This window comes from Entelurus aequoreus, linkage group LG08 (genome assembly GCF_033978785.1).
Source record: "Entelurus aequoreus isolate RoL-2023_Sb linkage group LG08, RoL_Eaeq_v1.1, whole genome shotgun sequence".
In the NCBI taxonomy this organism is placed as follows: domain Eukaryota; kingdom Metazoa; phylum Chordata; class Actinopteri; order Syngnathiformes; family Syngnathidae; genus Entelurus; species Entelurus aequoreus.
In genome coordinates, this window is record NC_084738.1 from 53,698,568 (window position 1) to 53,770,656 (window position 72,089).

The following is a 72,089-nucleotide window of genomic DNA, read 5'->3' on the forward strand; positions in this document are numbered from 1 at the left end:
GCTAGCATACTAACATTAGCATGCTAACAGGTATTCGTAATGTAACAAAATATTGGATGCATACTTGTAAATTTAGCTAAATGAAAAAAGGTAGCACACTAATGTTAGCATGTAACAAGAATTTTTTGTCAAATTTCAAAATATTTGACGCTGAAGTGTATACCTGCAAATTTAGCTAAAAAAAACACAAAAAAAACCTAGCAAAGTAACGTTAGCATGCTAACAGGTATTATTTGTCAAGTAACAAAATATTGGACGCTGAGGTGTATGTATACCTGTAAAATTAGCTGAAAGGAATAAAACCTAGCATACTAACATTAGCATGCTAACAGGTATCATTCGTCAAATAACAAAATATTGGACTCTGAGGTGTATGCCTGCAAAAATTAGCTGAATGAAAAAAGTTGGCGTACTAATGTTAGCATGCTAACAGGTATCTTTCGTCAAGTAACAAAATATTGGACACTAAGGCAAAATTTGCATAAAGATAATATAATGATAACGATTGGGCCATAGTTCGGACACCCCTGCTTTAATATGTGTACATATTCCGTAAGTGGATTATTGCAAACATTGTAAGCAGCATGACACATTCGCTGAATACGTTAAAAACGTTGTTTACGCTTCATAAACACGTCAAAGTGAGGAAGGGAAGAGGAGATAGCGTTCAAGTGCAGGTTGCTGGTGAAGGCTTTTCTCAACATCACTTTGTGAGTCAGAAGCAAAAGAGCAATACAAATGTGAATGTTTTCATTGTTTATTTGCTGCAAATATGACAAAAGTAATAAATCAACGGAAGGCACAGTTTGTTTCTTCTTGACAGTTTGGTAGGATCTTTTGCAGCATTCCAAAACACCCTCTAATAAATGAACACATTGGAAACTCCATTGTCATTTCACTATTTACAACATTTTAACAAAGAGAATTAACGTTTTTTGTCAAAACACTAAAAAAAGACTGAATATTTTTAGATGCATTCAACATAATAACTTGAAGTGTACTAACATGGTACTTGGAAAAAAAATTGTCACATGACAATACAAGAATTAAAGAAACAGCTGCGAGTCAGGAAACGGAGTCTTTAAGAAAAGGTTAAAAGCCACAAAGTGTGGAATTTGACCTAAAACTACACGTCTTTCTTCTCCTGCTCTTTTCCTTTGAATGTTAACAAGCATCATCTTTCTGCCCTTTTTACTCCTGGCGTCAGTTACGACTGATCACGTCACAGTTTGACATTCAAAACTCAGCTTTCTCAAATTCTTTCTCCTCAAAGAACACAAGTTGACTTTTTGTTCCTCCGTGACTTTTTCTTTTTGGTATTTCCCAATCATGTCTAGTCATTCATTCTATTTAAAGAAAGACATTTTGACAAATAAGTGCATAAAAATAAACGTTTAAGTACTTTTTGGTAAAAATGGACCGATACAAATCCTCCGGAACACTAGGGGGCAGTAACTCTTGAGTAAGCACACTGCAAGCAGCTTTAAAAACAGGACACCATTTTTAGCCTTTTATGGGTTTATTAACAATATTTATCCTGGTTTAACAGTTGTCTCGCCATTTTTACCACCTGCAGGTGACAAGATGAGTATTAAATATTCTTTTTATGACTAAGTTTCTGTTGGTTGTAGGAATGTTAGCTTTGTGGCTTCTACATTAACTATGCTTACTGTATGCAGTCACAACAAGGTTTGCAGCTTTTTAAAATATTTTTTTAGTTAAAGAAAAAATAACAGCCTTCTGATATTGAAAGAACACTGATAAAACATATATTTTTTTGAGATACGAGATACAGATTATGTATTCTTTTAAACACTAAGTTCCTGTAGGTTGTAGCAACGTTAGCTCTGTGGCTTCCACTTTAGCTATGCTAACTGTCTGAAGCAACAACTAGTTTCCTCGTTGTTTTTCAAAACAAAGCAGCCATCTGAAATTGAAAGAACACTGATGAATACGATATTTTTTCGAGTGACAGGAATAGGGGCTTGATCACATTTTGCCGACAAAAAAAAACATTGACTGGTACATCTGCTAGACCAGTAGGGGGCAGTAGCTCTCTGGCTAGCACACTGCTAGCATCTTTAAAACAAAATAAAATGTTTGGCTTTTGAGGGAGATATTAACAATATTTATTACTGGTTTAGCAATTGTCTCGCCCTATTTACCACCTGGAGGTGACAAGATGAGTATTGAAAATTATTTTTATGAATACGTTCCTGTTGGTTGTAGCAATGTTAGCTTTGTGGTTTCCACTTTAGCTATGCTAACTGTATGTAGTCACAACAACAAGGTTTGCAGCTTTTTTAGTGTAAAAAAACCCACAACAGCCTTCTGAAATTAAAAGAACGCTGATAAAAAAATATATATTTTGGTGAGATACAGAAAAAGGGGATTTAGTGACAGTCCATTTAAAATACAAACATTGAACGATACATCCTCCAGACCAATAGGGGCACTACTTCAGTAGTTACAAGACTGCGAGCAGCAAAACAAGACACACTTTGTGGTCTTTTGTGGGAAATAATGATATTTATCGGTGGTTTAACAATTGTCTCGCCCTATTTACCACTCGGAGATGGCTAGTTAAGTATTAAATATTATTTTAAACATTAAGTTCCTGTAGGTTGTAGCAATGTTAGCTCTGTGGCTTCCACTTTAGCTATAGCTATGCTAACTGTCTGAAGCGACAACACGTTTCCTCGTTGTTTTTCAAAACAAAGCAGCCATCTGAAATTGAAAGAACACTGATGAATACGATATTTTTTCGAGCGACAGGAATAGGGGCTTGATCACATTTTGCCGAGAAACATTGACTGGTCTGTCCCCACGGGGCCCGGCCGGGCACAGCCCGAAGAGGCAACGTGGGTTCCCCCTCCAATGGGCTCACCACCCATAGCAGGGGTCATAGAGGTCGGGTGCGATGTGAGCTGGGCGGCAGCCGAAGGCAGGGCACTTGGCGGTCCGATCCTCGGCTACAGAAGCTAGCTCTTGGGACGTGGAACGTCACCTCGCTGGGGGGGAAGGAGCCTGAGCTAGTGCGCGAGGTGGAGAAGTTCCGACTAGACATAGTCGGACTCACTTCGACGCACAGCAAGGGCTCTGGAACCAGTTCTCTCGAGAGGGGCTGGACTCTCTTCTACTCTGGCGTTGCAGGCAGTGAGAGGCGACGGGCTGGGGTGGCAATTCTTGTTTCCCCCCGGCTCAGAGCCTGCATGTTGGTGTAGTGGAAAGTCCAGGTTGTCAATGAGAACCAAAGTAGATTTAACACAAGAGTTTTATTTTACTCATAATCAAATGGTACAATGGTTGGGTTGAGTTGTCTAGCACACAGAAAGTTTCCCCCCCGGGCGCGCCCGTCACCATGAAAAAAGAAGATGGTGGTGCCCAAAACACTCTCTTCGTTTGGCTTTATCCCTTTCTTATCTCTCTTGTTAGTGCGTCAATGTCTTATTTTGTTTTCCCTATCTGTTCCATAACAACTCGAATCTTTCAGACAGTCAACACATTCACTAGACAGGTTGGCATGACTTAAAGTTCACTTTTGTCCCACAGAAGAGGAAGAGAAATCAAAATGAGCATACATTTTTGACAGACATGAACTATAGGTCAAAGGTCAGAAATTCTACTACATACCCGCCTTCCAGGGTCTTAAGACCCTGGACCAAAACAATTTCTGATATAGACCACTAAATTAAATCTCTACCGCAGATAGAGGCAAAAACCTCAATGTTTTTATACGAGGCAAAAATTCCGTCTATGACCCTCCTTCAGAGCGATCGCTGTTACCAGCCTGCAGTAAAACCATCTCACAGAACACAATTAGTGGCCTACCCTTTGAGTTAGTAACGTAATACCAAAATACTTTGATCATGAACATAATTAGATGAATATATATATGCTTATTCAAGATGTATTTTCACATTAATAATGAATCAAACAAGATCTGGTTTAGAATTAATATAGACTTATGACTGACTGTAAGCTGTTGCATTATTATTTTTCCCGGCATTTGCAATGAATGTAGTTACCAATTGATTTTGTACACACAACTGAATTTCGTATGAGTCCATGTTCGACTAGTGCTCGTATGGATGGCTCGGTGGTGCCTCAGGCTGGTGGCCTGCCGACACCTCGTTGGGCTCTTGGCTGCCTTGGTGAAGAAAGAGATCCACTCAAACAGTCTGTCTCTGTCTGTTCTTGGGGTGTGGTTCCGTCCATTGGGCAGACTGTTTAATGGCATGTCCGTGCTGGCCGAAATTGGGGAAAAGTATGGGGCTTTGGGGAAGGCGGGGCAAAGTATGGGGCGTTGGGGCTTTGGTCCAGGCCCTCGGCTTGCTTCAACGCCTCCTCGCTGCTTCGGCACTCCCGACACTTCTTTCCACAGCTGCTGGAGTCCCGGTGGACACATTGGCTGGCAACGTTAGTTGTTCTCGTCATCGCTGGCAAGGTGTTGTCTCTCCTCTCGGTTCCTTCCAGTCAGGTATCGGGTGTTGGTCCTGGATCGGCTTTGACCGTGCCCCTCTTAGCGAGTGCAAGGGAATCTGGAGTGGCTGCTTTCATCCTCAAATCTGCACAGAGGAACTGGCACACAAATTCTACATTTTGCAAACTTACCATTTTGGTCTCATGGTCTTTCCACCTTCCTAGGAAGCTGCTGGTCCTGAGAAGTGCTGATCTTGTGACTGAAGATGATTAACCTGTTTTCTTAAAATAGGTGCCGTTGTTTGACCTAATCTTTTTGGGGAAACCATGTCGGGATATTAGATCATTCACAAAATATTTAATTACTGAATTGGCACCCTCCTTTGAGGTTGGGGTTGCTTCCGCCAACCACTGCAATTGTCAATCTAAATCATTACGTTCCTTTATCCTTGTACCGGATTGATCATATCGATTTAATAATACCTCAACACGCTCAAACTTGACCCAATCCAAACTCACCTCCCCCCTCTGTCCCTCTCACAGGGACAGTGTTAGTCGTAGTAATAGTAATAGTAATAGTAGTAGTAGTATTAGTCAGTAGTTTCAGAAACATCCAAGAAAAAGAAAAGACAGCTGATAGTCAAGTGCAGCAAGAACAGAGGCGGAGGACAGGTCATGTTTGAGGTCACTGTTCGCTTTTGCAATAGTACTTTGATATTTTACAACACCTAGTGAATTATTGTGGCCTCAATAATTCACTAAATAGTTGTATTTAATTTAGTCTATCTATGATGGGACAATGCACAGAAACATTAAGTTCAGAAACAGATATGTTCTGTACCAGATTATATCTAAATAGCTACTTTCCATCTGTAGTCCCTGGCTACTTAAATTAAAGGGATCCACAAATCAAGCACTAAAATTATGACACTAATTAATCATAATAATATATACATTCATAATAATCAATAATTAATCAAAAATAATCATACTGTAGCATGTATTCAATTATAAGAAAAGTCACCAAATGCCCCTTCATGGACACATACTTACCATACAATACAACCACACCTTATTTACATCATCACACAAAGACAATACTTGCTCTTGTTCACATCTGTCATCATTTGTAAAAACAACCAAGATTTTAACAGCCATACCTCACAATTTACAACAAAAATGCTCTCATAGATAAATATAATACTCATTAAATTGATGTGTCAACATAATGCCCCTCTTAGTGACCGTGTGAGCAGCCTTGATTGCTCCAAAGCCACTTTTTAATTTCAAATTTTCTATTCCTTTTGTTATAACGTGGAGAAGGCTAATTGGTCTGTACATGTTCTGGTCTTCTTTATTTCCTGCTTTATGGATTTAATCATAGTAGCAGTTTCTCCACGTGGTAGGGAAAGTGTTTTCCGTTATTGATTTATTTATCAATCGTTGTTATACGAGCAATAATACAATCCTTATATGTTTTTAGGAAGATAGTGTCCAACCCATATATATATCTCTAGATCGTGAGTCTGATAATGCAGCGAAGATTTTGTTTAACTTTGTTTCATTTGTTAATTCTAAAATTAGTCCATCCTGAATAAATGACAATTATTTGCACTGATTTTGAGGGATTTTGTATTCAGGGTTTGTACAGACTGGATGAAATGTTCATTAAAATTATTACTTATGTCCAGACTGTCTGCGATAGTAGCGCCATTGATATTTAATGTTATAGTGTTGTTTCTTGTTTGCGCTCTTAACGTAAGTTTGTATCTGGTTTTCCATAACTCTCTATTGTTCCTTTTTGCAGCTTTAATTAATTCTAAGTGAAAGTCAGCCTTAGACTTCCGCATAAACATTGTAACTTTTGTTCCTCCAAACTTTTAAATCATACGATCTGTATTTAGACCTGTTTTTTAATTGCTCTTATGAGAGCTGAGTCCTCATGTCTTTATTAGAATCCAATGGTATTTTTATTTTAACACTCTTCTTTCTGGTTTTGTATTCGTGTATTTACAGATGTTCTCTTTAATTTTTGTCATCCAATTGTAATTCTAGTAGGGCTGCTTTCATTTGTATCATATAGTAGCCGTTTATAATATCCTTAAGTTTCTTTCTACGTGTTTTATTTAACCAGTCCAGATTAACGTCCTCCATGACGTTACTTCTGTCATACTATGCTGTTTGAGGATGTCTGAAAATGAATCAAGAAAAATGTCTTTAGCTGTGGTCGGTCGGTATACTACAATTACCTTGAAATACATTTCTGAGGAAAATGTGATTTTAATTTCAACATACTCAAATTGATCTACTTTTAATGTTTTCCCTTTCATAAATCATAATTCCTCCCCCCTTTGTCACTCGATCTGTCTTTTCTGTAATCTTGTCCCCCGGGACATTAATTAGAACGTAAAGGTGTTGTGGGTTTTAACCATGTCTCTGATAGACAAGGTAATCCGGATTAGAGTCTGACAGTAACTGCTGTATTTGTTCAGTATGTTTCCTGTGGTAGAAAGTTTAATAATGCGGACACGTTTGTTACTGAATACTTTCTACAGACTTCTGTCTCTCTGCGACTTTGTGTATGTAATAAGCAACTATAAATATTTGATATGCTTAAATTTTGTTTTAGCTCAGCTGTTGTGTAGCTGCTAGCTCCTTGTAGCCTACAGCAGGAATGTCCAAATTGCAACCAATAGCTATGTTTTTAACAGACAACCGAAATAATTGAAAATGTGGTATTAGCTTATCGGTTCAATCAGCGGCAGCTACGCCCTGTTTTATCATTTGACCTACATTTTTTGGTTTCGTAGGCAGGACAGAGGGAACAATGTGGGTCATTAGTTGTCCATCTTATACCATTCTAATTGTTGTAAGGATAGTTCACATGAGCGGCCATACCTTGAGTCCCACCATATATAAGAGTCAAAAGGCTCCTATTATGAGTCGTCTAATTGGTGATCATACACTTTGGCGGTTTGGGTGGCAGGACACACGGACGCACCTCCGTCAGCCAGCGCTAGGACAGTTGGAGCAGTCCCCGTCTTCCACTCATTCCTGGGAGGCGTCCCCAGTAGTTGTCAGCTGATGTCGTGCTGTCAGGCAACATCAGGAAGTTCCTTCTGTGCAGTATTGAATTGTCAGGGCACAGTTCGTAAGCAGGTCATTTCAAGGTGTAGTGGATTGACCACAAAGGAATGCTTCAAAGATTGTGTTGAACATTGTCCGTTGACACTTATGTCCAGCAGGGGTCTGTTTGTATCCTGCTGTTTGTCCTGCTGTCACACCTGTATTTTTTGTGAGCATGTTCTGGCTACACCTTGGAGCTTGTCTTGCTCAGAGAAGCTGGCAGTCCCCCGGCTGCATATCCTTTCCACCCTCGCTTGACCTAGCACAACCGTGGCTATCACCCAAGTCCGTCTGTATGGTTTTACGTTTTGTTGAGGTTTTTTCCTCCAGAATTTGGAACTCAAAACATGTACACCCATCGTTTTCATATCCTCTCGGTTAGTTCAATTTGCATATCACGTTTTAAAATTACAGTCTTAACTATCCCATTAATTGCTAATCAATAACCTTAATTCAAAGATTATACGTACTACTTCATGTGTATTTAAGTACCCTTTTAATTCACTTAAAGATTATCTATAAGTTAATTTAAACTATCATTTGTCTATCAGTAGGCGCGAGCAAGCTGTCATGCTTGCACTCTGACCTCCTGCTGTGCGTGATACTCTCCAAAACAAAGGAATGTTTTTATTCACGTTTCTCCTTATCTTTCAGCTAAATCTTTTAATCTTTTAACTTTTAACGTCCGTACTGTGTTTATTTTTATTGTCTGCATTTTAAAATATTTAAAATCTCAGGTACCCCTTGGCATACCTTCAAGTACCTCCCTTTTTTGTCCGGGCGGAAACACCATACCCTCATTTGAGAACTACTGGTTTAGCCTATGAAAAATCCTTTGTCTCATACATCATTACACTGTACAACTCCTCTTTGGGGGGCTAGGATGACAGGGAATGCAAAACAATAACAGTGCAATACTTTTTTTTATATCATGGTCGTTAATGCCTAGTTTCTCTTTTAATAGAATCTATTTTGTTTCCATTTATACCCTTATTAGTTACTGTTTACTTTTTAGTTCTTCTTCCAAAGGGAACTCTCCTGAAGGAATCAATAACGTTTTATCTGTCTATCTATCTATCTATTACTAACCTGAGCACAATTCATGACGTCATGCTCATCTTGCAGACAGTTATTTCCATTTAGTTTTATTCTCTATTTGTAATTCTACATGCACCAATGTCACATAGAAATTTGCTTTCTTTGTTATTTATTTACATTATTATTTCTGGTTTACTTGCTGTCTGTTTACTTAAGTTCTCATATTTTGGTCTGTCTTCCTTCTGATTAGAATTTGTTTAACGCTTCTCTACGTTTTGTTTTGACAATGGCGCTGAGTGGCTCTTATCTGTACTTCTTCAGACTCTATGTTTCACAGATGCCTTTAGATGTATTAGAATATAAATTTAACTTATTTTATTGTGTGTTTATTCCTAAAAAAATTAAAATGTCAATGTATGATCAATTTATCTTTATCAAATTTAAAATCAATATTATTAATTTATTTGTTGTATAACTATTAATTCAAAGTTACAATGTATCCTAATCTATGATGTTCGTGCGTGTGTGTTTGTCTCAACTTCCACACAGAAACTGGATGGATCAGATAAGCAGCAAGCTGTACCAAAAAAAAGTATACTAGACATATAAATGAATGATGAATTAAACAATGTTTCAATGTCCCACAATCCGTATTTATTTATTGATAATTAACCGTGTAATTTTCCATATATCTATTATTTTACTGGACTTAGCAAGCACCTACTACTAGCACACTCTACAGACCGAGAATAACTGTTCAACCACACTTAGTAATGCCAAGCTAGATGCTAACCTAGCCTTACTATGCCTCAGTAAGCAAACTTTTGCTAACCTAGCCCAATGCTATGCTAACACAATGCTAACCTAGCTCAATGCTATGCTAACACAATGCTAACCTAGCTCAATGCTATGCTAACACAATGCTAACCTAGCTCAATGCTATGTGTCACTCCTCTTCGAACTAATGCCTCACGCAGCTGTCATTCACACAGCCTCGTCACACGCACACACTCTTATCTCAAAATGTCTCCCAGCTCTTTTTTTTTATATGCGTCACACAGTCACTCACACACAGAGAATTTACCAGCGAGCAAGAGCCGGTAAATTAAAACAACTGTAATATCGCACAGTCACAATCACCAGTATAGTTAAAAACAAATTCAAATGACTGGAATTAGCTCGCAGCGCCCACGAGGGGGAGCCTCCCTGCTTAGGCTGCTGCCTCCGCGATCCAACCTCTTGATAAGCGAAAGAAAATAATTATATGGATGGATCATTCACTCATGTGTTTTCTGTACATAACTTTGTCTATTTTCTCACACGCACACACATAACCAACAATTTCCCAGGTCTTGCAGATCAGCGTGGGTGCGAAAAAAGCGTGAGGGAACTCTCACAAAAGCATGAGGGAGAATTAAAACAGATAAGAAACCAGGTGCTACACAAAAGTTATTAAAATACGCAGATATATATATATAAATTTAAAAACACACATTTTTATCCCACAAAACACTCCCCCCTGGTCCGGACCAATATAAACAACTAATGCACGCGTGCTTTTGTGGAATCGGCCGTCTCATAACACACACACGCAGGTCATTCTTACTCATATAATGGCGATTAACCCATTCAGCGGAGCAATCCTGCTTTTCCTTCCTGACCAACACGGATAACAGCCTAAGGCGCTGTAGAATAACCAGGAATCACCCTTCAATTTCTACAGTACATCGTGTCTGGTCAGTCCATATAGTTTCACCAAGGCTCTACCATATGGAGCCCTTACTCTATCCATCTATACTGCAGCAAATTTCCAAATTCGTGACAACTTGGCTCAGTTGATCTCCTTTACCGGAGTCACTGAACGATCACCTTATATCAGGCTTTTTACCCGGCTGCAGCTTCCACATAGACAGATACGTAGGACCTTCATAGACGTCATAAATTTGTGTGGGCCAAATGTCACATCAGTTTAGCCAACCTTGCCTTAAATTTCGCTGTGTCCAACTCCGGCTAACCATGTACTTGCAGAAAAGAAATTTTTCGTCTCACATCGTCTATGCTTCTACACTCCAAACCACCAAAATTCTATCAACAATCCCCATTTGTTAAAAACAAGAGATTACAAGTTTTCAACAAACACACAGACAAATGATCACATATAATACAACTCAAACCAACCAACACATGCCTCAGTCTAGGTTGTTTTTGGAGAACTATCTTTTATGAAAAAAAATTTCAGTTTTTATCTTACCGATCCCGTTTCTCTTCAGACAGACAACTTTTACACAATAAGCAAAATAGCTTACCTTTTATTAGATGCGCGCGTGCAAGCGTTGTCTGCCTGAGAGAGAAGCCGGATCGGATGTTGACTTGCAGAGTTCTGGACCATCCTAGTTCGTGACGCCAATTTTGTAGTGGAAAGTCCAGGTTGTCAATGAGAACCAAAGTAGATTTAACACAAGAGTTTTATTTTACTCATAATCAAATGGTACAATGGTTGGGTTGAGTTGTCTAGCACACAGAAAGTTTCCCCCCCGGGCGCGCCCGTCACCATGAAAAAAGAAGATGGTGGTGCCCAAAACACTCTCTTCGTTTGGCTTTATCCCTTTCTTATCTCTCTTGTTAGTGCGTCAATGTCTTATTTTGTTTTCCCTATCTGTTCCATAACAACTCGAATCTTTCAGACAGTCAACACATTCACTAGACAGGTTGGCATGACTTAAAGTTCACTTTTGTCCCACAGAAGAGGAAGAGAAATCAAAATGAGCATACATTTTTGACAGACATGAACTATAGGTCAAAGGTCAGAAATTCTACTACATTGGAGTTCAACCCGGTGGACGAGAGGGTAGCTTCCCTCCGCCTTCGGGTGGGGGAACGGGTCCTGACTCTGGTTTGCGCTTACGCGCCAAAACGCAGCTCAGAGTACCCACCCTTTTTGGATTCACTCGAGGGAGTACTTGAGAGTGCTCCCCCGGGTGATTCCCTCGTTCTACTGGGGGACTTCAACACTCATGTTGGCAGCGACAGTGAAACCTGGAGAGGCGTGATTGGGAAGAATGGCTGCCCGGATCTGAACCCGAGCGGTGTTTTGTTATTGGACTTTTGTGCCCGTCACAGATTGTCCATAACGAACACCATGTTCAAACATAAGGGTGTCCATATGTGCACTTGGCACCAGGACACCCTAGGCCGCAGTTCCATGATCGACTTTGTAGTTGTGTCGTCGGATTTGCGGCCTCATGTTTTGGACACTCGGGTGAAGAGAGGGGCGGAGCTTTCTACCGATCACCACCTGGTGGTGAGTTGGCTGCGATGGTGGGGGAGGATGCCGGACAGACCTGGCAGGCCCAAACGCATTGTGAGGGTTTGCTGGGAACGTCTGGCAGAGTCTCCTGTCAGAGAGAGTTTCAATTCCCACCTCCGGAAGAACTTTGAACATGTCACGAGGGAGGTGCTGGACATTGAGTCCGAATGGACCATGTTTCGCACCTCTATTGTCGAGGTGGCTGATTGGAGCTGTGGCCGCAAGGTAGTTGGTGCCTGTCGTGGCGGTAATCCTAGAACCCGTTGGTGGACACCGGCGGTGAGGGATGCCGTCAAGCTGAAGAAGGAGTCCTATCGGGTTCTTTTGGCTCATAGGACTCCTGAGGCAGCGGACAGGTACCGACAGGCCAAGCGGTGTGCGGCTTCGGCGGTCGCGGAGGCAAAAACTCGGACATGGGAGGAGTTCGGGGAAACCATGGAAAACGACTTCCGGACGGCTTCGAAGCGATTCTGGACCACCATCCGCCGCCTCAGGAAGGGGAAGCAGTGCAGTATCAACACCGTGTACGGTGAGGATGGTGTTCTGCTGACCTCGACTGCGGATGTTGTGGGTCGGTGGAGGGAATACTTCGAAGACCTCCTCAATCCCACCAACACGTCTTCCTATGAGGAAGCAGTGCCTGGGGAATCTGTGGTGGGCTCTCCTATTTCTGGGGCTGAGGTTGCTGAGGTAGTTAAAAAGCTCCTCGGTGGCAAGGCCCCGGGGGTGGATGAGATCCGCCCGGAGTTCCTTAAGGCTCTGGATGCTGTGGGGCTGTCTTGGTTGACAAGACTCTGCAGCATCGCGTGGACATCGGGGGCGGTACCTCTGGATTGGCAGACCGGGGTGGTGGTTCCTCTCTTTAAGAAGGGGAACCGGAGGGTGTGTTCTAACTATCGTGGGATCACACTCCTCAGCCTTCCCGGTAAGGTCTATTCAGGTGTGCTGGAGAGGAGGCTACGCCGGATAGTCGAACCTCGGATTCAGGAGGAACAGTCTGGTTTTCGTCCTGGTCGTGGAACTGTGGACCAGCTCTATACTCTCGGCAGGGTCCTTGAGGGTGCATGGGAGTTTGCCCAACCAGTAAACATGTGTTTTGTGGACTTGGAGAAGGCATTCGACCGTGTCCCTCGGGAAGTCCTGTGGGGAGTGCTCAGAGAGTATGGGGTATCGGACTGTCTGATTGTGGCGGTCCGCTCCCTGTATGATCAGTGCCAGAGTTTGGTCCGCATTGCCGGCAGTAAGTCGGACACGTTTCCAGTGAGGGTTGGACTCCGCCAAGGCTGGCCTTTGTCACCGATTCTGTTCAATATTTTTATGGACAGAATTTCTAGGCGCAGTCAAGGCGTTGAGGGGATCGGTTCAGTGGCTGCAGGATTAGGTCTCTGCTTTTTGCAGATGATGTGGTCCTGATGGCTTCATCTGGCCAGGATCTTCAGCTCTCGCTGGATCGGTTCGCAGCTGAGTGTGAAGCGACTGGGATGAAAATCAGCACCTCCAAGTCCGAATCCATGGTTCTCGCCCGGAAAAGGGTGGAGTGCCATCTCCGGGTTGCGGAGGAGACCCTGCCCCAAGTGGAGGAGTTCAAGTACCTCGGAGTCTTGTTCACGAGTGAGGGAAGAGTGGATCGTGAGATCGACAGGCGGATCGGTGCGGCGTCTTCAGTAATGCGGACGCTGTATCGATCCGTTGTGGTGAAGAAGGAGCTGAGCCGAAAGGCAAAGCTCTCAATTTACCGGTCGATCTACGTTCCCATCCTCACCTATGGTCATGAGCTTTGGGTTATGACCGAAAGGACAAGATCACGGGTACAAGCGGCCGAAATGAGTTTCCTCTGCCGGGTGGCGGGGCTCTCCCTCAGAGATAGGGTGAGAAGCTCTGCCATCCGGGGGGAGCTCAAAGTAAAGCCGCTGCTTCTCCACATCGAGAGGAGCCAGTTGAGGTGGTTCGTGCATCTGGTCAGGATGCCACCCGAACGCCTCCCTAGGGAGGTGTTTAGGGCACGTCCGACCGGTAGGAGGCCACGGGGAAGACCCAGGACACGTTGGGAAGACTATGTCTCCCGGCTGGCCTGGGAACGCCTCGGGATCCCCCGGGAGGAGCTGGACGAAGTGGCTGGGGAGAGGGAAGTCTGGGCTTCCCTGCTTAAGCTGCTGCCCCCGCGACCCGACCTCGGATAAGCGGAAGAAGATGGATGGATGGATGGATGGACATTGACTGGTACATCTGCTAGACCAATAGGGGGCAGTAGCTCTCTGGCTAGCACACTGCTAGCATCTTTAAAACAAAATACAATGTTTGGCTTTTGGGGGAAATATTAACAATATTTATTAGTGGTTTAGCAATTGTCTCGCCCTATTTACCACCTGGAGGTGACAAGATGAGTATTGAATATTATTTTTATGAATACGTTCCTGTTGGTTGTAGCAATGTTAGCTTTGTGGCTTCCACTTTAGCTATGCTAACTGTATGTAGTCACAACAACAAGGTTTGCAGCTTTTTTAGTGTAAAAAAAAACCCACAACAGCCTTCTGAAATTAAAAGAACGCTGATAAAAAAAGAATATTTTGGTGAGATACAGAAAAAAGGGATTTAGTGACAGTCCATTTAAAATGCAAACATTGAACAATACATCCTCCAGACCAATAGGGGCACTACTTCAGTAGTTACAAGACATTTTTAATAATGTCCTGCCCAGCTTCTCGGGCAAATCATATAGCAGATGTAGATGCCCATATCGGCTGTTCAGATTTACTTTACAAAAGAGAAGTGTAGGATACTTCTCTTGTTGCCTTATTTGTATTTTGACTTTATTAAATGTATTTATATTATCATTTGGTGCAGCCGGGCCGGAGCAGGAGGGGATAGAAAGAGAGAAAAAGGAAGACAGAGGGGGGAATTGTGGGGACAAGAGTGGGATTAGACAGAGAGACAAAAACAACAACAGCAAACACAACAACAACAACAGAGCAACATCAGCAAATACGACATGTACAAATATGATGGTAAAAGTAATAGCAAATAAGCAGTTAGCGAAAATAAAAAATAATACAGAAATGACAATGAGCATTATTACACTAAAAATGGAGCAATATGAATACCAATAGAAATAGTGCTATTGATAATAAACAATACCAATACTTTACCTTTATTATCTACAATACAATTGTTCAAATGCAACAATACATATACGTAATGATAACTTGAGATACGAAAGAATGCAGAAAAATGGAGGGGAAGAAAGAGAAGCAACCTACATTAACCTTGTAGATTGTTATAGTAACAATAGGTTAAGCTTTGTCAGTGTGCCATGTGTTATACCCAGTTTACCCTAGGGCGGGGGTCGGCAACCCGCGGCTCTAGAGCCGCATGCGGCTCTTTAGCGCCGCCCTAGCGGCTCTCTGGAGATTTTTCAAAAATGTATGAAGAATGGAAAAAGATGAGGGGAAAAAAAATCTATTTTTTTGTTTTAGTATGGTTTCTGTAGGAGGACAAACATGACACAAACCTCCCTAGTTGTTATAAATCACACTGTTTGTATTAAACATGCTTCAATGATTCGAGTATTTGGCGAGCGCCGTTTTGTCCTACTAATATTGGCGGTCCTTGAACTCACCTTAGTTTGTTTCCATGTATAACGTTCTCCGACTTTCTCGGACCTGTTTTATGCCACTTCTTTTTCTGTCTCATTTTGTCCACCAAACTTTTAACGTTGTGCGTGAATACACAAAGGTGAGTTTTGTTGATGTTATTGACTTGTGTGGAGTGCTAATCAGACATATTTGGTCACTGCATGACTGCAAGCTAATCGATGCTAACATGCTATTTAGGCTAGCGATATGTACATATTGCATCATTATGCCTCATCTGTAGCTATATTTGAGCTCATTTAGTTTCCTTTAAGTCCTCTTAATTAAATGTATATCTCATGACACATGTAATATGGCTTTTAATTTTTTGCGGCTCCAGACAGATTTGTTTTTGTATTTTTGCTCCAATATGGCTCTTTCAACATTTTGGGTTGCCGACCCCTGCCCTAGGGCAACAACGTTAATATATGTTTGATGAAACGTAATTATGTGCATGAGTGTATGTGTGCATATGTACTTGTATATGTACAGTATGTGTATATTTGTGCTTGTACAGTGAATGTATATGTACAGTATGTGTATATGTGTGTTTGTACAGTGAATGTATATGTATAGAATGTGTATGTGTATGTTTGTATAGCGAATGTATATGTACAGTATGTGTATACAGTATGTGTGTTTGTACAGTGAATATATGTACAGTATGTGTATATGTGTGTTTGTACAGTGAATGTATATGTACAGTATATGTATTTGTGTGTTTGTACAGTGAATGTATATGTGTAGTATGTGTATGTGTGTGTTTGTACAGTGAGTGTATATGTACAGTATGTGTATACGTATGTTTTTACAGTGAATGTGTATGTACAGTATGTGTATACAGTATGTTTGTATAATGAATGTGCGTGTGGATGTACGAACTTTGAGTGTGTAAATATGTACTGTATTTATTTGTATATGTATGTGGGAGCGTAGGTACCTATGTATGTGTGTGAGTATATGTGAATTTGCATGTACAATACATTTGACTCCCAGTGTGTGCGGGAGCCAGAGTACGGCCCCAGCCTCCCAGAGAGCCCATCCCACAAACAGTAGGTGCGGTGCCCAGGGAACCAGGGGCCACCGCCCCCACGCAGCCAAGCCGGACAGCGACAGGAACCCCAGAGCCTGGCCCACCGCGCCGCCCACAAGGGCCAGCAGCAGGCCGCAGACAGACGCACCCGGCAGAGGACAAGGCACGAGAAAAGCAGGGGGCAGCCAGACCCCAAGCCAGCGAGAGACCACACCCCACACGGACAGAAAGGCGGGACGCCCCGCCCGAGGGGCCCGGAGACCCCCCGCAACCAGACGGGAAGACCGCCCCCGCCCCACCGGCAACCGGGCCCCCACGATTTCCCCCCCCCCCCCCCCCCCACCCCCGGAGAGCGCGGCGAGGCCTGCCCACGGCCACCCCACCCAAGCCGGCCGCCACAGGACCACCCAGCACGGGGCCACGGGAACCACCCACCCCACCCGCAGGGACCCCAATGATGGAGATGGAACAACCAGCAACCGCCCCGCCGAGTTCCCCCCCTGAGGTAGGGGAAATAAATAAATAAAATAAATAAATACATAATAATAATAATAATAAAATATATTAAAAAATAAGAATAAATAAATAATTAAATCTATTTATAAAAAATAAGAAAAAGAACTAAAAGAAGATCACAGACATGCTGACACACAAGGTCGCTACCCCAACAACTGGCCGACTCGCAGCACCTCGGAATACCCTGCAGCACCAAGCTACCACAGTAGACGCAGGGACCAGACCCAGCAGGCCCCAACCAAGACGGGCACCCGGAAGGGATGGACAGCGGGACCCAGGAGCTCCAGACACGCGGTAGCCTGAGGCGCCGACCCCCACCCGACAGGCAGGCCCAGAACACACCCCCCGAAATATACATGCATATATATATACATACCGTACACATAATCATACACATGTACACATACACACACATACACATAATCATACACATGTACACATACACACACATACACATGCATACACATACACATATACATACATACATACATACATACATACTTACACACACACACATACACATACATATACACAGTTTGTCAGCCCCGACAACCACCACGCGCACGCGCTGCCACCAGTCACAACATCAGCCACCCCACTGCATCAGACCCAGCAGCCACGGGCGCCCACACCACAAACAAACGGCAGCAGAAACAGCAGCCACAACACCCCCAGACAGCCAGCACCACCCAATCAAATCGATCAAAAAAAAACCGCGACCGGCAACCACACGCCAACAGGATCACAGAGACCAGCCAACGCCGGCCCGCCAGCAAGCCCAAACAAATATATATATATATATATATATATATATATATATATATATATATATATATATATATATATATATATATATATATATATATATATATATATATATATATATATACATATATATAAATAAATAAATAAATAATAATAATTATATATATATCTATATATATATATATATATATATATATATATATATATATATATATATATTTATATACATTTATATATACATATGTAAAAAAAAAAAAAATAATAATAATAATAAATTCATAAAAGCCTGGCAGGCCACCAGAACGCAGTCCCTGGAATCCGTGCCGGCCGATGATGCAATGAGGGGTGCGCCGAACCCCAACCCCCCCCCACATGCATGTGTACAAGGCCCCCAGAGTGTCTACTGTGTAGTTAAAATTAGGAGGTCAGCCATTACAGCCGACCTCCAGTCCCTATTGATGCGTGTACTGTAGTGTGAGTGAGATATGTATGCTTGTGGGAACTAATAATGCAATTAAAATTGGGGGACATCAAGATCTTGGTGGGTCCCAACCAAGCCGAGCCCTCCAAATCCTAAGTGTCTAATATGCAGCTAAGATTGAGGGATGGACGAGCAGGGGACAAGACAGGAGGACTGGAGCCCCATAGGAGGCATCCTCAACCCCCCGCCATGCCTCCCCGCAGGACAATCCCCCAAAGTCCTATATTTGTGTGACTGTGTGTGCTATAAGTAGGAGGAGTAGAGGGCCCGGACATCTCCCCCAGTCCATGCGGCCAACAACCAGGAACTACGGCCAGGAAGTCGCCCCCCCCCCCCCCCCCCCCAACGGCCCGTGACCTACACCAGACCACTTTAGCGTGACGCCACACGAGCCCACCCCCGCCAAACAAAGCCAGCCCCCACCCGCCCCAACCCAACCCCGCAGAGCCCATACCAGCAACCAAACGCAGAAAAACTGCACAGCCCCATGCCCAATGCAAACACCGCATCCCGGCCATCCACACAGCAACGTACCCATACGAGTTCCGGCCAGGGGATGGCGCCCCCCAACGGGGGAAGAAGTCAATGCACCCCGTCCGCACGCCAGCCCCCAAACCAGCCGGCAAGCCAACGCCAGCCAGCCCCCACAACCCCACAAGCGCACAGATACCAGCCACAGTCCCCCAACCACTCCAACCCAACACAGCGACGCCAACCGCCGGCAGTACCACAGCAACCATCACTACCACCGCCCGTCCGGAGCACAAACACCCACGGCCGCCGAAACCGAAACAAAAAAAAGCGACCTACCCCGTAAACCACAACAACGCACACCCCCAGCTACCACAGAGGCCACCAACCCACCTACCCCAACTCATCCACATACAGGCCAATCGATCCACCGGACATCCACACCCATACACACACCTACACATACATACATACATACATACACACATACACATATACATACATATATGTGTATACACATACATACACATACACACATGCATGCATATACATATACATATACACATACACACACACACACACATATATACACCTACATACATATACATATGCACACATATACACACACATACATACTCCAAAACAAAACAACAACAAAAATAAAAAATAAAAATAATAATAATAATAATAAATAAAATAAAATAAACCCTTTAAATAAAATAAAATAAAAATAAACATGAGGCCTGGTTGCCAACAGTGTCCAGCGCCACCAAACCCCGCAGCCCTTCCCGCACGTCCAGGCCCCCCCGCCCACCACCCACCAGGCACCCCATCCGGCAAAAAGCCATAAGGGCCCAGCCGCGGGCCCACAGCCGGCATGCCATGGCATCTCTGCAGGCCTGGTGCCGCGATCAGCAATGCACACCGGGGCATCGACACACACACACATGTACCTACGTACATACACACAGATTCGACCATACATACATACAAACGTACACAAACACACACATACACACACACACACACACACACACACGCACCCATATATACACGTATATAATTTAACAGAATAAATAAAATGTATTAAATAGATAATTAAAAAATATATATAAGTATATATATAAATAAAATTGATAAATAAATAAGGGCGGAGTAAAACACAGGAGGGAGATGCCCGCACGGCAGTCGGGCAGCACCGCCGGGGCCCCAACAAGGGAGGCAAGCAGCCCCCCCAACCTGGCACCAGGCGGGCCCGCACAGCCGCAGCGTAGGGCGCCCCAGGGGTAGGAGGAAGCCCACGGACACCCGAAGCCAGAGGGGCACGAGCCGACCCCCGCCCGACAGCGGCAAGGCCCCGGCCCCACGGGCGCAACCCCCCGCCCAACCACCCACGAGAGGGGCAGCCCCCCGCCCAACCCAAGGCGGCCGCCCCCAACAGCCCCACCCACACCCCAATCCCCGCCCAGGCACCCCCATCCCCCAGACCACTCAAGGATCGGCCCGCCAGGCCGGCACCAGGGAACACACCCCAGGCCCACCCGACCCCGCGGCACACGGCCCCCCCGGCACCCACGACCCCCCACCCACGGAGCAAGACCCCAGGGACAGAGCCCTAGCCCCGGCCCCCATAGGAATCAGGTCAGGAAATCAATTTGCGGTGCCCAAAAAGATCTGAATTCTGTCAGTTGTTGTTTTGATTCAGCAGACATTCTTTCCATAACTACATAATCTAATAAAATGTTTTTGTAAAGGTTTATACATAAATTATTTTTTGATTTCCAATTCATGAGAATAGTTTTCTTGGCGATGCCTATTGCATTTATAAGGAGGTATGTTTTGTTTATATCAAAGTCAGTTGCAGAGAGATCACCCAACAGGCAGAGTGCGGGGGAGATGGGAATAGGAATCTCTAACGCTAATGATAGGTTCTCGCACACTCCAAGCCAAAAGTTACTCACGGGAGCACAGGACCACATTGAGTGTAAGTAGTTATCTACCTTATTATCTGAGCAGTGTACACAAATGTTAGAGTCAGCTAAACCCATTTTATACATTCTTAGACCGGTGTAATGTATTCTGTAAAGTATTTTGAGCTGAATCAGTCGTAAATTCGGATTCTTAATCAAACGAGAAGTATTGAGGCATATTTGTTTCCAGAATTCTGGGTCAAGGCTTGTGGATACGTCTGAGTGCCATTTGGAAGTTGGGATACTTATTGTGTTATCTATTTTTGATAAGAGAGCATATAATTTGGATAAAGCTTTGGGGGAAGATGTTTTGAAGAATTTAATGGTCGTAGGATTACTTTCCCATGTTGTTTTGTTGAATCTTGCGCTAATTACAGATTTGATTTGTATATATTCTAGGAATTTATTAGGATTGATTGCATATTGTGTTATTAAACTTTTAAAAGAGATAAAACTGTTTGCATTGATGATATCCCCAAGACATCTGACTCCTTTATCATACCATGTTGGAAAGTTCAATGGCTTCTTGTTTAAAAGAAAATCAGGATTATTCCAAATAGGCGTAAATTGACAGGGAGTGAGCGGGGATCCAGTTATTTTCAAAAACTCCCACCAAGCTGTTAAGGTAGTGCGTATATTAATACTTTTGAAGCAGTTGTGTTTTCGGAGAATTTGGCTAATAAAGGGCAAGTTAGAAATTGGGATCTCCTGGCTAAGTGATTGTTCAATCTCTAACCATAAACTATCTAATAAAGTGGGATTGGTCCATTTTAATATATATTGTAGTTTATTTGCAAGGAAGTAATAGGAAAAGTTTGGGAGTTCTAGACCCCCGTATTCTTTGAGTTTTTTGTAAAGTTTTAAGGCTGATTCGTGCTGGTTTACTCTTCCAAAGAAACTGATTGATGTGTGAGTCTAGTGATTTAAACCAGATTTGAGAAGGTTTGGTTGGAATCATTGAAAAGAGATAATTAACCCTAGGCAAGACCATCATTTTCACGGTAGAAACCCTTCCCATAAGTGAGATTGGCAGTGCTTTCCAACGCGCCAGATCATCCTCAATCAATTTTAAGATTGGGGAGTAATTCAAGCGATTCAGATCTGACAATGTGGAGGAAATATTGATTCCCAGGTATTTAATGTTCCCTTTATGCAGTGGAATCGATGAGGTGCTCTGAAAGTCAAAATTAATTGGTAACACAGTAGATTTGGACCAGTTGATTGAGTAATCTGAAATAGAACTGAATTTATTGATAAGTGAGATTGTATCTTGAAGAGAAGAATGTGGATTGTGTAAGAAAAGTAATACATCATCAGCATAAAGGCTTATTTTATGATGAACGGTTGCGGTATGGATGCCTTTAATATTTGCATGTAGTCGAATTGCGGTTGCAAGAGGTTCAATAAATATAGCAAACAGTGACGGAGAAAGTGGACACCCTTGCCTTGTGCCCCTCATAAGATTAAACCTTGGGGAGATTTGGCAATTCGTTCTAACCGAGGCTGTAGGGAAACTATATAGGACCTTGATCCATTCTATAAATGAGTCTCCAAATCCAAATTTCTGTAGAGTAGCTAAAAGAAAATTCCAATTCACTCTATCAAATGCTTTTTCAGCATCTAATGAAACAACAGCTGTTTTTAAATTATGAATAACAGAATAGTCTATCACATTGAGTAGACGGCGAACATTGTTGGACGATTGTCTCTCTTTGATGAAACCTGTTTGATCAGGATGTACTATATATGGAGTGACTTTTTCTAATCTTTGAGCTAATACTTTGCAGATAATTTTAAGATCAGCATTAATCAGGGAGATTGGCCGGTAACTGGATGGAAGTGTTGGGTCTTTATCAGGTTTTAGCAAGAGACTGATTGTGGCAGAGTTCATATTTGGAGGAAGGAATGAGTTTTCTTTAATCTATAAAGCCGTTTTCGTAAATATCGGAGCTAGCAGTGACCAGAATGTTTTGTAGAACTCCACAGGGAACCCATCAGGCCCTGGTGCTTTATTGTTTGGCATCTGTTGAAGAGCATCGTGAAGTTCATCTACAGAAATAGCAAGATCTAAATTTGATACCTGCCTTGTATTTAATTTAGGTAAGTCTATACCATTGAGAAATGTCTCAATGTCTGAAAGAGATGGGTCGATCTGGGGTGTATACAAGTTTCTGTAAAAGTCTCTAAATATGGAGTTAATTTCCTCAGGAACGTGAGTAATGTTCCCAGCTGAATCCTTAATGGATGGTATGGAGTTTTTTTCTTTGTTTAATTTTAGTTGGTTAGCCAAATATTTGCTTGGTTTATTGTCATGTTCAAATTTTTCTAAGCGTAACCTCTGGAGCAGGAATTGACTTTTCTTATCAATTATTTCTCTTAAATCTAATTTGAGTTTTCTCAGTTCGTTCAGAGTATGTTCATTTTGTGAGTTCGCATAAGCTATTTCTAATATTTTTATTTCATTTTCAAGTTCCTGCTCTAGTAAACGTTCCTTTTTTTTCTTGTATGATGAATAAGAAATTATTTTTCCTCGCATAACTACTTTTGCGGCCTCCCAGAGAATGCACGCCGTGATTTCTGGTTGATCATTAAAATCTAAAAAATCTGTCCATTCTTTCTCAAAATAGTTGAGGAAGTCTGGGTCCTTTAGTAATGATGTATTAAGTCTCCATTGTTTTATAGGTGCAGTGATAGTTTTGTTAGTGAGGGAAAGTGAGACAGGTGCATGGTCACTGATGATGATAGGATGAATGTGAATGTTTGAGATATCAGATAAAATTGAGCTACTAGTTAAAAAGTAATCAATGCGAGAGAATGAGTGGTGAACTGGGGAAAAATAAGTGTATTCCCTAAGAGTGTGGTGATAAGAACGCCAGGCAACGCAAAGACCATAATCCTTCATATATTGCTTAAGTATTACCACTGATTGAGACTCACAGTGACTCCCAGTCACTCTGGACCGATCTATATTTGGATTAAATACTAAGTTGAGGTCCCCTCCTAGAATCAAGCAGTGGTTTGAGTGAGGAGAAAGTGAAGAGAAGAAAGTATGAAAAAAGGAGGGGTCATCAACATTTGGACCATAAATGTTGGCGATACATAAGTTTCTCCCGTCAACAGAAATATTAAGAATGATGTATCTTCCCTCTATATCAGTAATGGAGTTATGGAATGTAAAGTTGACCTTTCTACTAATGAGAATGGCTACGCCTCTCTGTTTGGAGTTGTAACTAGCAAAGTATGTGTGTGGGTATTGCGATGAATGCAGTTTTGAGGTATCGGACTTGGAGAGGTGAGTCTCTTGCAGTAAAGCAATGTCTGCTTGCATACTCTTCAAATGATTAAGAATTGTTTTATTTTTTTCCTTTGACCCGACTCCACGCACATTCCAAGTGACAAACTGCACAGTGGACATACTAAACTAGACTGTAACTAAGTGTGTGGATGTATGTGTGTACTTTATGTGTAAATAATGCATGTCTGTATCTAAATGTAAGCCTATCATGCATATATGTAGGTGTGTATAGTGTGTATAGTTGTGCATGTATTAGCTGTGAGTGTAAATGCTGATGACGACAAGGGGACACACACAACAGGTGGAGAAATAGAAAGAGAAAAGCAAAACAAAAAACATAAAAGAAAAAGAAAAGAAGAGAGTGGTGGATTAAACAGGTAGTGAAATAAGTGACATAAAAAGGAAAACAAAAACGGAAAACAGTAAACATGTTGGTTTACCGAAAGAGAGAGAGAGAGCGTATGGTGTTTACGTGTGCGCTATGATGACGCACAGTTGTATTGTGAGCAAGAGGGGGGGAAAAAAAGAGAGGGATTGAAGCATAATGAAATAACAAAAACAAAATACAACATTTACCGTGTTTCAGACGCTAATAATACAGCCACGGCGTGGCTTCCGGATCACGGTAAAGTTGGCCGTTGATGAAAAGTTTATCCACCGCGATGACTGCACGGCATCCTTCGGTGATAAACTTCTTGCGAAGCGGAAACAGATGGCGTCGCCGGTCGAGAATTTCCTTTGGAAACTGGTCATTGATGCTGAAGTTGGTTCCTTTCAGCTCTCGGCCCTGGTTCCTCACTCGCTCCTTCTGCTTGAAGTGTTCGAATTTGGCTATGATGGGTCTCGGCCTCCTGTTCTCCGGCTTTTTGGCTCCAAGCCGGTGGATGCGATGGAAGGTGATGTTCCTGATGGTGTCTGCTGGAAGCTTGAGCTGGTGTTCCATGAAGGTCTTGATGGTTTCCTCTGGATCTTCCTCGGTCTTTTCCGGTATCCCCGCGAAGACCAGATTGTCCCTCATGCTTCTCGCCTGGAGGTCCAGCATCGTCTCCTTCATGCTCCTGTTGTCCCGGGTGAGTTGCGTCACTCCGTCGGTGAGGGATTTTACAGTCTCACGAAGAGCGGTGTTCTCCTTGGCGAGAGAAATTACCTGCTGTTGTCCGAATTCCAAACTTTCACGGATGGCTTGGAATTCCTTGTGGAGCACCTCGACCAGTGCAAGGCGGCCATCCAAACAAGTCAGCCTCTTGTCGATGGAATCCAGGATGTCGGTGAAGTTTGTACCGGGTGGTGACACATGGCCAGGTGAGTCCTACGAACGGCTTCTTTTAGACGTTGGCGTCTTAGATGGCTTCCCCATGACGAGACGGTCGTAGCACTCTTCGATGTAGCCTTCAAGTGCCTCCAGATTTTGATATTTAAGTTTTATTTGCTTTATTTTCTGAATGAATCAGAATTGTTTGGCAGCTGAGTGTGCCACTTGACTCTATTTTTTTTCCCGCGTCACGTACGCTCTCTCTCGCGAGACTACAGCATTACTGACGCATCTGACAATCTCCTGACGCAGCTGACAATCTCCTCTGACGCAGCTGAGAATCCGACTTCCTATCAGTGGTTTAACAATTGTCTCGCCCTATTTACCACTCGGAGTTGGCTAGTTAAGTATTAAATATTATTTTAAACATTAAGTTCCTGTAGGTTGTAGCAATGTTAGCTCTGTGGCTTCCACTTTAGCTATAGCTATGCTAACTGTCTGAAGCAACAACACGTTTCCTCGTTGTTTTTCAAAACAAAGCAGCCATCTGAAATTGAAAGAACACTAATGAATATGATGTTTTTTCGAGCGACGGGAATAGGGGCTTGATCACATTTTGCCGAGAAACATTGACTGGTACATCTGCTAGACCAATAGGGGGCAGTAGCTCTCTGGCTAGCACACTGCTAGCATCTTTAAAACAAAATACAATGTTTGGCTTTTGGGGGAAATATTAACAATATTTATTAGTGGTTTAGCAATTGTCTCGCCCTATTTACCACCTGGAGGTGACAAAATGAGTATTGAATATTATTTTTATGAATACGTTCCTGTTGGTTGTAGCAATGTTAGCTTTGTGGCTTCCACTTTAGCTATGCTAACTGTATGTAGTCACAACAACAAGGTTTGCAGCTTTTTTAGTGTAAAAAAAAACCCACAACAGCCTTTTGAAATTAAAAGAACACTGATAAAAAAATATATATATATTTTGGTGAGATACAGAAAAAGGGGATTTAGTGACAGTCCATTTAAAATGCAAACATTGAACGATACATCCTCCAGACCAATAGGGGCACTACTTCAGTAGTTACAAGACTGTGAGCAGCAAAACAAGACACACTTTGTGGTCTTTTGTGGGAAATAATGATATTTATCAGTGGTTTAACAATTGTCTCGCCCTATTTACCACTTGGAGATGGCTAGTTAAGTAGTAAATATTATTTTAAACATTAAGTTCCTGTTGGTTGTAGCAATGTTAGCTCTGTGGCTTCCACTTTAGCTATAGCTATGCTAACTGTCTGAAGCAACAACACGTTTCCTTGTTGTTTTTAAAAACAAAGCAGCCATCTGAAATTGAAAGAACACTGATGAATACGATATTTTTTCGAGCGAAAGTAATAGGGGCTTGATCACATTTTGCAGAGAAACATTGACTGGTACATCTGCTAGACCATTAGGGGGCAGTAGCTCTCTGGCTAGCACACTGCTAGCATCTTTAAAACAAAATACAATGTTTGGCTTTTGGGGGAAATATTAACAATATTTATTAGTGGTTTAGCAATTGTCTCGCCCTATTTACCACCTGGAGGTGACAAGATGAGTATTAGATATTATTTTTATGAATACGTTCCTGTTGGTTGCAGGAATGTTAGCTTTGTGGCTTGCACTTTAGTTGTGCTAACTGTATGTAGTCACAACAACAAGGTTTGTAGCTTTTTAAAATATTTTTTTAGTTAAAAAAAAACATAACAGCCTTCTGAAAATGAAAGAACACTGATGAAAAATATATTTTGTTGAGATACAAAAAAATCCAATCCACTTTATTTATATAGCACATTTAAACAACAAAAATGTTTCCAAAGTTCTGCACAAAACTATTAAAAACAATATTCAAATACGGCCCTGTGATGAGGTGGCGACTTGTCCAGGGTGTAGCCCGCCTTCCGCCCGAATGCAGCTGAGATAGGCTCCAGCACCCCCCACGTCCCCGAAAGGGACAAGCGATAGAAAATGCAAATACAAATAAATACTACTACAAATACTATCCTTAGCTCCACCAATGACTGAATAAAAACAAAATAAATAAATATAAAACCAATATAAAAATAAATATGATTAAAAACGATTTTAAAGGGTAAAAGCAGTTAAAACAATACATAGAAATACAAACTTAAAAACACAGAGGACCACACAACTCACGCAGTGTTAAAAGCCAGAGAATAAAAGTGGGTCTTAAAACGAGACTTAAAACAATCCATTGTGGGAGCAGTTCGAACATGGAGGGGCAGAGTGTTCCAGAGCTTAGGGTCAACCACAGAGAAGGCCCCGTCTCCCCTGGTTGTAAGTCTCGTCTTGGGCACCACAAGCTCGAGCTGACTCTCGGAGCTCAGAGCGCACGCAGGAGTGTAAATTTGGATGAGGTCCGAGATACAATGAGGTGCCAATCCAAAAAAGGGAATTTATCCCATTTTAAAGGTGAATTTCGACTGATACATTCTCCAAAGCAGTAGGAGCAGTCTTTGTTTATGGCGCCTTCCTTTTGTACCAGAAAGTCGTCATTTCTGAGGTCGAATTTTTTACTTGGAAAGTCAGAGAATTCTCACCACCCCCAAGTTGGCTTCAAAGATGGCTGCTCTAGATGTAGACAATAATAAAAGCTTCCGTTATATCCGTTAGTAGTACTTTGAACTTTATGTCACACTAAATACAATGTATTGTTGGACGTAAATATATACTGTGACTTCTTTTTGCTAGCAATAGTGTCTGTGTTTCTTCTTCAACCGCTGCATTTGAAGGTTTCAGAAGGGCCGCATATTTTCCCGTAAGTTGTTTGTATTCAGATAGGGCAAGCGCAAGAATAGCTTTTGTGGATGTGGCCGTCTTGCAACTTGAAGGCTGTGACGTCATTCCCAGCTCCGAACTCCAATTTCCGAGGTAACTGGAGCGAACTATTAGTACACTGCTAGCAGCTTTGAACCGAGACACAAGTTGAACACAATTTGAAGCTATTTGTGGACAGTGTTGTCAATAGCTAGCACTAACTACTTTTATCAGCGGTTGTCTCGCCCTGTTTACCACCTGTATGTGGCTAGTTCAATCAATCAATCAATCAATGTTTATTTATATAGCCCTAAATCACAAGTGTCTCAAAGGGCTGTACAAGCCACAACGACATCCTCGGTACAGAGCCCACATACGGGCAAGGAAAACTCACCCCAGTGGGACGTCAATGTGAATGACTATGAGAAACCTTGGAGAGGACCGCATATGTGGGTAACCCCCCCCCCCCCCCCCCCCCCCCCCCTCTAGGGGAGACCGAAAGCAATGGATGTCGAGTGGGTCTGACATAATATTGTGAAAGTCCAACACATCAGCGAAAGTCCAGTCCATGCATGGTGGGGCCAGCAGGAACCATCCCGAGCGGAGACGGGTCAGCAGTGTAGAGATGTCCCCATCCGATGAACAGGCTAGCGCTCCACCCCGGAGCAGAGTAGAAAAGAAAAGAAAAGAAACGGCAGATCAACTGGTCTAAAAAGGGAGTCTATTTAAAGGCTAGAGTATACAAATTAGTTTTAAGATGAGACTTAAATGCTTCTACTGAGGTAGCATCTCTAACTTTTACCGGGAGGGCATTCCACAGTATTGCAGCCCGAATAGAAAACGCTCTATAGCCCGCAGACTTTTTTTGGGCTCTGGGAATCACTATTAAGCCGGAGTTCTTTGAACGCAGATTTCTTGCCGGGACATTTGGTACAATACAATCGTCAAGATAGGCAGGAGCTTGACCGTGTAGTATTTTATACGTAAGTAGTAAAACCTTAAAGTCGCATCTTAGGTGCACAGGAAGCCAGTGCAGGTGAGCCAGTATAGGCGTAATATGATCAAACTTTCTTGTTTTTGTCAAAAGTCTAGCAGCCGCATTTTGTACCATCTGTAATCTTTTAATGCTAGACATAGGGAGGCCCGAAAACAAAACGTTACAGTAATCGAGACGAGATGTAACGAACGCATGGATAATGATCTCAGCCTCGCTTGTGGACAAAATGGAACGAATTTTAGCGATATTACGGCAATGAAAGAAGGCCGTTTTAGTAACACTCTTAATGTGTGACTCAAACGAGAGAGTTGGGTCGAAGATAATACCCAGATTCTTTACAGAGTCGCCTTGTTTAATTGTTTGGTTGTCAAATGTTAAGGTGGTATTATTAAATAGATGTCGGTGTTGAGCAGGACCGATAATCAGCATTTCCGTTTTCTTAGCGTTGAGTTGCAAAAAGTTAGCGGACATCCATTGTTTAATTTCATTAAGACACGCCTCCAGCTGACTACAATCCGGCGTGTTGGTCAGCTTTAGGGGCATGTAGAGTTGGGTGTCATGAGCATAACAGTGAAAGCTAACACCGTATTTGCGGATCATGTCACCTAGCGGCAGCATGTAAATACTAAAGAGTGCAGGGCCAAGAACCGAACCCTGGGGAACTCCGCACGTTACCTTAACATAGTCCAAGGTCACATTGTTATGGGAGACACACTGCATCCTGTCAGTAAGATAAGAGTTAAACCAAGACAAGGCTAAGTCTGTCATCCCAATACGCGTTTTGATACGCTCTAATAAAATATTATGATCAACAGTATCGAAAGCGGCGCTAAGATCAAGAAGCAGCAACATAGATGACGCATAAGTTTATAATATTTAACACTGATGGACCTAATAATACAAAAAGCTCCTTGATAAGTTTCCCAGGAATTGGGTCAAGTAAACGTGTTGTTTGTTTTGTCCCATTTACACATTTTGACAATTCCTCCAATGTTATTTCATCAAAGAGAGAGAAACTATTTTGGAGGGCGGTATCCGTCGTATATACAGTCGTATTTGTGTTAATAGAACCCAGTTGTAGCTGAGATGCACTGTCTTTAATCTCTTTTCTAATGACTTCAATTTTCTTATTAAAGAAATTCATAAAGTCATCTGCTGAGTGGGTCGAGCTACTTGGAGGAGTCCCTTGTTGGGTTAGCGATGCTACTGTACTAAACAGAAATTTAGGATCATTTTTGTTGAGGTGGATGAGATTTGAGTAATATTTAGCTTTAGCTGAGGTAAGCATGCGTTTATAAGTTATTAAACTATCACACCATGCTTGATGGAAAACCTGAAGTTTAGTCGCACGCCATTTGCGTTCCAGCTTTCTACATGATAATTTCTGGGCTTTAGTTTCTTCTGTAAACCATGGGGTACGCCTTTTAGGGGCCCTTTTTAGCTTTAGCGGTGCTACACTATCAATGGTGTCGCGCAGGGCGTCATTAAAGTTGTTAGTGAGGTTATCAATAGAGCCCACATAATTTGGGAATGGTGCCATTACCGAAGGCAGTAGGTCAGTAAGAGTCGTCGTTGTGGCAGCATTAATGTTGCGGCTGCTATAGTAGTTATTATTATTATTATTAGTTTGTTGACAATGAGTCAGAACTTCGAATTTTATAAGGTAATGATCGGACATTACTTTAGTGTACGGGAGTATCGCAACTTTAGAGGTGGTGACACCCCTGACAAGCACTAGATCTATCGTATTACCGTTGCGATGCGTGGGTTCATTTATTATTTGTGTAAGACCACAGCTATCAATTATAGTCTGGAGCGCCACGCATGGAGGGTCCGATGGGGTATTCATATGGATATTAAAGTCCCCCATTATGATTATATTGTCGGCGTGCGTCACTAGATCAGCAACAAACTCTGAGAATTCACTGATGAAGTCCGAATAGGGCCCAGGGGGGGCGGTAGATAACAGCCAGGTGGAGAGGCAGCGGTGTGACAAACCTCAAAGTGAGCACCTCAAACGAGTTATATTTATTATTTAGATTAGGTGTAAGATTATAGTTTTCATTGTATATTAGTGTGACACCCCCTCCCCTTTTAAGAGGTCGGGCAACATGTGTATTGGTATAGTTAGGAGGAGATGCCTCATTTAGCGCAAAAAAATCGTCTGGTTTGAGCCAGGTCTCGGCGAGACCAACGACGTCAAGTTTGTTGTCTCTAATGACTTCATTAACTAATAACGTTTTGGAAGATAATGATCTTATGTTTAAAAAGCCCATATTATAGGTAGTGGGCTGTTTTGATGATTGTTTGTTGAAATTATCCGAAGTAGCAATATTAACAATGTTGCGTTTATTATGCGTAGTGCACTTTAAATAGTTTCGACCATATCTAGGAATTGATACGACGGGGATATTCAGATTGTTTGCTTGATGTTGCGATAAACTGAACGCATCATAGTTAGCTACCTCAGTATAATGTATGTCTGCCTCTGACACGGTCACAAAAGAAAAAACATTATGTGAGTTGTGTTTTATTCTAAGAGAATTGCTATGTGTGCAGGGATTATCCAGCCTGGCGCCAGCTAGTTCTAGTTTAAATGGTTTCTTACCCGGAGACTTTTCTCTTTGTTGTTAGCCCCCCTCGGCATCCCCGCTTCTGCTTCCGCTCGCACCGCTTATGTCGTCTCCATTGGCGGTCACCGCTAGCAGTTGACTCCGCTGCTACAAAGGCCGCTCGATGTAGCCCGCGAAGTATTCCCATGCTAGCGAGGAGGTCCACCGTACATGCATCTTTCAGTCTATAACGACCCGATCCATCCACATCCAGAATTGTCTGTCGGTCGTATGTGATCACAGAGTGTTCACGCTTTGAGCCAGCCATGAAATTGACAGAAATGACGGGTGTTTTTTGCCAAATCGCTCTACACTCCCAAGAGCGTTAGCATAGCCGCAGCATAGCCATAGCCATGCGCCGCCATTTTAATTTAGTTAAATATTAAATATTATTTTCAAGACATCAATTCTTATTGAATTGTAGCAATGTTAGCTCAGTGGCTTATACGCCTTCCATCTTAGCTAAGCTAACTGTCTGAAGTCACAACAATAAGGTTTGTTGTTGTTTTCAGGGGTTTTCGGGGTTTTGTTTTTTTTTGTATTAAAAAAACGCAGCAGCGTTCTGAAATTTAAAGAACACTGATAAATAAGTTATTTTTTGTGGCGGGTACAAGAATATGCATTAAATGAAGTCGAACTTTTGCTTGCATGCAGAACGGCCCCAGGCCTATGAACTTGAACACTACATCAACACAGCCAAGGGGGTATATACACACACACACACCCTCCCCCACCCCACGCCTTCACCACCGCTTGATTCCCCTTCGGGGTGATGAATGGCTGGCAGCGCTTTATAGCAGCAGTCGACCTCCAGGACCCCAACCCGCCCTCTGTTGCGAGATGTTGGTTTAAATGTAACATGTTTATGTGTGCATGTCATGGAGGTTTTTTCCCCACTCCAGACTAGGCCCCCTTAGGAGCCCAGTCTAGATTGTATTTTTTTACTCATCTTCTTCCCCAGCGTTTTACCTTTTTCCCACCTTTTACGGTGCGCCTCGTGGCGACCCATCAGCGTTCCTGTTCTGTAACCCTATACACTGTTTGTTTGTCTAATCTTGAACAGGTTTGTGCTGAAAATATAGTTTCGTTGTACTTGTTGCAATGACAATAAAGACCTATCCTATACATCCTCCAGAACAGTTGGGGGCGGTATCTTTTTGGTTGGCAGCCTGCTAGCATCTTTGAAGCAAGATCCAGTCAGGAGTTGAACAAAATTATTTTGCCTTGCGAGGGCAGTATTAACAATGGCTACCATTACTAGCAATAAAGGTTAAACTACTTTGTGGTGCAGCAGTGTTAGCCTTTAGCTAACTGTGCTAACAGTGTAATGTGACTTGACTGTAGTTTTCTTCAAACAAACAGGAGGGCCTAAAAAGCTAGCTGTATCCTGATTAGGTGCTTATATTGTAAGATGTATTGTTTAGCCATCTGACCAATCAATGTGTGTACATTATGTAACCACTCTCACAGCATTCATTCCTTTTGCCTGGAAATCATTTCCTCTCCGGCTGAGTGGAGGCGAAGTAATACTCGAGGCCCGGCTGGCGTCCTCCCACGACTTTCACAAGCTTCCCTAAAAAGCCGAGCCTGAAAACTCCAGTAAGTTTGCACACAGAGCTCCGATACCAGTCCAGTTGACGTGTTAGGGATGTTTGCTATTGTGCCCGCCCTGCAGACAGGAACACCTGCTGGGGTTCAAGATGCTCCATCACAGTCTGGTCTTCACGTGGGTCTTTCTGAAGCTGCACCACAAGATGAGTGAGTGAGAAACCAAGATACAACATCAAAAACAAATGTTTTAGATTTTTCTTTCAATGCTTAATGAAGTCTTTAGATCAGGGGTCACCAACCTTTTTGAAACCAAGAGCTACTTCTTGGGTACTGATTCATGCGAAGGGCTACCAGTTTGATACACACTTAAATAAATTGCCAGAAATAGCCAATTTGCTCAATTTACCTTTAACTCTATGTTATTATTAATAATTAATGATATTTACACTTAATTGAACGGTTTAAAAGAGGAGAAAACACGAAAAAAATGACAATTAAATTTTGAAACATAGTTTATCTTCAATTTCGACTCTTTAAAATTCAAAATTAAACCGAAAAAAAGAAGACAAAAACTAGCTAATTCAAATCTTTTTGAAAAAATTAAAAAAATAATTTATGGAACATCATTAGTAATTTTTCCTGATTAATATTAATTTTACAATTTTGATGACATGTTTTAAATAGGTTAAAATCCAATCTACACTTTGTTAGAATACATAACAAATTGGACCAAGCTATATTTCTAACAAAAACAAATCATTATTTCTTCTAGATTTTCCAGAACAAAATTTTTTAAAGAAATTCAAAAGACTTTGAAATAAGATTTAAATTTGATTCTACAGATTTTCTAGATTTGCCAGATTTTTTTTTTTGAATTTTAATCATAATAAGTTTGAAGAAATATTTCACAAATATTCTTCGTCGAAAAAACAGAAGCTAAAATGAAGAATTAAATTAAAATTTATTTATTATTCTTTACAATAAAAACAATTAATTTACTTGAACATTGATTTAAATTGTCAGGAAAGAAGAGGAAGGAATTTAAAAGGTAAAAAGGTATATGTGTTTAAAAATCCCAAAATAATTTTTAAGGTTGTATTTTTTCTCTAAAATTGTCTTTCTGAAAGTTATAAGAAGCAAAGTAAAAAAAATTAATGAATTTATTTAAACAAGTGAAGACCAAGTCTTTAAAATATTTTCTTGGATTTTCAAATTCTATTTGAGTTTTGTCTCTCTTAGAATTAAAAATGTCGAGCAAAGCGAGACCAGCTTGTTAGTAAATAATTAAAATTTACTCACTGGTAAGTGCTGCTATTTGAGCTATTTTTTAGAACAGGCCAGCGGGCTACTCATCTGGTCCTTACGGGCTACCTGGTGCCCGCGGGCACCGCGTTGGTGACCCCTGCTTTAGATCAACTTCAAATCTATTTTTCGATTACAAGTTTTTAGTATTTTTTTCCTGTTTGTTTCACGCCCTTTTTGTCAAAGATGACATTTTTTATGGAAAAATATGCAATATTCTCCCCAAAAAATACTTCAAAGTTGAATTTTTGATGTAAAGTAATCAGTGTGGGTTAGTTACTGAAAACCAGTAACTAGTTACAGTTACTAGTTACTTTATTTCAAAAGTAACTCAGTTACTAACTCAGTTACTTACACCAAAAAGTAATGCGTTACTGGGAAAAGTAACCATTTAGTTACTTCTTCTACTTTTTTTTTAAAGCTCCCATTAATGCCCTTTTAGCTTTCATTTCAGTACTGTTATTGCACTGGAGAATAATACAATCTGTTGATCAACTTGACATGAATTTGCATCACTGAACTCTGCTAAGAAATGTGGTCTACATACAACACACAAAGACAAAGATATGTTTCAAAGGGCCAATTTATATCAGGCCAGAACAAATTGACAAAACTATTTTAAATAGCTGCAAATAATGGCACTTTAACTTTAACTTTAAAGGTCTACTGAAACCCACTACTACCGACCACGCAGTCTGATAGTTTATATATCAATGATGAAATCTTAACATTGCAACACATGCCAATACGGCCGGGTTAACTTATAAAGTGACATTTAAAACTTCCCGGGAAATATCCGGCTGAAACGTCGCGGTATGATGACGTATGCGCGTGACGAAGTCAGAGTAACGGAAGTTATGGTACCCGTAGAATCCTATACAAAAAGCTCTGTTTTCATTTCATAATTCCACAGTATTCTGGACATCTTTTGCAATTTGTTTAATGAACAATGAAGGCTGCAAAGAAGACAGTTGTAGGTGGGATCGGTGTATTAGCAGCGGACTACAGCAACACAACCAGGAGGACTTTGTTGGAGCGCTAGCCGCGCTAGCCGCGCTAGCCGCGCTAGCCGCGCTAGCCGCGCTAGCCGGCAACCTCACCTTGACTTCCTACGTCTCCGGGCCACCAAACGCATCGGGTGAAGTCCTTCGTCCTTCTGCCGATCGCTGGAACGCAGGTGAGCACGGGTGTTGATGAGTAGATGAGAGCTGGCTGGCGTAGGTGGACAGCTAATGTTTTTAGCATAGCTCTGTGAGGTCCCGTTGCTAAGTTGCTAAGTTAGCTTCAATGGCGTCGTTAGCACAGCATTGTTAACCTTCGCCAGCCTGGAAAGCATTAACCGTGTATTTACATGTCCACGGTTTAATAGTATTGTTGATTTTCTATCCATCCTTCCAGTCAGGGGTTTATTTTTTTGTTTCTATATGCAGTTAAAGCACGATGCTATCACGTTAGCTCGTAGCTAAAGCATTTCGCCGATGTATTGTCGTGGAGATAAAAGGCACTGAATGTCCATTTCGCGTTCTCGACTGTCATTTTCAAGAGGATATAGTATCCGAGGTGGTTTAAAATACAAATCCGTGATCCACAATAAAAAAAGGAGAGTGTGGAATCCAATGAGCCAGCTTGTACCTAAGTTACGGTCAGAGCGAAAAAAGATACGTCCATCACTGCCTCTCAAGTCGTTCACTGTAACGTTCCTCATCTACGAATCTTTCATCCTCGCTCAAATTAATGGGGTAATCATCACTTTCTCGGTCCGAATCTCTCTCGCTCCATTGTAAACAATGGGGAATTGTGAGGAATACTAGCTCCTGTGACGTCACGCTACTTCCGGTACAGGCAAGGCTTTTTTTTATCAGCGAGCATAAGTTGCGAACTTTATCGTCGATTTTCTCTACTAAATCCTTTCAGCAAAAATATGGCAATATCGCGAAATGATCAAGTATGACACATAGAATGGATCTGCTATTCCCGTTTAAATTAAAAAAATCATTTCAGTAGGCCTTTAAGTATATAGGATCTTTGATCCAAGACACAACTTACATTTAACTAAAATGTTATTTTCTTTGTGCTCGACAAAAGAAAAGTAGTGAGAATGTTAAGACACTCGACTTCTGGCTTCACCATGATGTCTCGTTAGTTGTTATGAGAGTAGCGTATGTGTGTGTGTGGCCCTTCAAGATATGACAGCATGTGAGGTGAGTGACGTCAGTGAGTGAGTGGGCGAGAGAAGTGAGGGAGCGGCGACAGTGAGTGCTTGCAGGTGCTCTAGCTTGGTGGATGGCTGCGTCCAATAAAGTCACAAAGTTGCAACAAACCGCCAGCCTCGTCATTCACCCTTAGCTGTAAAGACCCACTTCTGGGTAAAGTGAAGGTTGTTAGCCCCGAAGTACATAGGCCCTTGAGGAACGTCCCCCCTGCGCTCCTCAACTACTTTATGGGAGCCCCACCCACACAAAGCACGCCTCTTCTTTTCCACCGCGGTCCGCAGCGCTCCAATAAAACACACTCAGATCTTCTGTTTATAGCCGATACTACATACAAAATAACGTAAAATAACGCAGTAACGCATCATGTAGTAACGGTAACTGAGTTACTGAATATAAAAAATAACGCGTTAGATTTCTAGTTACCGCCGAAACTAACGGCGTTACAGTAACGCGTTACTTTGTAACGTGTTAGTCCCAACACTGAAAGTAATTGGAGTCAACAATTCATAACGATTGATTTTGAGTCATTACTATTTTTGGAGCGATGACCGCTGTAAAGAAAAAAAACAGCCCGCAAGGCTGCTTTGCGTTATTAGAGTCAACTTTTTCTCCTTACATTTCACCTGTTTGTTTTTAGTCCACTTTTTTTTGTTTCAGATAGTATTTTTCGAATGGCCGTTATAACAGTAGGTGCGGGCCTCAAATGGCCCCCGGGCCACACTTTGTACACCACTAATTCATAGCACAGCTCTTAACGAGGTTCACTTCTACGTCATCATGGACAGAAGATACCTCTTTCTTCACTTTGGGGACAACATCAACAAAACACTCTTAAAATCACTAAATGGAAGCAAGCATGAAGTCACATCACTAGTCAAAGATCCTCTATACGGCACGGTGTGTGTCTGTGTTATTAGTGGCTACATGTCAATTTGTTTGAGCTTTTCTGCTGCGTTTTTGTAAACCTCCCCAGGGTAGGGTTGTGCGGTATACCATGTATAGTATCGCGGTACTAATGAATCGAAAACTGTACTATACTCTGTTTGAAAAGTACCGGTTCCCCATTTTTTTTTAACGGGCATGACGGCGCGTCGTCACGTCGTGACATTGCTGGTTTTACAAGCAGATGAGCATGTTCGGCAGAGCACAATCACGGAGTACTTACAAGCAGACACAGTGTGTAGACAGAAAAGGGAGACCGGACGCATTTTGGTCTATAAACCGACGATAAAGGTGAAGCTATAACACTGAAACGCCCACATGAAGAGGTGCTTTAAGACATGGCTAGCTAGCTAGCAGCTAACATCCATCCGCAGTCGGCAGTGTTTTAGCTACTTCTAATTCACTAATCCTCGCCTCCATGGCGACAAATAAAGTACGTTTCTTACAAGTATCATTATCACTGCAGAACAAAGAATAGCTAAACATGCTTCACCACACACTGTAGGAGGATACAATAGCTCACCGCTAACAGCAAGCTAGCGTGCCTGAATGTAAACAAATGCCATGGGTGGATCTACACCTGACATCCACTGTAATGATACCAAGTACAGGAGCACATCTAGTCGATACTACAAAGATTACATCGATATTTTATAACATCACAAAATCTTTTTTCCTTTTTTAAAAATTCATATTATGTTTATAAACTCAGGAAATACGTCCCTGGACACATTAGGACTTTGAATATGACCATTGTATGATCCAGTAAAATCCATTGTATGACAGTGAAACCTGGAGAGGCGTGATTGGGAAGAATGGCCGCCCGGATCTGAACCCGAGTGGTGTTTTGTTATTGGACTTTTGTGCCCGTCACAGATTGTCCATAACGAACACCATGTTCAAACATAAGGGTGTCCATATGTGCACTTGGCACCAGAACACCCTAGGCCGCAGTTCCATGATCGACTTTGTAGTTGTGTCATCGGATTTGCGGCCTCATGTTTTGGACACTCAGGTGAAGAGAGGGGCGGAGCTTTCTACCGATCACCACCCGGTGGTGAGTTGGCTGCGATGGTGGGGGAGGATGCCGGACGGACCTGGCAGGCCCAAATGCATTGTGAGGGTTTTCTGGGAACGTCTGGCAGAGTCTCTTGTCAGAGAGAGTTTCAATTCCCACCTCCGGAAGAACTTTGAGCATGTCACGAGGGAGGTGCTGGACATTGAGTCCGAGTGGACTCTATTGTCGAGGCGGCTGATTGGAGCTGTGGCCGCAAGGTAGTTGATGCCTGTCGTGGCGGTAATCCTAGAACCCGTTGGTGGACACCGGTGGTGAGGGATGCCGTCAAGCTGAAGAAGGAGTTCTATCAAGTTCTTTTTGCACATGGGACTCCTGAGGCAGCGGACAGATACCGTCAGGCCAAGCGGTGTGCGGCTTCAGCGGTCGCGGAGGCAAAAACTCGGACATGGGAGGAGTTCGGGGAAGCCATGGAAAACGACTTCCGGACAGCTTCGAAGCGATTCTGGACCACCATCCGCCGCCTCAGGAAGGGGAAGCAGTGCACTATCAACACCGTGTATGGTGAGGATGGTGTTCTGCTGACCTCAACTGCGGATGTTGTGGATCGGTGGAAGGAATACTTCGAAGACCTCCTCAATCCCACCAACACGTCTTTCTATGAGGAAGCAGTGCCTGGGGAATCTGTGGTGGGCTCTCCTATTTCTGGGGCTGAGGTTGCTGAGGTAGTTAAAAAGCTTCTCTGTGGCAAGGCCCCCGGGGTAGATGAGATCCGCCCGGAGTTCCTTAAAGGCCTACTGAAATGAATTTTTTTTATTTAAACGGGGATAGCAGATCTATTCTATGTGTCATACTTGATCATTTCGCAATATTGCCATATTTTTGCTGAAAGGATTTAGTATAGAACAACGACGATAAAGATTGCAACTTTTGGTATCTGATAAAAAAAAGGCTTGCACCTACCGGAAGTAGCGTGACGTAGTCAGTTGAACATATACGCAAAGTTCCCTATTGTTTACAATGATGGCCGCATGAAGTGAGAGAGATTCGGACCGAGAAAGCGACAATTTCCCCATTAATTTGAGCGAGGATGAAAGATTTGTGGATGAGTAAAGTGCAAGTGAAGGACTAGTGGGGAGTTGAAGCTATTCAGATAGGGAAGATGCTGTGAGAGCCGGGGGTGACCTGATATTCAGCTGGGAATGACTACAACAGTAAATAAACACAAGACATATATATACTCTATTAGCCACAACACAACCAGGCTTATATTTAATATGCCACAAATTAATCCTGCATAAAAACACCTGCGTGTTTGTAATGCTAGCTCCTAGCTCCTCTGCTAGCTCCTAGCTCCATAGAACACGCCAATACAATTCAAACACCTGATCAACACACACAATCACTCAGCCCAAAAGACCGTTTACCTAACCCAAGGTTCATAAAGCTTATATATTTTTAAAAAGTTACGTACGTGACGCGCACATACGGTCAAGTTATCGAATGTTTAGCAGCCAAGGCTGCATACTCACGGTACCTGATATTCAGCTGGGAATGACTACAACAGTAAATAAACACAAGACATATATATACTCTATTAGCCACAACACAACCAGGCTTATATTTAATATGCCACAAATTAATCCTGCATAATAACACCTGCGTGTTTGTTATGCTAGCTCCTAGCTCCTCTGCTAGCTCCTAGCTCCATAGAACACGCCAATACAATTCAAACACCGGATCAACACACACAATCACTCAGCCCAAAAGACCGTTCACCTAACCCAAGGTTCATAAAGCTTATATATTTTTAAAAAGTTACGTACGTGACGCGCACGTACGGTACGGTACGTGTTATGCTAGCTCCTAGCTCCTCTGCTAGCTCCTAGCTCCATAGAACACACCAATACAATTCAAACACCTGATCAACACACACAATCACTCAGCCCAAAAGACCGTTCACCTAACCCAAGGTTCATAAAGCTTATATATTTTAAAAAAGTTACGTACATACGCAAAAAAAAGCCAAAGCTGCATACTCACAGTAGCACGTCTGCGTCTTTGTCATCCAAATCAAAGTAATCCTGGTAAGAGTCTGTGTTGTCCCAGTTCTCTACAGGCGTCTGTGTATCCAAGTCAAAAGTCCTCCTGGTTAGAGTCTCTGTTATCCGAGTTCTTCCATCTTGACTGCATCTTTCGGGAATGTAAACAAAGAAGCGCCGGCTGTGTACTGTTGTGGCTGACTACGTTCGAAAAATACGTCCATTTCGCACCGACAACTTTCTTCTTTGCTTGCTCGGCTTCCTTCTCCATAATGCAATGAACATGATTGAAACAGATTCACGAACACAGATGTCCAGAATACTGTGGAATTATGAAATGAAAACAGAGCTTTTTCGTATTGGCTTCAATGTGGAAGGCATACCCGTGTTCGCCGGTCTACGTCACGCGCATACGTCATCCTCAGAGGCGTTTTGAACCGGAAGTTTAGCGGCAAATTTAAAATGTCACTTTATAAGTTAACCCGGCCGTATTGACATGTGTTATAATGTTAAGATTTCATCATTGATATATAAACTATCAGACTGCGTGGTCGGTAGTAGTGGGTTTCAGTAGGCCTTTAAGGCTCTGGATGCTGTGGGTCTGTCTTGGTTGACAAGAGTCTGCAGCATCACATGGACATCGGGGGCGGTACCTCTGGATTGGCAGACCGGGGTGGTGGTTCCTCTCTTTAAAAAGGGGAACCGGAGGGTGTGTTCTAACTATCGTGGGATCACACTCCTCAGCCTTCCCGGTAAGGTCTTTTCAGGTGTACTGGAGAGGAGGCTACGCCGGATAGTCGAACCTCGGATTCAGGAGGAACAGTGTGGTTTTCGTCCTGGTCGTGGAACTGTGGACCAGCTCTATACTCTCGGCAGGGTCCTTGAGGGTGCATGGGAGTTTGCCCAACCAGTCTACATGTGCTTTGTGGACTTGGAGAAGGCATTCGACCGTGTCCCTCGGGAAGTCCTGTGGGGAGTGCTTAGAGAGTATGGGGTATCGGACTGTCTGATTGTGGCATACTTGCCAACCTTGAGACCTCCAATATCGGGAGGTGGGGGGTAGGGGGGGGGCGTGGTTATTTACAGCTAGAATTCACCAACTCGAGTATTTCATATATATATATATATATATATATATATATATATATATATATATATATATATATATATATATATATATATATATATATATATATATATATATATGTATGAAATACTTGACTTTCAGTGAATTCTAGCTGTATATATATATATATATATATATATATATATATATATATATATATATATATATATATATATATATATATATATATATATATATATATATATATATATTTATATATATTTTATTTACATATATATAAAAGAAATACTTGAATTTCAGTGTTCCGGTGGCTATCCATTAGATGGCAGTATTGTCCTGTTTAACTTCTCCGTTCATGAGTATATCATTTCGGCCACCGTGTTCAATGGAGAAGTCTGTTCTACAAAATTTACAGGCAACATACACCTTCCCCTCCGAACTGTCCTGGATTAACTGAAATTCTTGTTTCCATTCGTATTTCTTCATCTTGCTCGTCGACAGCGTCGCCATGTCTGTAATTTCCTCGTTCTTCTGCTTCGTCTCCTTGTTGTGTGCGCAGTTGTGCACTCTAGTCTCTAAAAGCCCTAGCTGTTATGGCGTCATTGGCAAGCTGTTTATATTGTGGGAAAGCGGACGTGAGAACAGGCTTTCCCCACTCAGTTTTAGGTCCGCATTGAGCTGGAGGGGGCATGGCCTCCAGCTCCGGCTGAATACCGGGAGTTTGTCGGGAGAAAATCTCTGCCGGGAGGTTGTCGGGAGAGGCGCTGAATACCGGGATTCTCCCGCTAAAAACGGGAGAGTTGGCAAGTATGGATTGTAGCGGTCCGCTCCCTGTATGATCAGTGTCAGAGCTTGGTCCGCATTGCCGGCAGTAAGTCGGACACGTTTCCAGTGAGGGTTGGACTCCGCCAAGGCTGCCCTTTGTCACAGATTCTGTTCATAACTTTTATGGACAGAATTTCTAGGCGCAGTCAGGGCGTTGAGGGGATCCGGTTTGGTGGCTGCAGGATTAGGTCTCTGCTTTTTGCAGATGATGTGGTCCTGATGGCTTCATCTGGCCAGGATCTTCAGCTCTCACTGGATCGGTTCGCAGCTGAGTGTGAAGCGACTGGGATGAGAATCAGCACCTCCCAGTCCGAGTCCATGGTTCTCGCCTGGAAAAGGGTGGAGTGCCATCTCCGGGTTGCGGAGGAGACCCTTCCCCAAGTGGAGGAGTTCAAGTACCTCGGAGTCTTGTTCAGGAGTGAGGGAAGAGTGGATTGTGAGATCGACAGGCGGATCGGTGCGGCGTCTTCAGTAATGCGGACGCTGTATCGATCCGTTGTGGTGAAGAAGGAGCTGAGCCGGAAGGCAAAGCTGTCAATTTACCGGTCGATCTACGTTCTCATCCTCACCTATGGTCATGAGCTTTGGGTTATGACCGAAAGGACAAGATCACGGGTACAAGTGGCCGAAATTAGTTTCCTCCGCCGGGTGGCGGGGCTCTCCCTTAGAGATGGGGTGAGAAGCTCTGCCATCCGGGGGGAGCTCAAAGTAAAGCCGCTGCTCCTCTACATCGAGAGGAGCCAGATGAGGTGGTTCCGGCATCTGGTCAGGATGCCACCCGAACGCCTCCCTAGGGAGGTGTTTAGGGCACATCCGACCGGTAGGAGACCACGGGGAAGACCCAGGACACGTTGGGAAGACTATGTCTCCCGGCTGGCCTGGGAACGCCTCGGGATCCCCCGGGAAGAGCTGGACGAAGTGGCTAGGGAGAGGGAAGTCTGGGCTTCCCTGCTTAGGCTGCTGCCCCCGCCACCCGACCTCGGATAAGCGGAAGAAGATGGATGGATGGATGGCATTGTATGAATCCTGTAACTACTTGGTATCGGATCGATACCTAAATTTGTGGTATCATCCAAAACTGATGTTAAGTATCAAACAACAGAAGAATAAGTGATTATTACATTTTAACAGAAGTGTAGATAGAACATGTTGAAACAGAAAATAACCAGATATTAACAGAAAATGAACAAGTAGATTAATAATCAATTTTTACAGCTTGTCCTTTATACTTTTGACAAAATAAAAGAATGAGAAATAAATGACACAATATGTTACTGCATATGTCAGCAGACTAATTAGGAGCCTTTGTTTGTTTGCTTACTATTAAAAGACAAGTTGTCTAGTATGTTTACTATTTTATTCAAGGACAAAATTGTTCTTTGTTTGCAATAACTTAGACAAAGACTTAGACTTAAACAAACTTTAATAATCCACAAGGGAAATTGTTCAAGAAAGAAACATATGTTTAATGTACCGTAAGATTTTTTGTTAAAATAAACCCAATAATGCCATTTTTTGTGGTCTCCTTTATTTAGAAAAGTATCGAAATACCGGTACAAGTACCAAAATATTGGTATCGGGTATAGGGTGTGAGTCCAACACCAAAGAATGTAATTAAAGGTGTTTGTGTGTGGACTTTATCCGTCTACCGGTTCGTACTGTTCTTGCACCGTGAAAAAAGATGACATTTTACGTGCCAGGTAAATAATGCCCACACACACTGAATGAAGGAACCAGACAATGACAAGTTGTTGTTAGTTTTTTTAAACAGTTCACACTATCGTATTCAGAGTGAGTCATCCTCACTGGTGCTGCTGTTAGTTTAGAGAAGATCATCTAACTACTAAAAATATTCCCTATGTTGAAACCAAAAGTACATGCTACTCTTGTAGAAATCCAAATTTCTTTAAATCGTTGCCAAAAATCATGTGTTTTGCTTTTTCTTTGGATTTTTGTAGCCAAACAACAGTACACAGGCGCTCAAAGCGGGCTACTTCTATACCCACCTGCTACTCTTTTAGCTATATGGATGGGTACCCTTCACATTTTAATCGATTCGCTGCCAATTCCCGGTACTTGGGAATGGATACCGCTACTAAATCGTACTAATTTGTAGGACTGGGTACCAAATTTGGTCACTTTATCAGCCAAACTCCCTCGAAGTAGTGCTGCAATTTTCAACACAAACAGCAAGTATGCTTGGTAGAAAACGCTCGAACGCAAACTAAAGCTCGACTCTTTTAAAATGCGCTAGCTTGGTGCTAATTTACAGTGGATTTGCCATAGACGGGCTACTATTAGCATTAGCCATTTTACGTGGCGATTTCAACACCTCCAAATTTGGTCATGAAAACTACACAAATAGCTGGTGCGTAATAAGCACAGTCATTACAGTATAAACATTTTGTAGGGCGCAACAAAACACATTCAGCTTCCTGGGAAAATCGACTTCCTAGTTAGCCAACATACAACAACCAATTAACATTTACTAGGACACACAAAAGTACCAAAAATTGGTACTGTTGAGTACCGGTACCGGAAATTAGTAGTGTATCGGTTCAAATGTCAACGGTACCTATCCCTACTTTTGTTTGTGTTCATGTGTTGATAAATGCTAATTGTTCAAGAAAAAAAATAACACTGAGCTGTGTTTTACGCTTCTGAGTCTCATTTGCAAGTATTGTGGAGTAGACTTTGAGTGCAGTTGCACTTCCAAGATGTTCGATGACAGTAGTGTATAGACTACTGGAAGTAGTCTTTGCCATTAAGCTGAATGTGCTAGTCTTTTGATAAGCCCTACAAAGTGTAAATATTGTACTTAAAATTGTAATTTGCATATTAGTTAGAGTTCTGAATATTACATTTGGAGGTGTTGAAATTGCCAATGCTATTTTTTAGCATGTCTATGGCAAATCCAACGTGAATTAGCATCGAGCTAGCGCATTTTGAAAAGCGGGGCCTTACTGTACTTTTGAGTGCCTCCTTCTTGCTTTGTTAACATGGAACATTGGAACATTACCTAGAGCAGGGATGTCAAACTGGTTTTCAGGGCCACAACAATGAAGATAAATGTATAAGAATTATTACACAACTGCCTATGTATTTGATCATTAAATTGTTTTTTAATGTACTGTGGTTGCCGGATTCTTTATGTAATCCGGCGACTGGCAGCTCAGTATCGTAAAATGTGTGGTGGTTTTTACAGCATATTAATGTGAATGGAAAAATGGTGCCGCTGTTTTTTTCCAGTAAAATTCTGGCGACAGAGCAGTAAGGTTTTTTCCCGTAAATCTAGGGTTGTTGCTTTTACGGCGTATTAGTATATATAGAAAAACATTACTGCTGTTTTTTTATGGTAAAATTGTGGCGAATCAGTCGCAAAATCTTACTGTAAAATCTATTGTAATTTTTACAATGTAAAATTTAATTGATAACTTGCTTTGAAATTATAAGTCAATACGATATTTGTTTTTGTTAGAACAAAAAAAGTTTAATGTATGATAATACAATATTTGTTATACTATATTAGGAAACATAAAAGTAATAGTTCGATATTATCACATATTATAATTACTTTCCAACCTAAATTCATACAAATGTAACTAACATTACATTATTAACATGAGCAAAATTATTATTACCGATTCATACATAAGTCAAGCAGATATTTGAGTATTTATGTTTTATTTAAGAATAGAAATGTAATGTACGATAATATAAGATTATTAGATAATATTGAATACATCCATCCATCCATCCATTTTCTACCGCTTATTCCCTTCGGGGTCGCGGGGGGCGCTGGAGCCTATCTCAGCTACAATCGGGCGAAAGGCGGGGTACACCCTGGACAAGTCGCCACCTCATCGCAGGGCCAACACAGCTAGACAGACAACATTCACACTCACATTCACACACTAGGGCCAATTTAGTGTTGCCAATCAGCCTATCCCCAGGTGCATGTCTTTGGAGGTGGGAGGAAGCCGGAGTACCCGGAGGGAACCCACGCAGTCACGGGGAGAACATGCAAACTCCACACAGAAAGATCCCGAGGCCGGGATTGAACTCACGACTACTCAGGGCCTTCGTATTGTGAGGCAGTTATATGCAATTACATGCAGTACATGTATTTTTTTTTTCTGTCAAAATGGAAATAACTAATGTAATACTAGAATAGATCAAGTATATTATTTCCAGGCTTTCGCGGGCCTTGAGTTTGACACCTCAAACTTTTTTTCACCATGTGCCGCCTCAGAAAACACTTGGCTCTCCAAGTACCACCATGATGACAACATTAAAATACAGTAGTGTAGTAGACCTAAGTATTCATTAAGTACCACCATAATGACAACATTAAAATACAGTAGTGTAGTAGACCTAAGCATTCATTAAGTACCACCATAATGATAACATTAAAATACAGTAGTGTAGTAGACCTAAGTATTCATTAAGTACCACCACAATGAGAACATTAAAATACAGTGGTGTAGTAGACCTATGCATTTCATTAAGTACCACCATAATGACAACATTAAAATACAGTAGTGTAGTAGACCTAAGTATTCATTAAGTACCACCATAATGACAACATTAAAATACAGTAGTGTAGTAGACCTAAGTATTCATTAAGTGCCACCATAATGATAAATGATAAATAATAAATAATGACAACATTAAAATACAGTAGTGTAGTAGGCCTAAGTATTAATTAAAAACCAGGGAGAGGTTTTATTTAACCAGCATATTTAATATTTTTGGCCACTGTAACATGACGCACAGTTTGAACGGTAACACTGTGTTTGAATGTAGGAAAAATAAAACACTGTACTTTAATCAAGTGCTTTTTCGGCGTACCACTAGAGAGAGCTTGTGGTGCACGTACCGCAGTTTTAGAATCAATGGCTGAGTCCGCCCTGAGTGCTTGACTGCTTGTTCCCCGGCCAAGAGCAGGTGCCAAGTTTGCAACTGGACGTGACAATATAGCAGCATTTGAATTGACATCACCCGATAGCTTAACTTCTTTTTACGCTGGTCTGACAGTTAACAAATGTTCAAACGCGACTTGCCAAGCTCCTTTAGCTAGCTACTCCATGACAGGATAAGTCTTCCTGTACATTTTAATTAAACTGTACAAAAAAACGCCGCAGTCAGCATTTTAAGGTCTTAACCCAGCGCCCCTCCCCTCCATCTGCCTTGCTCTACAGTAAATGAGACGCCCTGTCACCTCTTATCTTATTGTGTGTGCGTGTGTGTGTGTGTGTGTGTGTATGTGTGTCAGTGACCGCATTAATATAAACGTAAGTCAGGCAGAACGAGATCTTGCTTCAGCTCTCTCCAAAATCTTTGACGCTTTCAGAGTCAATTTATTTCCTGTCATTGCGCCGAGAGATTGTCTTTGATTGCCACAAGAGAGCAGCAGATTTGTGACAAGGAGAGGGGTTAAAAAAAACCCTCAACCCTTTCTTCTTTTCTTTATGGACTAGGAACATTTCATGAGGTGGATTTATATATTTGCCACCTCCCGCTTTGTTTGTGTGCAGGATGACTTCAAAACCTCCAACCAAATGTTTTGTAAACCTGTGAAAAAATGTAATGAGTCACAGTTGACATGATTACATCATTATCTATGGTTGTCATCACACTTGTCGCACCACTGTGGTGGCTTCACAAACCCCAAAAAGTTGAGAAACAGAAACAACTTAAGAGTGTTTTGAGATAAGAGTTGTCTCTTGGCTGGTTGTTATACTTTAAATGTTAGTTATAAGCAGTGTTGGGTTAGTAACTGAAAACCAGTTACTAGTTATTTCAAAAGTAACTCAGTTACTAACTCAGTTACTTACACCAAAAAGTAATGCGTTACTGTGAAAAGTAACAATTTAGATACCTTTTTTTTTTTTTTTTTTTTTTAAGGCTCCCATTAATGCCCTTTTAGCCTTCATTTCAGTACTGTTATTGCACTGGAGAATAATACAATCTGTTGATCAACTTGACATGCATTTGCATCACTGAACTCTGCTAAGCAATGTGGTCTACATACAACACACAAAGACAAAGATATGTTTCAAAGGGCCAATTTATTTTGGGCCAGAACAAATTGACAAAACTATTTTAATAGCTGCAACATAACATACATAAGTAACAAACCGCATAATAACAACATGTCACAACATGTCACAACATAGCTGTAAACCTGGCTTCACCCAAGGAAGGCACACATGACATGATTATATGTCATGTCACTATATACAGCACACATACTGCTATACACATGCCTAACCAGGCGTTTTTTTCTCTCAAGGAATTGTGAAATAAATTAATTTCTTCAGTGAAGCCCAGAACACTCTACGCATTTCCCCAGTTTTAGTTTAGAGCAGGGGTGCCCAAACTACGTATCCGGCCCGCTAGCGTCCAAAATCAGGCCCGCGGAAAGTCCCGAGTATAAAAAATAAAAAAATAAAAATTATTTTTTTCTTCTGTTTTTTCTTATCCACTTTGTACCGCTTGCTACTCACGGTGTCTCCTAGCCGCTCAGGCAAATCGTAGTGTCTAAAAATGCATTTTCTCATCGATAACGTGACATCATCGCGCGCGCGGAAAGTGCGCTATATATGTATATATATATATATATATATATATATATATATATATATATATATATATATATATATATATATATATATATATATATATATATATATATATATATATATATATATATATATATATAAAGTGGGCTATATATATATATATATATATATATATATATATATAAAGTGCGCTACATATATATATATATATATATATATATATATATATATATATATATATATATATATATATATATATATATATATATAGCGCACTTTCCGCGCGCGCGATGATGTCACGTTATCGATGAGAAAATGCCTTTTTAGACACTACGATTTGCCTGAGCGGCTAGGAGACACCGTGAGTAGCAAGCGGTACAAAGTGGATAAGAAAAAACAGAAGAAAAAAATAATTTTTATTTTTTTATTTTTTATACTCGGGACTTTCCGCGGGCCTGATTTTGGACGCTAGCGGGCCGGATACGTAGTTTGGGGACCCCTGCTCTAAACTAAAACTGGGGAAATGCGTAGAGTGTTCTGGGCTTCACTGAAGAAATGAATTTATTTCACAATTCCTTAAAAGAAAAAAACGCCTGGTTAGGCATGTGTATAGCAGTATGTGTGCTGTATATAGTGACATGACATATTTCATTTCATTTTCATTTTCATGTTTATTTCGAATATGTAGACAAAACAAAAACAACAAATTTTGAAAAAAAACAACAAAAAAGCCATTCAAGAATGAATAACAAAAACAACAATAATAATAATAATAATAGTAATAATAAAAAGCAAAAGAAACAAGAAATGAAAATAAACATTTAATGTAAACATATCCGAAAAGGAGTGAGAAGAAGTAAAAACTTATGTACTCCCACCCCTCTTATTACTTACTGTATGTTTAATAATAATAATAATAATAGTATATAAAAATGTTATGTCATATAAATACATATACACATATAAGTACGTACACATATATACATACATACACACATACATATATACATATATATATATATATATATACATATACATATACATACATGTACATCCACAACACACATTTAACAAGTAACTATGAATGTGACACAACAGCGTGTATACATAGTATACATATACATACACATACAAACCCACTGACTCTTAGTGCAGTTCACTATATCCTGTGAACAATATATTTTTGTACATTCTTTTAAAAACATTGATGCTTGGACTTTGCTTATGTACTTCGCTCAGATTGTTCCACAACTTGACACCTGTGATGGAAATGCGAAAACTTTTCATGGTGGAATTTCTCATCTGAATTTTAAAATTGAGTTCTCTCCTCAAACTATGCCCCCCCTCACGTTCACTAAACATGTTTTGAATGTTCAGTGGTAACAAATGGTTCCTAGCCCTGTACATAGTTATTGCTGTTTGATATGAGACAATGTCGGTGAATTTTAATAATTTAGACTGTAGAAATAGTGCATTGGTGTGTTCCAGATAGCCGACCTTGTGAATGGTCCTTACTGCTCTTTTTTGTAAAATGATTAGTGACTGTAACGAACTTTTGTAATTGTTACCCCAGACTCCAGTACAGTAGTTTAAGTATGGCAAGACTAAAGAACAGTAGAGAGTGTGGAGTGACTTATGATCCAGAACCTGCTTTGCTTTGTTTATGACTGCTATACTTCTTGCTACTTTGTATTTTACATGTGTAATATGTGCTTTCCAGCTGAGCTTGTCGTCAATTGTTACACCAAGGAATTTGATTTTGTGCACTTGCTCAATAGCCACCCCATCAATTTCTATATTCAACTGTGTGTTTTACCTGAACCTGCCAAAGAACATAAACTTGGTCTTGCTCACATTCAAAGATAATTTGTTCCAGTCAAACCATAATTTCAGTTTATACAACTCTTCATTTATGTTCTTTTGTAATGTATCTAGATCATCACCAGAGCAAAATACATTAGTGTCATCTGCGAAAAGTACCATAGACAGCAACTTGGATACTTGGCAAATATCATTTATGTACAGTATAAAAAGTTTTGGTCCCAATACTGACCCCTGGGGGACTCCACAAGCAATGTCCAAGCAATTTGAGCTATGGTTTCCCAGCTTCACAAACTGTTTCCGTCTGTCCAAATAGCTTTTTATCCAGTCTATTGCCATACCTCTTATACCAATTTTCTCCAGTTTATTAATTAATATATTGTGATTGATAATGTCAAAAGCTTTTCTGAGGTCAATGAAGATGCCAATTGCATATTGATGATTATCAATTGCGTCTGTGATTCTTTCAATGGATTCCATCAATGCCTGAGAAGTTGATCTTTTAGTTCTAAAACCATATTGACTCTCTGAGAGTACATTATTTTTTTCCAGGAATGAATCTAATCTGCTATTAAAAAGTTTCTCCAATATTTTTGAAAATTGAGGCAGTAGTGAGACAGGTCTGTAGTTTGTGAAGAGGTGTTTGCTACCATTTTTATACAGTGGAATGACCTTTGCTATTTTCATTTGATTTGGAAATGAACCGGTTTGAAACGATAAATTGCAAATGTGAGTAAGTGGCTTAGAAATCCCCTCAATGACCAGTTTGACCAATGACATGTCAATATCATTAAAATCTGTTGATTGTTTGTTTTTACAGTTTTTTACTATGTCCAATATTTCCTTCTCTTCGACTCTCTCAAGGAACATTGAGCATGGATTTCTCTTCACCAGATCCCCCATATGCTCTCCTTCCACCCCTCGATCCATAATTTTACTCTCTAGATCAGGGCCTACTTTAACAAAAAAGTGATTGAAGCGATCTGCCACCTCCTCCATATTGTAATTTTCAATATCATCTTCTTTGAAATATTTAGGTAAGCTGTTTTGTTTGACACCATCTCTTATTATACTGTTTAATATGTTCCATATCCCTTTTATATTATCTTTATTACGCTCTAGTTTATTCTTGTAGTATTCTTTTTTACTCATCCTTATAATACTGATTAACTTATTTTTATATTTTTTATATTTATCCTCAGCTTCTTTGGTTCTCTGTCTAATAAAATTCCTGTATAATGCATTTTTCTTTTTACAAGCATTTTGCAAACCTTTCGTTAACCATGGACAGTTATCAAATGCTCTTGTTGTATTCTTTGATTGGACAATGTTTATCATACTTTGACTTAAATATTTCCAAAAATATATTATAAGCACTGTCCACATCTTTTTCATTATAAATCATATCCCAGTTCAGTGATAATAGATCCTGTATTAACATATTAATTGATTTGTCTGTCTTTATTCGCCTAAATATTTTTTGTTTACCTGTCCTATTCTTATAAACATAATCAATTACCGTAAATACCGGCAGGTGGTCGGTAATATCGCAGACTAATAACCCACTTATTTTGTTATCAATTACATTGGTAAATATGTTGTCTATGAGAGTGGCACTGTGAGATGTAATTCTACTGGGTCTAGTGATTGAAGGAAGTAGGCACATACTGTGTATTGTATTTATAAAATCCTCTGTGCTTTTATGATTGCTATGTTTCAATATATCTATGTTAGTATCTCCACATATAAATATATTTTTATTACCTATTCCTGAGAACATGCCTCCCATCCAGTCCTTAAAAGTATCAATACTTGAATCGGGCGCCCTGTATACACAACTGATTAGCATATTTTTTTTGTTTTCCATGCAAATCTCAATTGTAATGCATTCGAGAAGGTTATCAACCACCTGTGACATAGCCTCTACAATCTTGAAATTGAAATTTGTATCCACATAAATTGCTACTCCTCCTCCACCCTTGTTAATTCTGTTTTTATAAGTAAGTTCATAGCCATCCATCTCAAAGTCCATTCCCCTTTCCTTGTTGAACCAAGTTTCAGATATTGCTATGATATTGAATGGTTGTGAGAATGAGTACAAATAGTTCTTAATGGATTTAAAGTTTGTATATAGACTTCTACCATTAATGTGAATAATAGATAACTTCCCATCTGCTTTGATGTTGTGATTATACTGTTCAGTAGTGTAGTATTTACAAGAGTTATTAATGTTGGAAAAGAAATTTATATCTGGGTCAATGTCCAGTTCCAAGTCCAGTGTGTTGTGCTCATAGTGATCCAATGTGTTAAATTCAGTAAATTGTTCATAGTCCATTATCCGCTGATTTAGATGACTGTCGTCACCCATTGTAGCGACATATAATCATGTCATGTGTGCCTTCCTTGGGCGAAGCCAGGTTTACAGCTATGTTGTATGTTGTATATATATATATATATATATATATATATATATATATATATATATATATATATATATATATATATATATATATATATATATATATATATATATATATATATATATATATATATATAATATATATATTTATATCTAATATATATATATAATATATATATATATAATATATATATTTATATCTAATATATATATATAATAATATATATATTATAATATATATATAATATATATAATATATATATTTATATCTAATATATATATATATATATATATATATATATATATATATATATATATATATATTTATTTATTGATTTATATATATATTTATACAGCCCGGCCCCCGGCCAAATTGTTTTAACCCAATGCGGCCCCCGAGTCAAAAAGTTTGGGGACCCCTGGTTTAGAGAAAAGGAAAGATTGGCCTGGCCCACTAGGATCCCTCTTTATGTTTGTGAACGTTATAGTCTATACATTTAGAGTGGTGTGATAATCAAAACACTCTAGAAGTCTAGAATGAAAGAGTATATAAGAGAATTGACAGAGTGTATGTACCGTCAGTGATGAATGATGAGCAGAGGCAGAGTTTGGATAGTCTTCTTTAGCTCGCGTTCCGTGTTTATGTGCTCAATGTCCATTGTGTCCAGGAACTTGGAAAATGTTTTCGTGCTATTTGCCGTTTGACGCCCGCTTTCATGCTAATTAGCTGCCTGAAAGCGCGTGACTCCACTGTAGAATTAGCCTGCATGCCTTTTAGCACATACGCTGCAATGTCTCTATCAATGTTGTCCTGGCTAGCAGTCCCTCCGTTAAAATCTGTTTCAACAGATTTGAATTGCTGTTTTGGGCAGTAGATGGGATCTTTGATCCAAGACACAACTTACATTTAACTAAAATGTTCTTTTCTTTGTGCTCGACAAAAGAAAAGTAGTGAGAATATCTCCACGTTAAGAAACTCGGCCTCAATGTCTTGTTAGTAAACACAGACACACACACACAGCGCGGCTGTAAACAACCGTCCCTAGTCATGGTGCAACAAAAACTAAACAAAATGCCAACAAACATGGTCACACATAACACAACCTGCTAACTGAACTTTGTGGATACTATAAAAAACGTCCATTCACCATAAAACATTCAAAATTACAACCATGCCACTAGATGATGGTGAAATGCATAACACTCTCCTCGCTTACCCATTATTTAGCGCATTTCAGCTGCGATTTCTGGTTGATTACAAAACTTTAAGGAGGTTGTCATGGAAATAAACAAGATAGAAGGCGAACTTCCACATACTCTTAATATCCAATTATATTAATAATATATGATATATATGTATATGTATATATATACTGTATTTTTTTTTTTTTTTAATATATATATATATATATATATATATATATATATATATATATATATATATATATATATATATATATATATATATATATATATATATATATATATATATATATATATACCGTATTTTTCGGACTATAAGTCGCTCCGGAGTATAAGTCGCACCGGCCGAAAAGGCATAATAAAGAAGGAAAAAAACATATATAAGTCGCACTGGAGTATAAGTCACATTTTTTGGGGAAATTTATTTGATAAAACCCAACACCAAGAATAGACATTTGAAAGGCAATTTAAAATAAATAAAGAATAGTGAACAACAAGCTGAATAAGTATACGTTATATGACGCATAATTAACCAACTGAGAACGTGCCTGGTATGTTAACGTAACATATTATGGTAAGAGTCATTCAAATAACTATATTATATAGAACATGCTATACGTTTACCAAACAATCTGTCACTCCTGATCACTAAATCCGATGAAATCTTATACGTCTAGTCTCTTACGAGAATGAGCTAAATTATATTATTTGATATTTTACGATAATGTGTTAATAATTTCACACATAAGTCGCTCCTGAGTATAATCGTACCCCCGGCCAAACTATGAAAAAAACTGCGACTTATAGTCCGAAAAATACGGTATATATATATATATTAGGGCTTTGAATCTTTGGTTGTCCCACGATTCGATTAAATATCGATTCTTGGGGTCACGATTCGATTCAAAATCGATTTTTTTTTTTCAATTCAACACGGTTCTCGATTCAAAAACGATTTTTTTACGATTCAAAACGATTCTCTATTCATTCAATACATAGGATTTCAGCAGGATCTACCCCAGTCTGCTGACATGCAAGCAGAGTAGTAGATTTTTGGAAAAAGCTTTTATAATTGTAAAGGCCTACTGAAATGATTTTTTTTTATTTAAACGGGAATAGCAGATCCATTCTATGTGTCATACTTGATCATTTCGCAATATTGCCATATTTTTGCTGAAAGGATTTAGTAGAGAAAATCGACGATAAAGTTCGCAACTTTTGCTCGCTGATAAAAAAAAGCCTTGCCTGTACCGGAAGTAGCGTGACGTCACAGGAGCTAGTATTCCTCACAATTCCCCGTTGTTTACAATGGAGAGAGAGATTCGGAGCGACAAAGCGACGATTACCCCATTAATTTGAGCGAGGATGAAAGATTCGTAGATGAGGAACGTTACAGTGAATGACTAGAGAGGCAGTGATGGACGTATCTTTTTTCGCTCTGACCGTAACTTAGGTACAAGCTGGCTCATTGGATTCAACACTCTCTCCTTTTTCTATTGTGGATCACGGATTTGTATTTTAAACCACCTCGGATACTATATCCTCTTGAAAATGAGAGTCGAGCACGCGAAATGGACATTTAAAGTGACTTTTATCTCCACGACAATACATCGGTGACACACTTAGCTACTGAGCTAACGTGATAGCATCGTTCTCAAATGAAGATAGAAACAAAAGAAATAAATCCCTGACTGGAAGGATAGACAGAAGATCAACAATACTATTAAACCATGTACATGTAACTACACGGTTAAAAATTCTCAGCCTGGTAAGGCTTAACAATGCTGTTGCTAACGACGCTAAGGCTAATTTAGCAACTTAGCAACCGGTGTTGTGCCTGAAACCTCACAGAACTATGATAAAAACATTAGCGCTCCACCTACGCCAGCCAGCCCTCATCTTCCCATCAACAGCCGTGCTCACCTGCATTCCAGCGATCGACGGCGCGACGAAGGGTTTGGCGGCAAGCATCGGCTAGGCGTCTGCTAGTCCTTGTTGTGTTGCTGTAAGTATTGTACTTAGCCGCTAATACACCGATCGATCCCACCTACAACGTTCTTCTTTGCAGCCTCCATTGTTCATTAAACAAATTGCAAAAGATTCACCAACACAGATGTCCAGAATACTGTGGAATTTTGTCGAAGAAAACAAGAGGTTTCTGTATCGGGTTCGACGGGGTCCAACCACTTCCGTGGATTCTGTGACGTCACGCGCATAAATCATATCCAAAGGAGTTTTTCAACCGGAAGTGTGGCGGGAATTTTAAAATTGCACTTTATAAGTTAACCCGGCCGTATTGGCATGTGTTTCAATGTTAAGATTTCATCATTGATGTATAAACTATCAGACTGCGTGGTCGGTAGTAGTGGGTTTCAGTAGGCCTTTAAAGGACAATGTTTTATCAACTGATTGCAATAATGTAAATTTGTTTTAACTATAAAATGAACCAAAAATATGACTTATTTTATCTTTGTGAAAATATTGGACACAGTGTGTTGTCAAGATTATGAGATGCAATGCAAGTGTAAGCCACTGTGACACTATTGTTCATTTTTTTTATTTTTTATAAATGTCTAATGATAATGTCAATGAGGGCTTTTTAATCACTGCTTTGTTAAAATTGTAACTAATATTGATACTGTTGTTGATAATATTCATTTTTGTTTCACACTTTTGGTTTGTTCTGTGTCGTGTTTGTGTCTCCTCTCAATTGCTCTGTTTATTGCAGTTCTGAGTGTTGCTGGGTCGGGTTTGGTTTTGGAATTGGATTGCATTGTTATGGTATTGCTGTGTATTGCTTTGTTGGATTGATTAAGATTATTATGATTATTAAAATAAAAAAATAAAAAATAAAAAATTATAAATTAAAAAAAATAAAAAATCGATTTAAAAAAAAAAAAAGAGACAAACTACATTTCTATCCTTTCCAGTATTTTATTGAAAAAAAACAGCATACTGGCACCATGTTCTTTCAACTTGCCAAATAAAACAAGGAAAATGTTACAAAAATGTTTGTTTTTTTATAAAGTGCACCATTGTCATGCACAATAGCAATAACTTTGCTTGGGGGAATTTCAAAGCTGGCTACTACCTATTCCAACCATTCTGCAATGTTGGATGCTGAATGTCTTTCCTCTAGTGGCATGGTCGTAAGGCAGACTGACTTCATGTTCCATTCGTCTCCAATGTAAAGGCATGTATTGCCAAGGTAGGCTTCCGTGGCTACACTTGTCCACACGTCAGTAGTGAGAGCAATTTTGCTCTGGGTGGCTTTTATGCCAGTCTACACTGCTTGGAATGTCTGCTCGTACTTCCTCTCCATCAGTTTGGTAAAATGGGTCCTCGAGGGAAGATTGTAACCAGGGTTGAGGATGTGAATCATTTGTCTAAAACCTTCATTCTCCACCATCATATAGTGAGTGGCCTCATGTCAGTTACCAACATACTTGCCGACCCTCCCGGATTTTCCGGGAGACTCCCAAAATTCAGCGCGTCTCCCGAAAACCTACCGGGACAAATTTTCTCCCGAAAATCTCCCGAAATTCAGGCGGAGCTGGAGGCCACGCCCCCTCCAGCTCCATGCGGACCTGAGTCCGCTTTCCCACAATATAAACAGCGTGCCTGCCCAATCACGTTATAACTGTAGAATGATCGAGGGCGAGTTCTTGGTTTCTTATGTGGGTTTATTGTTAGGCAGATTCATTAACGTCCTCCCAGCGCGGTAACAACACACAACAACAGCAGTCACGTTTTCGTCTACCGTAAAGCAGTTTGTCTGCTGTAAACAGCAATGTTGTGACACTCTTAAACAGGACAATACTGCCATCTACTGTACATGCATATGTGACAATAATATCTACGGCTTTTAGAGAGTGCAGTGCACAACTGCGCACACAACAAGGAGACGAAGCAGACGAACGAGGAAGATACAGCCATGGCGACGCCGACGACGAGTAAGATGAAGAAATACGCTTGTAAGTTCCAAGCCGCAGCTGCGATTGGACCTGGATAGCCTCCGGGAAGAAGTAATGGACTACCAACTGCTTGGCAGTGAAGAGCTTCCTCAGGAAGCAAAGATTGACCGGTTTTGGGCCATGCTAGGGAGAGATGGAAGATTCCAGACTCTAGTGCATTTGATGAAAGCACTTTTGTGCGTGCCACACAGCAATGCATCATCAGAGAGGGTGTTCAGCATGGTTAGAAAAATAGTAACAGAGAATAGAACGAGGATGGACAATTCAACCCTTAACTCAACAATAAGTAGATGTGTGTATATGTGTAAATAAATGAACACTGAAATTCAAGTATTTATTTTATTTATATATGTATATATATAATAAAATAAATATATATTTATAGCTAGAATTCACTGAAATCAAGTATTTCTTATATATATATATATATATATATATATATATATATATATATATATGAAATACTTGACTTGGTGAATTCTAGCTGTAAATAAACTCCTCCCCTCTTAACCACGCCCCCCCACATCCCCCACCCACCCCCCACCCTACCCCCCACCCCCCCACCTCCCGAAATCGGAGGTCTCAAGGTTGGCAAGTATGGTTACCAACATATTCAGGATACCATCAGTCAATGCAGCCGCTTGTTGTGGTGTCCACATCTTCCTTTGTACCAAGTCGCTAATGCTGGCTTGTTTCTTTCTGAAATGAGAGAAAACATATAATGAACATACATAGTAGCATCATTTACATGTAACTCAATACATACATAGTTGATTCAATTAATAATTTCTGATGTAAAAGGAAAATACACCACCACATTAAAAAAAAAGCTAAATTAAATAAATAGACATTGGGGATGCAGCATACACCAATAATAACACAAATGTAACTCATCAGATCAGAACTGAATCAGATATTGTACACGTTTCTGTTGTGAAGAATAAAGGATTCATTTTAGGCTGCCTCTGAATAATAGCATGACATATTCCAGCACCTTCATAACGTTTAGTTATACTAAAGCGTCACTCAAATCTAAATATATTTATATAGCTTTATCGGGCCCGGCTACATTGATCCATTATGAAACGAACCTGAGATATTTCTGTCCGTTACGTTTATTCCGAAATTGGTAACCGTGCGTTTTCTCTCTTAAAACGGAGTCATATGTGCCGGAGACACATCAGCCCTGCGTTGCAACAAAGGGATAACGTTAACGTTACTCACAAAAAAGCTGAACTCATGAATGCCTGTTGCGACTCAAAACAACACAGAAAATGCACTCTCCAAGAAGTTCCTAACACTCTGAATGTTAATACACAACAGTTGCTGCTTCGCTTCCTTAAAATATTAATATTAATATTAAAAACACACAAAGACGGACATAATGGATCAATGTACTCAGACTATGGACTTAAAAAGTTACTTACCGTGAGTTCTTCCCTTCATCCATGGCTTCAACATGTTTCCTCTTCAGGTGCTCCTGAAGAAATGTTGTACTTCTGTGCCATTTTGCAGGAAACGGTCTTCTTTGAAGTCTTTAAAGTGAAGTGTTCCCACACTTTTGACGACTTAGGTCGTACACTTTTCTCCATTGAAGCAATAACCTCAAGATGTTTTTCCGCTGAACTATCCGTACTGTTTTCCTCCGCCATTTTTCGAATGTTTCCAGGCAAAGGAGACGGCATCGTCACGTGAGCTGCACATGACACATCATTGACTGGCTTACTGGCACCTCATGAGACGTAGCCTCAGCGCCGCCCTGGCACTGTTTTGTACTGTTTTTGTACTTATTTTGATTATTGCTTCTCAGCTTGTTTGTAAATGTTGCAGTTTATAAATAAAGGTTTATTTTTTAAAAATAAAAAAACCTAGCCTCAGCACATGCGCATAGCATAGATCCAAAGAATCGTTGACTAAATTAATAGCCAACTATTTTTATAATCGATTTTAATCAATTTAATCGATTAGTTGTTGCAGCCCTAATACATAAATACAAACCCCGTTTCCATATGAGTTGGGAAATTGTGTTAGATGTAAATATAAACGGAATACAATGATTTGCAAATCCTTTTCAACCCATATTCAATTGAATGCACTACAAAGACAAGATATTTGATGTTCAAACTCATAAACTTTTTTTGTTGTTGTTGCAGATAATAATTAACTTAGAATTTCATGGCTGCAACATGTGCCAAAGTAGTTGGGAAAGGGCATGTTCACCACTGTGTTACATGGCCTTTCCTTTTAACAACACTCAGTAAACGTTTGGTAACTAAGGAGACACATTTTTTAAGCTTCTCAGGTGGAATTCTTTCCCATTCTTGCTTGATGTACAGCTTAAATTGTTCAACAGTCCGGGGGTCTCCGTTGTGGTATTTTAGGCTTCATATTGCGCCACACATTTACAATGGGAGACAGGTCTGGACTACAGGCAGGCCAGTCTAGTACCCGCACTCTTTTACTATGAAGCCACGTTGATGTAACATGTGGCTTGGCATTGTCTTGCTGAAATAAGCAGGGGCGTCCATGGTAACGTTGCTTGGATGGCACCATATGTTGCTCCAAAACCTGTATGTACCTTTCAGCATTAATGCCGCCTTCACAGATGTGTAAGTTACCCATGCCTTTGGCACTTATACACCCCCATACCATCACAGATGCTGGCTTTCAACTTTGCGCCTATAACAATCCGGATGGTTCTTTTCCTCTTTGGTCCGGAGGACACGACGTCCACAGTTTCCAAAAACAATTTGAAATGTGGACTCGTCAGACCACAGAACACTTTTCCACTTTGTATCAGTCCATCTTAGATGAGCTCAGGCCCAGCGAAGCCGACGGCGTTTCTGGGTGTTGTTGATAAACGGTTTTCGCCTTGCATAGGAGAGTTTTAACTTGTACTTACAGATGTAGCGACCAACTGTAGTTACTGACAGTGGGTTTCTGAAGCCCATGTGGTAATATCCTTTACACACTGATGTTGCTTGTTGATGCAGTACAGCCTGAGGGATCGAAGGTCACGGGCTTAGCTGCTTACGTGCAGTGATTTCTCCAGATTCTCTGAACCCTTTGATGATATTACGGACCGTAGATGGTGAAATCCCTAAATTCCTTGTAATAGCTGGTTGAGAAAGGTTTTTCTTAAACTGTTCAACAATTTGCTCACGCATTTGTTGACAAAGTGGTGACCCTCGCCCCATCCTTGTTTGTGCATGACTGAGCATTTCATGGAATCTACTTTTATACCCAATCATGGCACCCACCTGTTCCCAATTTGCCTGTTCACCTGTGGGATGTTCCAAATAAGTGTTTGATGAGCATTCCTCAACTTTATCAGTATTTATTGCCACCTTACCCAACTTCTTTGTCACGTTTTCCTGGCATCAAATTCTAAAGTTAATGATTATTTGCAAAAAAAAAAAAGTTTATCAGTTTGAACATCAAATATGTTGTCTTTGTAGCACATTCAACTGAATATGTGTTGAAAATTATTTGAAAATCATTGTATTCCGTTTATATTTACATCTAGATCGGTAGGTTGGAGTTCAAATCCCAGCCGAGTCATACCAAAGACTATAAAAATGGGACCCATTACCTCCCTGCTTTGCACTCAGCATCAAGGGTTGGAGTTGGGGGTTAAATCACCAAAATGATTCCCGGGCGCGGCGCCGCTGCTGCCCACTGCTCCCCAAGGGGATGGGTCAAATGCAGAGGACAAATTTCACCACATCTAGTGTGTGTGTGACAATCATTGGTACTTTAATCTTAATTTAATCTTTAACACAATTTCCGAACTCATATGGAAACAGGGTTTGTATATATATATATATATATATATATATATATATATATATATATATATATATATATATATATATATATATATATATATATATATATATATATATATTACAGTTGTGCTCATAAGTTTACATACCCTGGGAGAATTTATGATTGGCCATTCTTCAGAGAATATGAATGATAACACAAAAACCTTTCTTCCACTCATGCTTAATGGTTGTGTGAAGCTATTTATTGGCAAACAACTGTGTTTACTCTTTTTTAAATTAAAATGCCAAAAAAAGTACGCAAATGACCCTGATCAAAAGTTTACATACCCTAGTGACTTTGATCTGATAACACGCACAAAAGTTGACACAAACAGGTTTGAATGGCTAATCAAGGTTCCAATCCTCAACTGTGACATGTTTGTTGGTAATTAATGTGTGTGTATAAAAGGTAATTGAGTTTCTGGGCTTCTGACAGACCATTGCATCTTTCATCCAGTGCTGCACAGATGTTACTGGATTCTGAGTCATGGGGAAGGCAAAATAATTGTCAAAGGATCTGCGAGAAAAGGTCATTGAACTGCACAAAACAGGAAAGGGGTATAAAAAGGTATCCAAGGAATTGAGAATGCCAATCAGCAGTGTTCAAACGCTGACTAAGAAGTGGAAAGTTAGGGATTCAGGTAAACCAGCAAAGATTTCAGCCACAACTGCCAGGAAAATTTTTCGAGATGCAAAGAAAAATCCACAAATAATTTAAACTGAAATACAGGACTCTCTGAAAAATTGTGGTGTGGCTGTTTCAAGATGCACAATAAGGAGGCACTAGAAGATAAATGAGCTGCATGGTCGAGTCGCCAGGAGAAAGCCATTCCTGCGCAAATGTCACAAAGTGTCCCGCCTACATTACGCACACACATTAACAGCACAGAGACAAGCCTCAAAACCTCTGGAACAAAGTAATTTGGAGTGATGGCTTTCTTCTGGCAACTCGACCATGCAGCTAATTTTTCTTCAAGTGCCTCCTTATTGTGCATCCTGAAACAGCCACACCATAATTTTCAGAGTCTTGTATATCAGTTTAAGTATGTAAACTTTTGATCAGGGTCATTTGGGTACTTTCTTTTGTCATTTTGATTTAAAAAGAGTAAACACAGTTGTTTGCCAATAAACAGCTTCACACAACCATTAAGTATGAGTGGAAGAAAGGTTTTGTGTTATCATTCATATTCTCTGAAGAATGGCCAAGAAATCATAAATTCTCCCATATGAGCACAACTGTACATATATATATATATATATATATATATATATATATATATATATATATATATATATTATATATATTTTTTTTTTTTTTTTTTTTTTTATTTTCCAATATTCAATCACAGTGTTACTGTTCAAACTGTGTGTAATGTTACAGTGTCCAAAAACATGAAATATACTTGTTAAATAAAACCTCTGCCTTGTTTTTAATGAATTTTTGGGCCTACTACACTACTGTATTTTAATGTTGGTCATTATGGTGGTACTTGGAGCGCTAAGTGTTTTCTGAGGTGGCACTTGGTGAAAAAAGGTCGAGAACCACTGCTGTACATTATTATTACATTACTTCATAAAAGGTACTGTAGTTGTTATTACTTTTTTTTACAATATTTGTAATCCAAAAGTTAGTTTTTCCTTTTAAAAGGCATGCTACATATTAAAACTCTGCTGTTTTGTGGGTATCCATCTATCCATCCATTTTCTACCGCTTAATCCCTTCGGGGTCGCGGGGGGCGCTGGAGCCTATCTCAGCTACAATCGGGCGGAAGGCGGGGTACACCCTGGACAAGTCGCCACCTCATCACAGGGCCAACACAGATAGACAGACAACATTCACACTCACATTCACACACTAGGGCCAATTTAGTGTTGCCAATCAACCTATCCCCAGGTGCATGTCTTTAGAGGTGGGAGGAAGCCGGAGTACCGGAGGGAACCCACGCAGTCACGGGGAGAACATGCAAACTCCACACAGAAAGATCCAGATCCTGGGATTGAACCTAGGACTGCTCAGGACCTTCGTATTGTGAGGCAGACGCACTAACCCCTCTGCCACCGTGCTGCCTGTTTTGAGGGTATTACATTTTAATTAGTTTCAACAGTAAACATTGATTTGAGTTAAAAGCTCCATCACAGAACCAATTAAAGACCAACTGAAACCCACTACTACCGACCACGCAGTCTGAGAGTTTATATATCAATGATGAAATCTTAACATTGCAACACATGCCAATACGGCCGGGTTAACTTATAAAGTGCAATTTTAAATTTCCCGCGAAACTTCCGGTTGAAAACGTCTATGTATGATGACGTAAGCGTGTGACGTCAATGGTTGAAACGGAAGTGTTCGGACACATTGTATCCAAAACAAAAAGCTCTGTTTTTCCACAGTATTCTGGACATCTGTGTTGGTGAATCTTTTGCAATTTGTTTAATGAACAATGAAGACTGCAAAGAAGAAAGCCGTAGTTGGGATCGGTGTATTAGCGGCTGGCTGCAGCAACACAACCAGGAGGACTTTGTCTTGGATAGCAGACGCGCTATCCGACGCTAGCCGCCGACCGCATCGATGATCGGGTGAAGTCCTTCGTCGCTCCGTCGATCGCAGGAACGCAGGTGAGCACAGGTGTTGATGAGCAGATGAGGGCTGGCTGGCGTAGGTGGATAGCTAATGTTTTTAGCATAGCTCTGTGAGGTCCCGTAGCTAAGTTAGCTTCAATGGCGTCGTTAGCAACAGCATTGTTAAGCTTCGCCAGGCTGGAAAGCATTGACCGTGTAGTTACATGTCCATGGTTTAATAGTATTGTTGATTTTCTGTCTATCCTTCCAGTCAGGGCTTTATTTATTTTGTTTATATCTGCAGTTAAGCCCGATGCTATCACGTTAGCTCCGTAGCTAAAGTGCTTCGCCGATGTATTGTAGTGGAGATAAAAGTTACTGTGAATGTCCATTTCGTGTTCTCGACTCTCATTTTCAAGAGGATATAGTATCCGAGGTGGTTTAAAATACAAATCTGTGATCCACAATAGAAAAAGGAGAAAGTGTGGAATCCAATGAGCCCTTGTACCTAAGTTACGGTCAGAGCGAAAAAAGATACGTCCTGCACTGCACTCTAGTCCTTCACTCTCACGTGCCTCATCCACAAATCTTTCATCCTTGCTCAAATTAATGGGGTAATCGTCGCTTTCTCGGTCCGAATCGCTCTCGCTGCTGGTGTAAACAATGGGGAAATGTGAGGAGCCTTTCAACCTGCGACGTCACGCTACTTCCGGTACAGGCAAGGCTTTTTTTTATCAGCGACCAAAAGTTGCGAACTTTATCGTCGATGTTCTCTACTGAATCCTTTCAGCAAAAATATGGCAATATCGCGAAATGATCAAGTATGACACATAGAATGGATCTGCTATCCCCGTTTAAATAAATAAAAATCATTTCAGTAGGCCTTTAATCTGGTAGGTTGGAGTTCTATTGTACTAACGCTTACGTGTAAAGTTGGGAGGCATGTTCATACCATTTTAAATTAAAATGATCGAAAAACCGTGATTGATAACTGCACTTTGGTAAACTTACAGACTGACCAGCTGGTACGTTTAAATGCTAACATGAAAACAAGACACATCGATGCTTTTCCCCACTAAGAAAGAACATTCCCTAACTTATATAAACACAGTACTGTCTAAACAACAAAGATATTCAATTGTGCACATTAACCTACAAGCTGGGCTCTCTTGGAACATAGTGATCGTTTTATACTCTGAGGAAGACAAGTTTTTACGATGCGTTCAAAGACTGCTGAAGAGAGTAGGACGCCACAACGTCGGCCAGAAATAATAAATCAAAATATTAGGTTTTATTTGTTACACACTTTTAATTTAAATAAATCTTAAAGTGTTAAACAATATTTTGTACGATAAAAGCTTAGCTATTAAAGGAAATACACTAAAACATCTGTGAAGCATAACAAACACAAACATACAAAATTGGGGGTTTTCTATCAGTCTGTATTTATTTTAGTTTCAAAAAAACTTGGTTGAAAGATTTCAGTGTGTGTATAAGTGCTTTTTGAACACATTTAATAATACCACGATAATAATGATAACCGTAATCATTTTGGTCACGAGAACCATTATATAAAATGTTCATATCGCTTGTCATGTTCCTGGCGGTGCAATTTCCTCCCTGCTGGAGGTACATCTGATTTAGAAAGGTGCTGATGAATTGATTGGCAGGATGCTGACGCTGCATGCTTCCCTGGAGGAAACATGGCACCCTATTTAATCTTGCCCAACACACACACACACTCCAGAGTGGAGGAGCAGGGATTTATCACCTCCTGCAGGGCTGATTTATGTCATTTCATTTACCTTTCTCCCTTTTTTTATTTTCTCACAGGCCGGTTTCACTTTAGCAGCTGTGTCACGTTGCCACCAGCCCGCCGCCAAGAACCCTGTCCGCCCAACCATCTTCCCTCCCATAATTGCCGTTATCTGCCGAGAGATTTGACAGCAGCCTGGACGTGACCACGGTGAGTCATTTGTCCGTCTGTGTCGCTTTTGCTCGGCAACGCCACGCTAATGAGCGTCCGCTGCAAGGATGGAGAACCTCTTTTGAATTGAAAGAACTCTTGTTGACTAGATCTGAATGGCACTCTGTCGGGTCCAGACCTCTGCCAAGGGTGATTGGCAACAATACACACCTGCATACAAATGACTTCATTCTCCTCACCATGCTGTGCAAAAAGCATACAGACACTGCAGCATTACACATAAAATACCAAACAAACTAGTACCAGCTGAAGCTAGTATATTTTGCTGAGGTTTTGGATAAAGATGCTGATGCGGGAATGTATTTTTTCCAAGCGTCCACTCCGCACAATCATAATAGCTCGGCGTGTGAATCTTTGGCCACATAAAGATACAAGTCGATTCCGATTGCTGGAGGGATGATTCGGTTCGGAATGGATTCTCGATTCAAATCGATTCTCACAATTTTATTATCTGGTATAATAATTATCGCAACGTTTTTTTCAAAACAGGTTAGAGGTTAGAACGTTCACATCCGTTTGACATATTTACAACCACTGCAATTAAACAGTTAACAAAGACTTGGAAAGAGACCACCTGATATAAAACTCTGGACGACAGCCCTGACACAGCTAATAGAAATTCACATTTCGTATTACAGAGAAAATAGACATATTTAATGAGTTATATCCAGAAGATTTCTGTCATACAATCATTGATGAAGATGATAGTAAATACATAGAATACACACATGTATGTATATACATACATATATATGTATACATGTGTGTATATATATATATATATATATATATATATATATATATATATATATATATATATATATATATATATATATATATATATATATATATATATATATATATATATATATATATATATATACTGTATATATATGTATGTATATATATATATATATATATATATATATATATATATATATATATATATGTTTGTATATGCATTAGGGCTGCAACTAACAACTAATTTGATAATCGAATAATCTGTTGATTATTACTTCGATTAATCGAGTAATAATCGGATAAAAGAGACAAACTACATTTCTATCCTTTCCAGTATTTTATTGAGAAAAAACCCAGCATACTGGCACCATACTTATGTTGATTATTGTTTCTCAGCTATTTGTAAATGTTGCAGTTTATAAATAAAGGTTTATAAAAAAATAAAAATAAATTTAAAAAAAAGTAGCCTCTGCGCATGCGCATAGCATAGATCCAACGAATCGATGATTAAATTAATCGCCAACTATTTTTATAATCGATTTTAATAAATTTAATCGATTAGTTGTTGCAGCCCTAATATGCATATATATATGTGTGTGTGTGTATATATATATATATATATATATATATATATATAATATATATATATATATATATATATATATATATATATATATATATATATATATATATATATATATATATATATACACACATATATTCATACATGTATGTGTATGAGTGTGAAGGTAAGTATGTCATCACTATTTAAAATATGAAAGTGTGATTCTCTGTGTATATAGAGATGTGAGTGTTGTTGTTTTTTGTTGTTTGTTTCCTGCACCCATTTTCCCAGTTTTTTTTTGTTTATTTTTATTTATTTTCTTATATGAAATTCACTGTAATTATTGATTATTTTACTAAACAAAAGGGGCAATGTTAAAGGACAAGGTACTGTAAATTTTTTGAAGTCATCGCATTGAAGTATTGCGATGAGGTGGCGACTTGTCCAGGGTGTACCCCGCCTACCGCCCGAATGCAGCTGAGACCCTTTCAGGGTTGGGGGGGTGATGGAACCTATTCCATCACACCCCCCCCCCCCCACACCCCACACCCCCCACCCCCACCCCCGACCCTGAAAGGGACAAGCGGTAGAAAATGGATGGATGAATGGATGCATTGAAGTAATAGTAAAAAATAATTGCAATTCTTTTTTTTTGTTTTTGTCATGTCCAGCTCCTCAGGCAAATCATAGCTTTGATGTAGATGCCCAAATCGGCTATACAGATTTACTGGACAAAAGTGGGATACTTCTCTTGTTGCCTTATTTGTATTTGACTTTATTAAATGGATTTATATTATTATTTGGCGCAGCCGAAAAAATGCAATTCAGGAATCCATTTTTTTTGTGCACCCCTAAAATTAGCACTGCCCGTCTGTTCGTCTCCATGAACCTGGAAGTAGTCTGCTAATTTACAAACAAAACGCTTCAGCTAGCCATGCAGCTATCGTCTTTTTCGCCTAGTTGTGGAAGAAAACAACCAAACAAACGATGATGGACACATGCAGCAACTTCCTTTGCGGAGGTAATTACCCGTGAACACATTAGTCAGGAAAGAAACGCTTTCATGGGCCTCTTCTGTCAATCATCATTGCATCCTTGTCTGTGGGGTAAGGCTGCGATTGGCTGCTTCTTTGCTCTTTATTGTCTCGCTCTGGAAGCTTCTCTATAAGGCCGGCTTTAGGCATGAACACCATGTGGTTCTTTGGGGCCACAACCACTAATGGGGTCACGTGATCAGAAAGACTCTGACCACGTTTGAGTCGTTTAGATGGCATCAGGGGCCTCAAGTTGTAAGAGTTGTGTGGATTTTCTACTAAAAATTGTGTACACAAACACTTTCAGATGTATTAAATAAAGTGTGCAAACTAGGGTTGTACGGTACTAATAAAGTACTGCGGAACTAATTAATGAAAAACGGTACTATACTGCTTCTGAAAAATATCTGTCCTTTTTTTCCCCCCGACACATAGTGACATTGCTGGTAAAACGAGCAGAGCGTGGAGATAGAAAAGGAAGAATGGACGCATTTTGACTTAAAACCAACGATAACGTTGAAGCTATAAACGCTGAAGCGCTGCTCTGCAAGATGTGCTTACCTCTTGCTCTTGTTATCAGAATCAGAAACACTTTAATAATCCCTGAGGGGAAATTAAGATTTTCAGCACAATACAGGGAGACAGAACAGGATCGCTGACAGGTCTGCCAATTTACAGCGCACCTTACAAAAAAGGTGAGAAACAGGTAAACGCTAGGGGGAAAGGGGGGAGAAAATATTCAGTCTAAGTCTGGAGTTTATGTGCAACCAGCCACTATTACACACAGTCACAAAAGTAAAACAACGAAAAACAACAAAAAAACATATACACTGTGGTGGCCTCTGCGGTGTTCCACGCCATCGTCTGCTGGGGTGGGGGGGAGCGTGGCCAGAGACAGGAGAAGACCCAACAAAGCAACCAAGAGAGCCGACTCCACCCTCGGTCGCCCACCAACTCTCGGCCAGTGTCCAGTCCGCATGGATGAGCAAGGATAGGTCCAAGGAGACCGAGGTGTCCGATACCTGCTCATTCAGCCAAGACACTGTGATCGCCAGCTCCGCAGCCCTGTCTCTTCATCTGCATCTCATCCAGTCTCTCCAAATGGACTCTGGTGTGGCAGAGACCCAGAAGCTGGTCTCCATGGCCAAAAGGCTGATCCAGAAGTTCACAAAAAAAGCACCGCAGAAAAGTGCCACCCCTCGTCAGACAGTCCCAAAGGGTCCCGAACCAAAGTGGTTGACGGTGGAGAAGAGTGTTTTAGAGTTGCCAGGGTTTTTGTTGATTATGTTGGGGTAAAATCGTGACTGTGCCTCCCCGAGAGATCTTGCATAGGCCTTTTGATGTTCCCTAAAGGCCTGTCAATTGGTGTTGTAGTGGTCGACTGCATCGCTCAAGGATGGGGGATTGCAGCAGAGAGGAGTTCCAGGTCGAAGGTGAAAGTGGCTGGGTTTATGTTTTTAAAATTACGGAAATTGATTTGGCGTTTGGGCTTGGTATGAGAGGTAGGGAACGGTAACTCCATGGAAATGACCTTGTGGTCAGACACGCCCAGTGAGTAGGCGACCAGATTATTGATGGGAATGGAGTCTGTGATGACCAGGTCAAGAGTGTGTCCCCTGCTGTGTGTGGGGGTATCCACATGTTGAGTGAGGTCCAGAGAGTCCAGGAGTTGTAGAAAATCAGATGCAAATTGGCAGAATGGGTTGTCCACATGAATGTTTATGTCTCCCAGAATTATGACATTTGTGGATGTTGAGCAGAGGGTGGTGAGGAGGTCAGAAACTTCGGAGATGAAAGTTGCGTTTTGTTTGGGTGGTCGGTAAATGAGGAGCAGGGTCATGGAAAAGGGGGGTTTACAGTTGAATGCAAAGCATTCGCAAGTGGACAACGCTGGCAGGGGGACAGGGGACAGTTCCAGGTGGTCCTTGTGGAGAATAGCTATGCCACCACCACGCCCCGTGCTGCGGGCCTTCTCTAGGTATTTATAGCCAGGAGGGCATGCACGGTTTAGGTTGATAAAGTCCTCTGAATTGTGCCAGGTTTCAGTGAGACACATTAGGTCTAGTCCCTTGTCGAAGATGTGAGCATGAATGAGTACTGTTTTGTCAGTGAGAGATTGAACATTAAAAAGTTCAATTTTGAGTAATGGCGAGGGAGTAAACTCTGGAGAGGGCGAAGTAGATTGAGATCCACTCCACGTTTATTTTGCAGCCTGGTAAGTGGAAGCCTCACGGTGTGAGCAGTGGAATCCACTCCAGTGACTGGAAGATTCACAGTCTGATCCACTCCATGTTTTCCGTGTAGCTTGTAGTTGCGTGGTCTCGCGTCATTCCCGGGTTGCTACATGGTCCTGTGTTACCGGCGTTCTGATGACGCAAATTGGGTGCGACTTGCCGTTGTGTTGAGTAGATGGAAGGGATAAACGACTGGCTGTAAACAAATTGTCGTCGGGAGCCTCTGTGTTTGTAGCGGGATCGGCATAGGAGTCCAAGTTGTTGAATTATTGAGATGCATGCTGGAGTGGCGCTTTTGTTAAGCTCCAGCAGCTTCGAGAAGGAGTATTTCAGCATAGTGCAGGCGGAGGGAAAATGTTTGTCCGGGATTCGACGTTAGCCGTTAGACGTTAATCCAAGGCTGGGCTGCCCGGATTTAAACCACACA

The 72,089-nt window shown here is 40.6% G+C and overlaps 1 protein-coding gene and 1 long non-coding RNA gene across 3 annotated transcripts in view; both read left to right on the top strand.

The window, feature by feature from the left end:
• si:dkey-34e4.1 (carboxyl-terminal PDZ ligand of neuronal nitric oxide synthase protein) overlaps positions 1-885 on the top strand; it is a 128,075-nt gene extending 127,190 nt beyond the window's left edge. For both annotated transcript variants that reach the window (XM_062056776.1, XM_062056777.1), the window contains exon 11: positions 1-885. This exon is cut by the window's left edge and continues 2,700 nt beyond it. The gene's annotated coding sequence lies outside the window, so the exon portion shown is untranslated.
• Positions 886-20,385: 19,500 nt separating this feature from the next.
• On the top strand, positions 20,386-58,692 carry LOC133656029 (uncharacterized). Its single transcript, XR_009827084.1, has 4 exons — positions 20,386-25,355; positions 33,205-33,333; positions 33,410-33,492; positions 58,608-58,692. It is a non-coding gene; the product is annotated as an uncharacterized LOC133656029 (long non-coding RNA).
• The last annotated feature ends 13,397 nt before the right edge of the window (positions 58,693-72,089 follow it).